The following is a 72,089-nucleotide window of genomic DNA, read 5'->3' as shown; positions in this document are numbered from 1 at the left end:
AGGTTTACCAAAACATATCTAGTTGAGACTGACAGTGTTCCCTGATGGGTTCACCATTTGGTATGATGCAGTGGGTATGTATGGCTTATTAAACGCCATGGATTTGAAGACAGTTGGTCAACAACAACTGTGTATAATGGTCCCAGAAAGCTTGAGAACAACTGCATTAGGTGGTATGAGCACTAAGTCCCTCTCCACAAAGATGTTGGTATGTTAAACACACCCATACTGTTGCTGTTGCCTGACAATGGCGGCTTATGTGGTGATGACAATGTATTTGTGTGGTGAGAATGTTGAGGCCTAAACAGCTAATGGTGCTTTGGCATCCTCATCCAAGCAAGTGCTGAAATCTCCCAGTAAAGAAGGGCTGTTGATGATAGCAGTATTGGCCAACACTTGAGGTGGACTCTGACTTTTGTTGTAGTGTTGGTCCAGTATCCACCATTGTAGGCCTTGCATCCTAAATAAAAGAGAGGGGGGAATATTTGCATGACATGGTGCTCCTGCAGCCACACTGGATATTTCTCAATGTATCTTTTAAGCTGTAGGATGACACTGACAATCCACATGATTGGTAGCCATGTCTGTGGACAAGCACAGTGTTCTGCATCAAGAATGCGTGCTACATTAGAGATAGTGGCTGTTAGTCCCATTTGGTGGGGAGGTTGCCGTTCTCATGTGGCACCCTCAGAGTATTTAGTTTGAATGGAACCCTATAGAAGTAATCAATGATTGTATGGGTTCCAAAATTTTTGGCTAATGCATCTTTATCTATTTGCAAATTCTTTGCTTCAGCTCATGAAGTGTTATCGAAGCAGTGTCCTCCTCTGTTTGGTGTGTGATGTGACAGCAGTTTTACAAGGCTGTATGCAATGCGTCCATTACAAAAATGAATGGACAGCTTGATGATAGTGCATGAGACATGATGCTCCCAATAGGCAATGGCTTCAAAGTTTGAAGTCTTGTTCATATTGTAAAGCCAAAGTGAATAGAGCATTCACTGTGTAGTTCATTTGAGGTGCTGCAAATACTATTGTTTCTGGGACAGATCATAGCTAATAAATGGCATGAGTTTAGTCGAGTGTTGCTCCCATTATCTTCTGGCAAAGACAGAAACTTGCCACTTTGATAAACTCACCCAACAGAAAACCCAAGAACTTGACATCAGTTCAACTCACTGAGAAAGTGAAGATCACATAGAAAATGTTATAGAAAATTGTGGAAAATGTAAAACTCTTTTGGGCATGACAAGAGTATCATTTACAGGCAAAGCATTGGCAGCTGCTTTCCGATCACAGCAGATTCGAGGAGATCCAACTGACTTGTAAATATCTATGATGTGAACCACCAATACTGGATGGAATATGCACCAAAGAACTTATCAGCTGATTGAACTGTTTATGAAACAAGTCTCAAAAGGACTCGTGTTTTGTGATGTAGCCTAGAAAAATGATAGAAAAAACAGCACAAACACCTATATGTATTCCAAATTTTTTGTGCAACTGAGATCCTGTTGGAATAGGGAAGTAAGTTCTTCACATAAGTTGCTTAATTTGTTAACTTGTGTGATTTCAGATGGCTTCCATACTGAATTGATAACTAAAAATCCAAACACCCTGAAATAATCCAGCTCAGAGATGTTTGTAGCATCATTTTCAGCAAACAACAAGAGCTCAATCACGTGTGTGGCTAACCTGTATGTGACAGCTGTTTATTAGACGTCTACAGTGTGAAATGGTATCTGCACATGGTCATTATTGTGGTGGATTTCAAGAATGGCATGAATCCCAACTATCAGTCCATCTCTATATATCTACATACATATTTCACAAGTCACTGTATGGTGCATGGCAGAGGGTATCTTGTACTACTACTAGTCATTTCCTTTTCTGTTCCATTTTCAAATAGAGCGAGGGAAAACTATCTCTATGTCTCCGTACAAGTGCTAATTTCTCTTCTTATCCTAATGGTCCTTATGCGAAATGTATATTGGTGGCAGTAGACTCATTCTGCAGTCTCTAAATTGTTGTCAGAAGTGTTTCATGAAAAGAGCATTGGTTTGCCTCCAGGTTTTCCCTTTTGAGTCCATAAAACACTCTATAATACTCGTGTGTTGATGGAACCTCCCGACAACAAGTCTAGTGGCTCGCATCTGAATTGCTTCGGTATCTTCCTTTAATCTGACCTGGTGGGGTTCCAAAACACTAGATCAGTACTCAAGAATTGATCACACTAGGGTTCTATATGTGCCTGCTTTTATAGATGAGCTGCACTTTCCCAAAATCCTCCCTATTAGCCGAATTCAACCACTGACTTCCCTACTATTGCCCTTATATGCTTGTTCCACTTCAAATCAATTTACAGCATCATGCCTAGATGTATAATCATTGTGACTGTGTCAAGCAGCATACTAGCAATGGTGTATTCAAACGTTATGGGATTGTTTTTCCTACTTGTTTGCATTGACTTACATTTTTCTACATCGAGAGAAAGCTGCCATTCATCACACCAGCTAGAAATTCTGTCTAAGTCATCTTGTAGCCTTCTACAATCACTCAGTGATGACACCGTCCAGTAAACCATAGTGGCATCAGCAAACAGCTGCAGACTGCTGCTCATCCTGCCCGTCAGAGCGTTTATTTCTATAGAGAATAAGAGTGGTCCATCACACGTCCATGATGACACCCTTGCCACTGATGAACACTTGTCATTGAGGATGATATACTGGATTCTGTTACATAAGATGTCTTTGAGCCTCTCAGCTATCTGGGAACCTAGTCCTTAAGCTTGGACCTTCTTTAACTGTCTGCAGTGCCGTAATCTAGGAATTTTCAATAATTCTGCAGAAAACTAACTAGAATGGAAGATGTAATTAAGTTAGACAAAATTTCGTTGATGCACCAAGGAATATTGCATTTTGTTAGTAATGCTGCACTTGTAAATGTAAATTAAGGCAATGAATTTATGGAGTTAAGTTATTTGTGTTACAATATCTGAAGGCAGAATATTTTAGTAATGTCTAGGTGACATGAATTTCCCTACTATGCTAGCAGACAGATAGCAGTTTTCATTCATGTAACTGTGGTGGAATTAGTTATTTCTTTTTCCAGGTTATTTCATTGCATTTGGCCTGCTTATGGCATAACAGCCTGTCATGGTCGTGTAATGGTTACTTCACAAATGAACCCAAAAACTATGACCTGCAAGAAATATCTGGACCAATAACACATCACGCTGATCAGTGTGAAAGAATTTAATAAAAATCAGATACTTTTTTTTTTATCAAAGATGAGAGCCAAGTGTTCTTTTACTTTGTCATGATATGTGATAAGAAAACATTTTGCACATTGTCCTGTCCCCTTTTAAGTCCATTACACAGGAGGAGAATCTCTCATGCAGTAATGAAGTTGCTCTCTGGACAATAAAGGACTGGGAGCATTTTCCCTGTTCAAGTGAGTGATGACACTGGCTGTCTCAAGCTTTCAATAGCAATATAACTGCCAGTGGATTTGTGCTCCTGTTTATGGGGGGTCATCATCCAAATACAGCTCTGTTAGCATTCAGATCCCCATTTAGTCATCAAAATTTAGGTTTTCTTTCTCAAGTAGTGCACTGGAATGCTCACTTAAAAATTCGGATTCACAAGTGTGAGAAGCAAAGCTGCAAATACTGTGAGCATAAACACTAGCCTCTTAGGTAGATTGTGTCAGCCATCATAATGGAAAACCAGTAAGAGAGCCAAAGTCATTGTATGCGAAACACAGACTTCTAATAGCGAACAACAATGGGAACCAAGAAAATAGCTGTATTGGTGTAACAGGTCTGAACTGGTGCTTCATGATTACAGAGTATACTGACTGTTAGTGCCTGTGCACCTGGTGTTGTACTGTGGTCTTTGGCAGCGAGTGTCACAAATGTAACTGTTTCTTGTCTCTCCTTCTGATACGAGCATCAACCATGGATCACTGTAGCTCTTAGATGTTATCAGTATCAGTGGCATCATTTGGGGGCAATATGCGAGTTTTCCTAAATTTAATTTTTTCTTTGGGAAAGGCATTGTTGGTTTCCTTGTGCATCTTTCCACAAACAAACCTTATGATCTAATGACCTCATTGTCAACGGAACATTAAAAGTCCTAATCTTATTTGCAACTAATACTTGTATATAAAATCATGCACAATTGATTTAGGCTGTTGTGTGGAGAGCTCTATTTGTGGCCTATGTCCTTTATCTGTAAGTACTAGGCATCTACTAAGACATCCTCTTGATGAGTCAGTGTTTCATTGAGTAGTTGTACTTTTTTGACCTATGTGGTGGATTTTAGAGATCAACAACTGACAGTGTATGTTTCCTACAGGAGAAGTGCATGCATGTTTCACATAATAACACAGTAACATGAATGATTTATATTGGCTGACACACATAGAAACGTAGATGATATGTGTTTTAACATTTTAAACTGGTGTTTTTCTTTGCTACAGAATTCAACCATTTAAACTTATTTTAATGCATGAACAGCATCTTTTCTTCAATACAATGCTGAATTATGTGTAGAATGCTCCCAGTACTTTTGTGTAAACTGTAGGAAAAACATCTGCAGTATATACTTTGAGTGAGTGCCTCTGCTTTTTATGATTTCTTCCTCATACACTTCACCTTTAATTCCACTAGAAGAAGGTAGTTGCTGTGAGGCTAGGTGATTGTGGTGGTATTTCGAAAATGGTGCATCAGCCTACCTCTCTTTGTTGAAAATATAGCTGAGGTGCAGTTGGAAACTTCTTTTGTAATGGATGGGAGCTCCATCACAGTGAAGGTGAAGTTGTTCAAATAGACAGTGTGCTCCACAATTCATCATGTCAATTCCTTAACTAAATTGGACATATTCTAGTGAAATTATTATTAATAAAATACGTCCCAGTTAGACCATTACCACACAATGCTTATTGATAGCTCTTATTGTTGCTTCATATAGTTTATTTAAAAAAAATAAAGTGACTGCACTCAGCTGTCACTGTGATTACATTTACCTTTTGATTCATTGTTGTGAGAAATAGTGACAACTTTGTACTGGGCCAATTTCACTATAATCACACGATTAACTGAATATTACTGTTTCTGTGGTCTAGAATTTTCAGCTTTGACCAGTAATCAAAATGTCTTATATCATGGGTTCTACGACAGAACATATTTCAGTTTTGGAAAAAAAGAAAACAAATCATCAGCAACAGCAGCCAAAGACTTCTGGAACAAGGAGTTACCCTCATTCCGCCAGTGACCTTGTCAAAGAGGGTGAAGGAGCAGACAGAGGTTTGTGGCATACTTTTGTCCTAGAGGTGGGAAACTGCCCCTAGAAGGCAGAACAGTCAGCAATGATCAGTGGCATTAGGGTGCAGAAGGCAATGGAAACTGCTGAAAAAAAACATATAATGTGTATCCACAGGATATGCGACATATAATAGAAAAAGTGTCATGATTATCTCTCCACTGGCAAAAATTCTGTGTTAGACTGCCATTCAAATCTCTGGGAGGAGGCTGCTAAGTGTAGGTAACCATGAGGGGAAGAGTGAGTAACCAATGAAAGGGCAATATTCTATGAGCAGGTTGTCAGGAGTCTGAATATGGTAAGGAAGCTAGCAAGTCTGAAAAGGGAAATATAAATGCTATTGCAGAGATAGTGGGTGTTAGGGAAGTGAAGTGGAAAGAAAATAAGAATATCTAGTCAGATGAATATAGAGCAACATTAATAGCAGCAGAAACTGGTTTACTGTTGGTGCAATTAATCATATATAGAAAGGTAGGGCAGAGAGTGAGTTACTGTGAACAGTTTAGTGATGAGATTGTTTTCATCAGAGTTGGCAGCAAACTAGCTCCTGTAATAACAGTTCGTGTAGGCATGCCTGTCACAAATAGAAGATGAAGAGCTAGAGTATATGAGGATATGCAAAGGGAGACTGACATCTAATAATCATAGGTGATTGGAATACTTTTCTGAGGAAAGGTACTGCAGACAATGTCACAGGAGAATATGGGCTCAGTAGTAGCAACATGGGAGGAGAAAGAGTAACTAAACTCTGCAATAAATTTTGGCTCATAAAATCTGCAGTCACACAATCTGCAATAACACTTTTCAAAAATTACAAGAGGAGGAGGTATACTTGGAAAAGGCCTGGAGACAAATGGAGATTCCAGCTGAATCATTTCATGGACAAACAGGGATTCCTAAATCAGATATTGGACTGTTAGGCGTACCCAGGAACCGATATAGATTCAGATCACAATTTAGTAACGATGAAGGGTAGACTTAAGTTTAAGAGAATTGTCTAGAAGAATTGGTGTGAAAGAAGTGGGATACTGAAGTACTGAGAGATGGCAAGGAGCATTTGAAGTTATCTACAGCTGTAGATACTAAAGCAATGAATACCCACAAAGGAGTTCAGTTGAAAAGGACTGTATATTTCTAAAAAGGGCGGTCACAGATGATGGACAGATACATATAGATACAAGAAAGCTAACTGCCAATAAATCTTGGACAACATGAGAAATTCTTAAACTGATCGATGAAAGAAGAAAGTACAAAAGAAAAAAAAAAGAAGCCCAGCAAAGGAAAGGAACACAACACCACAGCTCTTAGAAAAGAAATACATAGGACATGCAGGGAAGCCAAAGCAAAATGGCTGCATGAAAAATGTGAAGAGTCCAAAAAAGAAATGGTCGCTGAAGGATCGATTCAGTATATAGAAAAGGCTAAACAACCTTTGGTGGAATTAAAAACAAAGGGAACAGCATTAAGAATTCAAAGAGGAATTCCACTGTCAGTTGTAGAGGTCAATAGTGGGTAGGTAGAAAAAAATAGATTGAGTGCCTGTGTGAGGGGATGGAACTGTCTGTTGATGTGATAGACAAGAATGAGGGGATGCATTATTAGAGTCAAAATTAATCGAGCTTTGGAGGAATAAGGTGGAAGACTTAGGTAACATCCTTTTGAGATTTCTTATCCCCTTGAAGCCTGAATAAATTTCTTCACTGAATAAAAAAATAAAAAAAATATGAATCTCCAGGAATACTCGAAACACATAGGATGTGGCAGCACATGTCAGAAGTGATTGTAGCTTTGTGTAGAATCTGCACCTACTGGCACAGCCACTCAAAAACAATTAACCTTGCACTTATTAGAGACACACTGGTATGTTGTGAATTTGCGATGCCTGGTATCAAGGGATTAAATTGTTGGGGGACGTTGCAAACTAAACGACTAGTCTGGAGACTAAGACCCTCAGACTCAGGAAAAATATTATCCACACAATTCTGAAGATAGCAAGGGCAGATACATGTGGGTTGAGGATCTGTTAGACAGTGTTCAGTTCTCCTTTAGGCAAAGTAAAAGCATCAGAGGGGCAGTTTTAACATTTTGCTAGATAATGGAAGCATGACTTAAGAAAAATAAAGGTATGTTCATAGAATTTCTTGACCTAGAAAAAGCACTTGACAATTTAAAAAGGTGAAAGATGTTCAAAATTCTCAGGAAAATACTTAGAAGCTGCAGAGAAAAATGGGTACTGTACTATGGGCACAAGGGCCAAGAATGTAAAACAGGAATGGAAGGAACCGGTCAGATTAGAAAGAGTATAAGATATGAATATAGTCCTTTTCCCCTACTGTCCAGTATGTACCTGAAGAAGCAATAACAAAATTAAAAGAAAAGTTCAGGAATGGGGTTGAAATTCAGTGTGAAAAGATATCAGTGATAATATTCACTGATAATATTGTCATCCTCAATGAATATGAGGAAGAATTGCAGGAACTGATGAACAATATGTACAATCTAATGAGCATACAGTGCAGACTGAGAGTAAACCAAAGAAAGACAAAAGTGAGAATTATAGAAATTAGTTTATGGATGAACTTAACATCGAAATTGGGGAGAACCTTAGAACCAAAATAAAATTGACTGACGAAGTAAAGAAGACATGAAAAGCAGAATAGCTGAGACAAAGGGGGTATTCCTGACCAAAAGGAGCCTTAATTTGAGGAAGAAATTTCTGGGAATGTATGTTTGGAGCACTGCATTTTACGCAAATAAATCATGGACTGTGGGGAAAAGAGAGAGAGAGAGAGAGAGAGAGAGAGAGAGAGAGAGAGAGAGAGAGATTCAAAGGCTTCGAGGTGGGAAGGATGTTGAAAATTAAGAAGTAAGTGGACTTATAAGAAATGAGGATGTTCATCACTGAATCAGCAATGAGAGGAGCTTGTGAAAAACATTGACAAGAAGGAACAGGATGAGAGGACATGTATTAAGACATCAATAAATAACTTCCAGGGTACTTGAGGGAGCTGTAGAGGGTACAACTGTAGGGGAAGATGGGTACTGGAATACATCCAACAAACAGTTGAGGAAATTTGGTGTAGGTACTACTCTGAGAATAACAGGTTGGCACAGAAGGAGGGTTGTAGTGGACTGCATCAGACCAGTCAGAAGACTGATGACATAAAAAAAAATATGAAGTTACTTTTGCTCTTCCTTGTACACATGAGGTTCTTAAAAAGATTATGAATGGCAAATATTCAGTATGTGATTCACTGTGTGTTGTTTTTATCTATACTACTTAATAGCATTTAGCATACTTTTTATTAAAGTGGGAGGATTAGATTAGATTAGATTCAGTTTTCGTTCCATAGACCCAAAAGTGAGATGATTCTCATGGATGTGGAACAAGTCAGAAAGTATAACATAAAGAAACATAAAACAATTGAATATAATACTCACTACCCTGATCATTTGTCAGGAGATTGCAAAATATGTGGATACATTACAGTAAACTGAAACTGCTAACATTTACAGAATTAATACACTGTCAGAATGAAACACAGTTTCACTTTTAATAAATTTATCATACACAAAATACATAATATTGAGTGTTGTGACCAAGTGCTGTCAAACTTGATATCTAACAGAAATTTTTACTTAAGTTGGTCTAACAGTCCCTGTTAAAGATATTCATCTATAGAGTAGAAGGAGTCACCTATTAAAAAGTCTTTCAAACTCTGCTTAAGCTGTGCTTTATCTGAAACCAATCTCTTGAAAATGCGTATTCCTGAATATAGGACTCCTTTTCAGACCAAGGTAAGTGATTTTAAGTCTTTATATAGATTACTATTATTCCTAGTATTAATATTATGTATTGAGCTGCTGATTGGAAATAGAGATATATTTCTCGCAACAAATTTCATTAAGGAATAAACATACCAAGAAGCAGAGGTTAGAGTACAAAGTTCATTGAACAGGTTTGTACACAATGTTCTTTAATTTATGCCACAGATGAGTCTTATTACACGCTTCTGAATGCTAAAAACTTTTATTTGGTTTGATAAGTTACTCCAGAATATGATCAGATATGACATAATAGAATAAAAGTAAGCAAAGTATGCAAGTATTTTTATTTATGTCTCCTACATCTGACATCATTCTCATTGCAAATAGAGATTTGTATAGGCACTTCAGCAATTCTGTAGTGTGCCCTTCCCAACTGAATTTATTATTGAGTTGTAATCCCTGAAATTTAACACTGTCAACCTTTTTGATCTGCATGTCTTCTTCTGTTATATATATGCTGGGAGAAAATCTCTTATGTGTTCTGAACTGCATATCGGGTCTTTTCAGCTTCTTATACTTGTATTTCCTCTTGTGTATCATGATTGCTTGTGGATATCTGTAGAATGATGCATTTTAATTAGTATTATATAAAGGGGTGAGCAGTAATTATATTTGATAATCTTGGTATCTGTAAAATTGTATTTTATGTCTATGTATGTATGATGACTCCATTGTTGTGTGAACAGATAAAATGTGATCATCAGTCCAAAGACTGGTAGATGGGGCTCTCAATGCTAGTCTTTCTTGTTCAAATTTCTTTACCTGGCGTAGGAAATACTTCAGTAAAATTCACGGCTAGTGTGTTAATTAATATTTAGTTCCATAGTTATGTGTTTTACCATTTTTATGTACTTGTAACACTGCTACACATTTAAATCTGAAGGAGTATTCCCAATGTAGCAACTCAGTGGAAATCTAGGAAAAGCTACAAGTTTTTCATTATTTCATTTGATTAAACTTGTTAATTAGAAACACTATAGTTCTTCTTGTTTCTTTTTTCTCTAAAATAATCATTCACTAATATCTCCAGACTACCATACGTCGTTAGAGGAATTCTTCTCTGCCTGTGATGGATTTACTACTTTGACTCTTCGTGTCCAACAGTAGTGATAAATAGTTCATCCAGTCTTCTTTGTAGATTAATACTATGTGTAACAATGAGATTCTTACATTTTCCAGATTATGTTTCTTTGCATGGAAAAATTTAACTCTAAGAAATCCATAAGCTGTGACTGAACTGTTCTGTGTTTTGTCCTGTCTGTCAAGTAAGGTGGACTGTATAAATATTGGGAAAGCTTGTATGGAGGAGGGAAAAGATCACAATAGATACTGGTAATTACAAGCATATAGTTGGTTTTGAGTTGGTTTTGAGTAGTGCCCTTATTTTAGTAAATACTGAAAAACTAAGAAGAATTCAACTCATTTTCCTTACAGAGCCATGTATCAGTACCAAAAAGATCTAAAATAATAAATTATGGAGTAAGAGAGATTATATTCATCACACCGAAAAACAAATTCAAGACAAATCAGGTAGTCTGTTGTATGTATTTATATATACACACACACACACACACACACACACACACACACACACACACACACACACACACACACACACACACAAAAATTGAAGAATCCACTGGTAGTAATTTTGGCTTACAGAATATCTGACACAGCAGCAGTATCACACTATCATTTAAAAGAAAAGATGTCAATTTTCTAAGTAAACGGATGCAGAATTTTCATAGCAATAAAAAATAGTGTTCTGTCAATGGAGGAAGAAAGCATTGTGGAGCACATGATGAGAAGTAGGGGAAAAATACTAATAAAATTAATCAGCTGCAAACTCTTAAAAAGAGAAATTATATAGGAAAATGTTGTTATTCAAGGCCGGCAATTAAAACGTTTTTGATTTTTGAGGCATTTTAAAGAAATGCAAAGTGGACAACTGAATCTCATCAAGAGTTTTTCATGTATGATCTACAACTTGTACATTCTGATCTTGTATTCTTATTTTTTATGCAGCTATTTCACTGCATGTGTGTAGTCCTTTACGCAGAGGTAAAGCCTGATATTAATATTGCAAATGCTTCAGCTATTATGACCAAGACATTAAAGACACCGTACCATTCTTGGTTAGCTCAGAAATAGGTTTGCTATATTTCTAAAGAGGTACTGGGAAAAGATACTGTACATGCAGAAATGATAGTGTGTGTAATAATATGTTCTAGTATTAGATGTTGTTTGGACTCAAATCATTGTTAACTGTAAATGTTTAACTGTCATATTCAATAATGGCTATTAAATTGCAACACTCGAAAGAAGAACAAATAATAAAATTTGACTTACTGTGCATGTACAGTATGACAGAAACAATACAAGTTAAATTTGTAGGAGATCTGCAACTTGCAATTTTCCACGCTCCTTCAACTCTGTGCCGGAGTATGGCAATTGTAATAGTTGGTGAGTGGCTTGCCAGTCCCTCAGTAATCCATGACCAGATGTTATCAGTGGGTGAGCGAGGGCTGAGCAGCATGCTGGCCGGGGCATCAGTTGGAGACCCTTTGTATCGAGGTATATCAGAACGCCAAGGGTAACATTCATTCTTGTGTTATGTTGTTGAAAGTTAATGTCATGGACATCTGGAGATAGGGCACAGCTATCAGTCTGAGTACATCAGAAAAGGAATGCATGTTGTCATAATTATTAACTATGTGGATTATAGGTGATCTAGTTGTGCACCTAGTTGCAGCCCATACAGTCATGCCATGTGCTGGGCCCATATGGCAATATTTGTCCTGCTCAGAGCTCCACACATAGATATGTCCATCATTATGCTGTGCACAAAACCAGGTCTCGTCTGAAAAGTGAATTTATTGCTATTCCTGTGTCCAGTGCTGTTGTTGAGCACACCATTGTGCTCTCCATCATGGAAAGCCGCAGCAATGTCTGCAGTGCTCACATTCAGTGGTACTGCAAATGTCCCAGTAGGACATAATGCAGAGAATTGGTAGGCAGTACGCTACTTGATATTTTCTTTTCTTATACAAGCTTATTTCGGCTTTATTGCCTTCATCAGTATGTGTTCTGATGTTGTAGATGGACAAATGTCAACTTTGAGTAAACCATTGCTGCTGCCTGTAGTTGTTGCATACTGTCTACCAATTCTGTGCATAATGTCCTACTGTGACATAATATATGCTGCAGGTCCCACAACAAAGAAACTGCTAATGTCATCGTGCTATCTGTATGGATATTTGTCTTGCTCCAAACACGCCCATTTTGTGACTCAAAGTATATGACATGACTGTATGCTCCTGCATAGTTAATAAATGGTAAGTCGTCCTCTAGGGTACTAGTCGCTTGAGGCTACAAAGATCCTGTACGGCACTGAGTATGGGCTCCCTCAACCCATTAATTCTATATTTGCATGTGGATTGTGGGAGCCAGCCTAGGATGTACAACAATATTGAGGAACAATTAACCACAGTATTGAGGAACAATTAACCACAGTCTTCATAAGGCAGAGCCTGCGACTGGTAAAATCCCAACACATGTTGGTAGATATTTCTTCTTACAGGAAGCATAACATGAGCTTCTCACAAACAAACAACATTCAGATGAGATTTCTGTATGAGAAACATGCTACTTAATCTCTCCTTATATGCAGAGTGTAGCACACTTCATGTCAATTTGGAATTTGTAGAACACTGTCCTCATGGCGTTTCAGTTTTAATGGCCAGCAGCACCAGTCTTCATTCTGGAATTATAAAATGACTACTCATTGCGAATTTCTTGTGCTTTGTCCACTAAAGTTGCACACCTATTTCTTGTGCTTTGTCCACTAAAGTTGCACACCTGGGAGGTGTCATTTAGCTGCAGTACCACACTGCTGTAATCACCATCTACAGAGAAACGCTCTTTACTTATCAGATTAAAAATGTGCTCTGGCACTGATTTTGATAAGCTTTGACATACTAGACATGGACCACTAGTAACTCCTATGATCGAGTTTAGGTCAATTCGCTCCAGTTTATGACAAAGTCGAGGTAATAAGTTATGACGCAGGACCCGTTTCGGGATAGAATCGTTAGAAAACTCGAAAGTAAGGAAATTTTTTTATACGTATCAAGTTCGTAACTTAATAGATAGATGCATATTCTCGGCGACTTTCCAGTACCAGTAGCTCCCAAATAGCACTTTGAAGCTCATCGAAATCGGTGGGTCGCAGTGTCTCGTCTCCTTGTTAAACTGTTTCATTTCATCATACACCGATAATTGATGTTACTTTCCATCAATACTCTCCTTATATTGCTTGTTGAGGTGCAGATGTACACTGATGTGACAAACGTCATGGTTCAAATGGCTCTGAGCACTATGGGACTCAACTGCTAAGGTCATTAGTCCCCTAGAACTTAGAACTAGTTAAACCTAACTAACCTAAGGACATCACAAACATCCATGCCCGAGGCAGGATTCGAACCTGCGACCGTAGCGGTCTTGCGGTTCCAGACTGCAGCGCCTTTAACCGCACGGCCACTTCGGCCGGCAAACGTCATGTGATAGCGATGTGCACATATGCAGATAGCGGTAATATCGCAGATACAAGATGTAAAATCGCGTACACGATGTAAAAAAGGGCAGTGCATTGGCGGACGTGTCATTTGCACTCAGGTAATGCCTGTGAAAAGGTTTCCGACGTATTAAGGCCGCACGACTGGAATTAACAGACTTCGAATGCGGAATGGTAGTTGGAAGTAGACGCATGGGACATTCCATTTCGGAAATCATTAGGGAATTCAGTGTTCTGAGATCCACAGTGTCAAGAGTCTGCCGAGAATATCAGATTTCCAACTTTACCTATCACCACGGACTACGCAGTGGCCGACGGCCTTCAGTTAACGATCGAGAGCAACGGCGTTTACGTAGAGTTGTCAATGCTAACAGAAAAGCAACACTGTGTGAAATAACCGCAGAAATCAATGTGGGAGGTACGATGAACATCAGGACAGTGCGGCAGAATTTAGCGTTTAATGGGCTATGGCAGGAGACAGCGACGCGGCGGCCTTCGCTAACAGCACAACATTGCCTGCAGCACTTCTCCTGCACTCGTGACCGTGTGGGTTGGACCCTAGACGACTGGAAAACCGTGCCCTGGTCAAGTGAGTCTCTATTTCAGTTTGGTAAGAGCTGATGGTAGGTCTCGAGTCTGGCACAGACACCATGAAGCCATGGAGTTAAGTTGTCAGCGAACCACTGCGGAAGCTGGTGGTGGCTCCACAATGATGTGGGTTTTACATGGAATGGTCTGGGTCCTCTGTTCCGACTGAACCGATCATTGACTGGAAATGGTTATGTTTGGCTACTTGGAGACCATTTGCAGCCATTCATGGACTTCATGTTCCAAAACAGCGATGGAATTGTCACTGGGCTACAATTTTTCGCAATTGGTTTGAAGAACATCCTGGACAATTTCAGCAAATGATTTGACCACCAAAATCGCCCAAGATGAATCCCATCGAACATTTATGGGACATAATCGTGAGATCAGTTCGTGCACAAAATTCTGCACTGGCAACAGTTTCTTAGTTATGGACGGCTTTAGAGGTAGGGTTGCTCAATATTTCTGCATGGGACTTGTTGAGTTCATGCCACGTCGTATTGTTGCCCTATGCCAAGCAAAAGAAGGTCCGACACTATATTAGCAGGTATCCCATGACTTCTGTCACCTCAGTGTATTAAATGCAGCTGTGGTGAAAGTGAATATAAGAACAATTTGTAGCCCCATAATAGCCGGCCGGAGTAGCCGTGCGGTTCTAGGCGCTACAGTCTGGAACCGAGTGACCGCTACAGTCGCAGGTTCGAATCCAGCCTCGGGAATGGATGTGTGTGATGTCCTTAGGTTAGTTAGGTTTAATTAGCTCTAAGTTCTAGGCGACTGATGACCTCAGAAGTTAAATCGAATAGTTCTCAGAGCCATTTGAACCATTTGTAGCCCCATAATAATTAGAAAATCTCTGTCTACTGGCCATACAGTTAACTACGAGTCATAAATTCGCGAGTACATCCTCACCCCGTCAAAGAAACACACATACGTAGAACACGTATTTGAAGTGTGCATGAGAAAGTCCGTATCTCTACAATTGCCTTTGGTTGGCGTTTACAGCATCTGAACCTAAGCAAGTTGTATTAGGAAGCCGAGTTGGGAGAGCTTAACAACTAATGTGCCACTCTTCGCGAATAAATTGTGTGTAGTGGGGGGGGGGGGGGGATGGAGAGTGCCAGGTTCCTGTTTGGGAGCAGCACAAGCACGTTATTTCGGTGGCTGCGCTCCCCGGGCTGCCTCGTGCTAAACGCGGCCCTGACGTCATACCTTTACTAGGTCTCTGAGTGATCTCTAGCGCATTAGACGAGGCTACAGGGGGGAAAGTTATGTAACTGCACTCTATGAATGGACTTCCAAGGTCGAACCAAAGGCGCACGCCACACTTGGCTAGCTTCGTAACGCCGATGAACTGATACTTCCGAACGACATTTACTCTTAGCTTTGGCGTGCTAAGCCTGGGAATGTTCGTCAAATTACGCAAGCGAGCCTCCGAGTGACCTCTTTGGCATTGTTCGGTAGCAAAGCATTGTGAAGTAATATGCCACTAGACTACTCAGCATGCTAACAGCAAAGCAACGGCTGTTTGTTGGTACCAAACGTGGATGGAATACCTGTCTTTTCTTTTTCTGACCCTGCATGTATTGCAATACCACTAAAAACTACTTTTTTACGCTACTCAAGGCGCTAATGACAGCCCGCTACTTTTGAAATGACTAGTAGTACATTTGTTTTCAGGATGACGTTTTCTGCTTCTCGGTTCTCTCCAACTGCTGTTTTCAAGAACTAATAAAATGCTCGAGACCAAGTTCTAATTGATTAATAGTTAAATCTGTCGTTCATTTTTTCGGTTTTAACTAGCAGACAAAACTGACTTGTGAACGTAGCGCTATCAAACTTCGCTCATACAGCTGCTGTTGCAGCTTCTAGTGATTGTTACTGTCGGAGACGCATACCTGTTGCTTACCAATTCATGAAAACTAAGAAAAATGAAATAAGAGCAAGCTGTTGAAGTGTTCAAGGAAAGCACTTTAAGGCCACCTGCTCCAGCTTTATAGCCAGTTAAAATGAGCCTTGGCCTCTTGATTCACTATTTCTTCTTCCTCTTCATCTGTCTGTCGTCAAGTTGGAACTGGAGTCGCGGAAAACGTCCAAAACAATAATTTGTTAAACAAATTCTCGAGTGCTTCTTCTTGGTGCTCGATTCAAGAATATGTAGATTATAATAAAAATTGTGTATGAAACCGCCTATACAAATTAGGAGAGGAATATATCAAAAAATATAATGATTTTGTTTTTGTGAGTCATTAGATCTGTGTTGTGTTTACAATAAGCTTATGTTTCAGTGTACATGTTTGAAAAAGCGATGACTCTTTTCTCTTTAAATGTGTCCCCTTGTGAAAAGCTATGGACACTTGGTTCTTTACAGGCAAGTCGCTTGGTTTCAGGATTCTGGGAGACAACTTTCAGGGCCTCGTGTGGCGGACTCTTGCAGAGTGAACACGATTTAATTTGTTTATTAAGAATAAGGATGGAGGATTTAAATCAGGATTGCTATCGTAAGTGCGAATAATTTGTTCCGTACTTTATAACGTAGGAAACTGTGACGGTATAACAAAAAAGAGACCCTGTTTTCAAATGTATTCATAAAGAAAACTTCTTAAGCTATTATGCGGCGAGTGTAAACTAAAGGGGTTTATGTTTATAATTGTCTATTTTTACTGGATCGTTAACTCCGACAGAGAAAGCATGAAAATCTTGTGTCGTGACGCCACTGGGAAGATTCATTGTCATGTATCCTTTTTCTTTCTGGTATTTAGTATCCTCAGAAAATTGTAAATTGACATTCATTATTCACAATGGAATACAGCATAGTTTGGTCTTTAGTAAGACAACTTGCTTGGTATAAGCCTTACCGTTAAAATTAGAGAAAGCTCGATGGGTCAGTTAATTATAACATATTAGAAACATAACATATATGGCTTCGAATGATTCACTGGTAATTTTTTTAAAGTGCAGGTTGGAACATCTGTTCAGAACGACTATGATGAACTCGTTTACGTCGATCGGCGTATCCTCTGAAACATGTAAACATATGTCGGTATTATGCACATGGGTTTTCCGTAACCGTGTGCCACATTCAAATCAACGGAAAATCTGTCTATAATTGAGCTCTGCAAAACAAAGAAGTATTGAAATGAAATAATCGTCTGGGGTCGTTAGACCACCTGGGGCAAGTCTTTCTATTGACGCCATTTCGGCGATCTGCGCTTCGAAGAAGATGATTTGAAGGTATTAAGAGCTATTGTATGTGAGAACTTTACCACTGTGTGAGTTTTGAGAGGTAGCATATGTGCCAAGTGTCGACACACGTTTGGAACTGTGTAACCTGAAACAACTGGATTTTCAGTAGAGGAGAAACAGTCCATCTCCTTAATTATTTCCCGTAAAAGTTCTATATTTGTAATTTGCGCATTATGTTGCCTGCCGTGATCAAGCGTCCAGTTCGAAAGGGGTTTCCATTGGCACTGTCGTTGCTTTTTCTTTATCTCATTTGTACATAATAGTTGTGAAATTTTCCCAAAGTTACTCTTGAAACAAACCTGTTATAGTGATTTCACCTCAGTAAGGTAACAAATACTTAACCAGCCGCTAAAATGAGAGTGGCGCCAGCTTTTGTCTCCATACTGCAGACTCTTCTCGCCGGTGCTGAAAAATAGTTGATGATTGTTGTCAGTCACAAGACAAACATCGTGTTTATAGTTATTTTATTTTTACGTATGTTGGTGGCTGATGACAGTATGTGTATAAATATGTTGCGAAACGCTGCGATCTTGTCTTTCAACTATTTGCTGAAGGGATGATCCTCTCCTATAAAAAGAAAATGCTAACCTAGGATCTAATCGGAACATGTTTTTTTGTAACGGAAACTGGCTGCTTTAGACACCTTTGAATAACTCGTGGACCAGCGATAACAGATACGTACCTCCCCGACCAGTCAAACAGTTTATTTGATGAGCGCGAGTCGGGAGTGTCTGTATGTGTGTGTACTACCCTTCAGTTGGAATTTTACGTTGAAGACCCCCTCCCCCTAGATCCCTGCAAGTGGACGCGGCGCCGCAGACTTCGCCCCTCGCTTCGACTGGGAGTGCGACGCCCCGTCCGGCCCGGCTTTCGGCTGTCGGCAGTGGTCCCGCCCGCTGCCTTGCAACTACGAGGAAAGCGGCTACGCTGACGCTGCTTAGAACAGGAAGTTCTTGATCTCGTCGTAGAGGACGAGCACGAGCGCGCCACCCGTGCCTCGCAGGACGTTGGAGAAGGCGCCCTTGAAGAAGGCCTTGCCGCCCTCAGTCTTGTAGATGACCGCCCAGCAGTGCATCGTGTTCTTGTAGACGACGTCCGCCTTGGCACGTCCGGACTGCATCATCATCCGCCGTCGCACGGTGTCGAATGGGTACGAAATGATACCCGCACCTGTCGTCACCGTCTGAAAAACGAGTAAAAGGGATTCTGTGTAAATGCTCGCTCGGATGGAGAGCAGAAAAAGAGCATGCCAGTTACTGGCGGAGATTATCTGCATAGAGATATGTCAGCATTTGTTATACGTATCTCCTGTTAATGCTCTATAGGGTAAAACCGAACACCATCTACAAAATTTCAGGGCTTGTGAAGGGATATTTTCTGAGTGCAATGGTGTTATGGATCCTTGGTTTACTGTGGCTCGCTGCAGAGTAATAGTGTAATTATGATATATTCGGTTTTTTGCCTCAGTTGTCTTTGTTTCTGTCAAAATACCTTCGCAACACTGCGAAAGTCTTTAATATGCAATAACCAAAAACACAACCACTCATGTAAAACAAGTACAGTTTTATCACAGTGTGTTTAATTTGTTCTCTCAGTGTACTCGTACAACGTAGTACGTAACACATGCCGAACTGTTCCCTTAAGCCTCGTACACACCTAGCCGACAAATCGACACGTGTCGTGGGACACATTTCATGCCTGTTCAGCGACATTTTTCTCGTGTTCTGCGGCTGTCGCAATACAAAAGTTGCAAGTCTCAGGTTCCCCAACGAGATGGGGAACATGGCGACAATACTACGCTACTTGTGACTTGGCAAGACAGCCAAGTCACTATGCGAGGATGCCGAAAGGCACGCGTTAAGCTCACACAGACTGGCGTGAGGTCTGGAACAGTTAAGGGAATTCTTAGTAGCAAATAAAGTACGTAGTTGATGTAATACTTAACTTTAATCCATAATTGGTTAACATCGGTCTGACGGTACAGGCATTTCCATATTAATATAAACTGGTAATGGCGCCTTGCTAGGTCGTAGCAAATGACGTAGCTGAAGGCTATGCTAACTATCGTCTCGGCAAATGAGAGCGTAATTTGTCAGTGATCCCCTTCTGGCAAAGTCGTCTGTACAACTGGGGCGAGTGCCAGGACGTCTCTCTAGACCTGCCGTGTGGTGGCGCTCGGTCTGCAACCACTGACAGTGGCGACACGCGGGTCCGACGTATAGTACCGGACCGCGGCCGATTTAAAGGCTACCACCTAGCAAGTGTGGTGTCTGGCGGCGACACCACACTACTCACACTGATCAGCCAAAACATTATGACCACTGCCCACCGCGACGTTGGATGCCGCCTGATAGCGTTGCAGGCACTGACGCGGTAATTAAAGTGTGCAGCAAAGCAGACACGGACGGGGGATCACCCTAGCGAAGACACGGGCTGCAAATGGGGAAATCCATTGAGATACGCGATTTTGACAAAGGGTAGATTATTATTACGCAGAGCTTATGAACGAGTATCTTGAAAACGGCGAATCTGGTCGAAAATTCATGTGCTTCTGTCGTGAGCATCTAGGGAAAGAGGTAGGAGGACAGAGAAACTGCTACTAGTCGCTAAATGGTTGGATGTCCACTTGGGGTTCAGAGGCTTGTCTGTTCTGTAAAGTAGGATAGATGGTGATCTGTGGCATCTCTGCCGAAAGAACTCAGTGGTGGTGCACGCACAGGTGTTTCGGAGCACACCGTTCATCGTACACTGTTGAACATAGATCTCTGAAGACCACCCCTACGTGTTCACATGTTGACCCAATGACATCGTCAATTACGACTGCAGTGGATACAGGACCATCGGGATTCGACCGTTGATCAATGGAAACGTTTCGGTTGTTCTGATGAATCACATGTTTGCCACACTAGGTTGATGGTCGCCTCCACAAACGCCGTCATCGAGGTGAACAGCGGTTCGGAAAGTTCAGCTTGCCACAGACGTAGGCTGATGGGAGCAGTATTATGCTATGAAAAAATGGAAATGAGCGTTTGGCGTCATTTGCCGCCTTGGTGCAGGTCTTGTTACATTCGACGCTACATTGGGCGAGCTGCACGCCGAATGGGGATGAAGACTACACAACACCTAGTCCCTGCCGGCACGGTAGCTCAGCGTGTTCGGTCAGAGAGCTGGTTGGCCTCTGTAATAAAAAAACTGAGCGAAACGATCAACAACGAACTGGAACGGATGTCATGCGACGTCCGCAACGACCAAACACAACGAACAAAATGAAAAAAAAAGTCTCTGAGCGGAGAAAATCTCCGACGCTATGGCAGATATTCTCTTGCGCTTGCATGGCAGTAATCGAAGACACGCTGGCAGCTGCTAATCACTTGCATCCGTTCATGCTTGATGTCATCCTCGATGGCGATGTAATCTTCAACAGAATAGTTGTCCGTGTCTCGAAGCCAGAACCGTCCTTCAGTGGTTTAAGGAGCATTTCAGTCAACTCACGTTGATGTCTCGGTGACCAAATTCACCTGATGTAAATCCTGTAGAACCCACGTGGATCGCTATCTGGCGCCATCACCGCGTACGCAAATCAGCGGCCTGTTATTAACGCGTATTAGGCTCTGCATATCCTGTGCGTAGACATCCAATGCCACATACCTCCACAAACCTACCAACAGACTCGGATTTCTTATACGCAGAATTAGTGATGCATTTTGTTCCAAAGACGCTATTAAGCAGGTGGTCATAATGTTTAGGCTCATCAGTGTATTGTAGTCTGTACGTTTTCCGAGTCAGTTTCTTCTTGCCTGCCGCGAAGAAAACACTGAAAATAACTGAAGATTTTCAGGCTCTCCCATGTCTTTAGAATGTGACTTACTTCTCAAGACTATAAAAACAGAAGCAAAAGAGGAGGTGCTCTGGAGCACTGGCCAAAAAAATACGAAATGTCGAAGCTCGACATGGAAAAAAATACACAATTTTAAATCAGGAGAGAAGACAAGACACTATGCGATTAAAAAAAAGTGGCTCTTCTTCGAAAAATCAAACTGGTTGGGTTATCACCCATTACAATTTTTATTACAAGGCTAGGACCCGGGGAAATCCTGCGTGCAGACTCCGATGAAGGAGATGAAGATACACTCTCAATGAAGTAAGTGCGTTTTATTTTATTTCACAATTTACCCCAGTACGCTACACTGACTTTTACCTGTACTGTAATAATATATTGTTATACATATGTATCATTTCTGATTCTGAGTGAAAGTTATATGTATACATATTCAGTAAATTAGCCTTCCCTCACCCGCATATTAATAGTTAGATATACGTGTAGATGATTTTGTACCGGCATTGTTGTTGTCTGATCTTTGCCGTGTGGTCCCACTTGTAACCTGTTCTTTTAACATTTGCTGATTTCTGCAGTGCAACTGAGTCCGATGTTGTGAACGCGCGATTTTGTATAGGGATTGTCGCGTTACAATGTATCGGGACACACAGTGAAGAATTCCCATCAGTCTGGCCTGCTGCTTCCGCAGCTGCAGCATTCCTAACAACCAGGTCCATGTGGGTATCGACCGGAGCCTCGTAAACTGGGTTCTTCGTATGCCCCAAAAAGATTGGCGTATTGGTATCGTCTTTCTTGGCCAAAATGGTCAATGAAGATGACCACCACGACCAATCCATTGTCGCCCAAACTGTCTTCAGTGCGGTTCCTAACAAGGGAACCTCCCCATCGCACCCCCCTCAGATTTAGTTATAAGTTGGCACAGCGGATAGGCCTTGAAAAACTGAACACAGATCGATCGAGAAAACAGGGAGAAGTCGTGTGGAACTATGAAAAAATAAGCAAAATATACAAACTGAGCAGTTGATGCGCAAGATAATTAACATCAAGGACACTGAGCTCAGGAGCGCCGTGGTCCCGTGGTTAGCATGAGCAACTGCGGAACGAGAGCTCCCTGGTTCAAATCTTCCCTCGAGTGAAAAGTTTTAATTTTTTATTTTCAGTTGATGTGGCAAACTCTTATGTTTTCATCACTTTTTTGGGAGTGATTATCACATCCGCAAGAAAACCTAAATGCCGGCCGGAGTGGCCGAGCGGTTAAAGGCGCTAAAGTCTGGAACCGCACGACCGCTACGGTCGCAGGTTCGAATCCTGCCTCGGGCATGGATGTGTGTGATGTCCTTAGGTTAGTTAGGTTTAAGTAGTTCTAAGTTCTAGGGGACTTACGACCACAGCAGTTGAGTCCCATAGTGCTCAGAGCCATTTGAACCATTTTTTGAAAACCTAAATCGGGCAAGGTAGAAGAATCTTTTTACCCATTCGCCAAGTGTACAAGTTAGATGGGTCGACAACATACTCCTGTCATGTGACGCACATGCCGTCACCAGTGTCATATAGAATATATCAGACGTGTTTTCCTGTGGAGGTATCGGTTGACCTATGACCTTGCGATCAAATGTTTTCGGTTCCCATTGGAGAGGCACGTCCTTTCGTCTACTAATCGCACGGTTTTGCGGTGCGGTCGCAAAACACAGACACTAAACTTATTACAGTGAACAGAGACGTCAATGAACGAACGGACAGATCATAACTTTGCGAAAATAAAGAAAGTAAAATTTTCACTCGAAGAAAGACTTGAACCAATGACTTCTCGTTCTGCAGCTGCTCACGCTAACCGCGGGACCACAGCGCTCATGAGCTCACACTATCCTTGATGTTGCATATCTTGCGAATGGACTACTCAGTTTGTATATTTTGCTTGTTATTTCATAGTTCCACACAACTTCTTCCTGTTTTCTCGATCGATCTGTGTTCAGTTTTTCAAGGCCTATCCACTGTGCCAACTTATAACTAAATCTAAGGGGGGTGCGATGGGGAGGTTCCCTTGTAAGTACCTTGACTTGAATGGAACCATTTTGTTTCGGAACGGGATAACAGCGCATATCGTTGACTTTTACGTTGTTGTTTATATATTTTCAGTGCAGTAGAGGAACGAACATAACAATGTAGTAAGAAATCAAGCCACATGTAATTATCCTGTAACGATCAATCAGAGACTAAAAGGTCCCTTATACCAGAATACTCAGGAAATATCTGTGAAAAACCTCCTAAATTTTGTCGGTATAGTTCATTTTTGATTGGAACTAAAGTAACTAACAGCATCTCTACATGATGTTTGGTTCAGTCCCCAAAAGGGTTAACTGCTAGGAATGTGTGGTGAGACCTTTATAAAATTTAGGCACATAGGAGCGCCCAAATGCGGGGATATGGTGAGAAGAATACTTGACTGATAACTGTTTCGTCTGCTATCTTAAACGCTGCATAGTTTTTTTTATTTTTTTTTTATAGTGAACAATATTCACAGCTGTACATAAGTTTTGCGGTAACCAGTGTAAATTATTTCGTGATTTGAGGTAGTTTCCTTGTAAGAGGTGCTCGTAGACGCAGTTTCGATCAGTAGCATTTTATATGATGTGACGATCTATTTCCTCCTCTAAATAATCTATCAGATAGCAGACAAGTTGCATTCGCTAAGGCCATATTTTCAGCATATTTTCAGTATTTATAACGAAATAGTCGGCGCTGCGTATGATAGCTCACCGCGATTAGCCTCTTTCCTCTCTCACTTAAAACTAAACTCAGCCCGAACAAGACACGAAGGCCCAACGGTACCGACCGGCCGCCGTGTCATCCTCAACCTCACTGAATGCGGATATGAAGGGGTCAGCACACCGCTTTCCCGGCCGTATCTCAGTTTACGAGACCGGAGCCGCTACTTTTCAATCAAGTAGCTCCTCAGTTTGCCTCACAAGCACCCCGCTTGCCAACAGCGCTCGGCATACCGGGTGGTCGCCCATCCAAGAGCTAGCCCAGTCCTACAGGCCTTAACTTTGGTGATCTGACGGGAACCGGTGTTGCCACTGCGGCAAGGCCGTTGAACTGTCCCTCTCACATAGGTATCACTATAGTTTTTGCTTCTGTAGTCACACGACACAATAGAGACGAAACTGTAAAATGTTCGCATTATACTGAAGAGCTAGTTATCTTAGCGTATTAGTGCACGACTGTTTCTCGACTTTGAACTGAGTATACTCTGTTCCATCAAAATCTATCAACTCGTGGCAATGAACCAGTAGCGTACCTCTCTTTTACTAGTTCTTGTACACGGTTTGCGGCGAGCAAGGTCGTGCCTGTAACAAACTGCTCGTCCTCTGCAACCGAACACCAAGATGACTGATTTTATTCAAAGTCATCATAACGCAAGGACACAGTTCAAAATCGGTAAACAGTCACGCAATAACACGCCACAACGAATAGCTTCTGGTGCGTGTTCTCTCCTGTCTTTTGAGTCAATTGTATTACTTTGAATACTTACTTTCCTCTTTGGACTTTCCGCTACTTTGTAGATTGCACCAGATTTTCCATTCTTTATATTACAGATGTATTAGTTTTAGAAGTACTAGACTAAAACACAACATTATTGTAAAGAGGTCGTATTTACCACAGTCATTTACGAAGAAAATATGTGCCCCAGGATAAATACTTCGAACTCAGCTCATAGCGCAGGCGGATTATTATTTTGTTTAATTCCAGACTGCGACTTCTAGTCTGACACAACCTATTTATCTGAGAAAGGCTAAAGATCGACCGCGGCGTAGTGAAAACTGTTTTTTCCTGACCCTTGTGCAAAAGTCCAGTGATAGAACATACGGCAAAGGACTTGGTATTATCGTGTGTTACTTGAAACTGGTTTACCGAATGCCATAAATTCTTACAAAATGAATTGCTGAAGCTTACCCCTAAATTCATAACAATCTGAGAAAATAAATGAAATTTGGTATTCCCTATAACTTTAAGTACTTTGTAAGCAAGACAAATGCTGTTCCGTGCCGTTATTCGCTTTTGCGCACGATCCTGTATTATAACATTGAATTTTCCACAGTCGAAGAGAGGCAATAACATAATCCCTCCATGCCTTACTAAGTGCACTAGACATGACTCGAACAGTGCGAAAAACATTCTTGACACTGGAATTTATGTCGATGATAATCATGTTAGACACTTTTAATGGTTCTATCTCAATTTTTTCTGATACATTGAGTTTGTAATCGTATTATTACGTTTTAGCATCTTCTCGTAAATTTAGTACTTCGTAGAATACTCAAGAGGCGCACGGCAAGTTTGTGGTTCATTATCAGTATAACGCAGTACATATCGAACTACTACAAAGAGACTTGGTAGTGGTCTTCATTAACAACTTCCGCCTCTAACAAATACAGAGACTAAGTAAATGTTTTCGCGCAAGTTACCCAACGCAGTGTGGCTGCCACAGTTGGCAGCATCGCTGCACTTTGTCACGCTCTCAGTCGACCTCCATTTGTCCCCAGTACGAACGTCACAGGAGTACCCTCATTACAAATGCTGTTGGCTCTCCAGTGAGTTCAGCAGAACAGTACAAGCTCTGTACATTAGCTGTGCATTTTAATAAATGTTGTGCTGATTTTCATAAATCCTTCCGCCGTTCACGACACAGTACTACATACATGTACATCAGTGAAATAAGAACTGCTCTGACTGCTCTCTCGGTCTAACTCTTAATGGAGATGATTGCTGTATATATTCGTGGAAAAATAATGGCGTTGTTTTGTGCAATAATAGCTGTGTATCGGTGAAAACAGATAGCATTTGTCATGATAGTGCAGGGACCATTTTCTAGTCTTTCTTGGAATAATATCCTTGGCATATCACACGATTTAGAAACTGCCAGATTCTCTAGAGATCAGTGGTGCAATATACTGAGCAGTGGAATTCTGCTGTAACGCGGAGCTCTGGCGACACACCAATAAACGGTTTAGGAGCGGTGTAAGTACCTGTAAGGAAACCTCCTAGAAAGATTTTACTGCTACGTTTGAAACGCGTAGAATGTGTTAGCTAATGTTGCAAGGCTTATGAGCCACGATAGTTAGAACCAATAATACTTGTAACTATACGCTTAACAAAAAACAGAACGAGATAGTGGTATGCAACTGTAGTTTCCTAACTACATTAATAACGAACTTTAGCAATAGATCACCAAGCCCGACAAATCAATTAACTACAATTAAAATACGGTTAAGTATTAACACCTGGACCTTGCCTCTACGCGGAAAGAGTTCTATTTCAATTGAGTCATTAAAATCCAGGAGGACGGAACAACTCGGGTCAGAAGTGTGTACAGTATGACCATTGTGACTTTTGGTATTGGACTAGGGCAGCGCCGATATGCCAGAAATGGCGCACCAGTCCACACGTAGTCTTTTTCGAGTGTGCATGCTGTTTCATCCCGCTGTCTTCTAATCACTTCCATTGCTCTCTGATGACGAGTGAGGAAATAAAGTATGAAAACACTGCAACTTCTAATATGAGAAGACGACTCTGTACGTACTGTATTTGTTAAACTAATAGATATGGTCACAAGCAAAATGCTTACCTGTTGCGGATCTGCTGCTCATAATTGTCTGTTAAGCGGTAATGTTTCTTCGGGGAATTGTGTTTCTGTAGCAATAGATTCGTTAACTTCGAAACATCAATAGTACACAAATGCAGATTTTTACGAGTAAATGTCCTTGATGGGTGGTAGAATAGACGTAATTCCGTATTTTAAAGTTATTTTTCTTCGGTTTTCCCTGTTCAAGCAAGGGAAGACAGTGAGAACTGACTTCGGCTCCCCATATTCTGGTGTTTCCCACTTAGAAATTCTCTGGCCGGTCTACTGAGTGCGCTGTATGTTACGTCATACTATGTTACTTCTCATTAAGTCAACGGAGAGAATTGAGAGAGTCGAACGGACAGTGATTGCTGTTCACAGGAACAAACACGTAAGGTCGCACTTTCTGTCGCTAGTGTTCATAAAAATTTTACACGTACGACACTGTGATTACAGTTTCAGATGTGGACGTATTCTGTATCAGATCGTAATCCAAGGAAAATTATTTTCGTTGTTTAAAGCAGATCAACAGGATTTACTGAATCAGGCCGCTCAAAGCTCCCAACCTTCATGCTGTCAAACACTCATGAGTCAATATATTATGACAACCCGTGCAGATACTTCATAACAATGTTTCATAACAATGCTTACGTTGCACATAGCTGTCATGTTGTCTTAGATTACTACTACGGGCCCCATGGAAACCCAGATGAATGTCCACCGTAGCATAACACTGCAACTACCAGCCCACGTCGGAGGCGCTGTGCATGTTTCGAGCAGCCGTCCTCCTGAAGTAACAAGAAGCGTGGTTCATCTGACCAGGTGCCTAGTCTCCACTGATCCACAGTATAATCTCGACGATCGCGTGCCTACTGGTATAGTAACTGACGATGTCGGTAGAGGAGCATGTGAACACGTAGGGTTTGTCTGCTGGGGAGCCCAATGTACGCTGAGTGGTTTGCTTCGAAACTCTTGTGCCTGCGCCAGCATTGCACTCTGTCATGAGATCGCTGGTTATCCTAGTTTACAGAACGAGAAAACCTCCTCAACATTGTGGTGCGAGAAGAGGATTTCGTAGAAGTTGACAGTCACACAGAGGAGAGAAGCATCATGCGTATCTATGTGGCGCGAGAAAAGGATTTTGTAGAATCTAACGATCGAGCAGACGGGTGACTTTACAGCCAACTGTGAGGCACGAGAAAAAGGTTGCGATAGAGGTTGACACTCACGCAGACAGGAATAACGTCACACGCAGTATCGTGGTGCGAGAGGTGGACTGTATGGAACTGGGCCGTTATGGTAAGCCACGTATAAATCTGTCGGTTGATGGTTCACTAAATACCTACATTTTAGAAAACAGTAAATATGAAGAGAAGAAAGAACAAAAGAAACAAGGAGCTGACGGGGAAGGACAACAGATGCGGTAGTGTGGAAGGAAATTAGAAGAGTTCAGTATTCCAGGTGATGGTTAGACAGGCTGAGTATGTAATGAAGAGAGAAAAGAAGAAAAAGAGTGTATCTACAATAAACAAAGAAATAAAAGCTTCGAATACTTTTTACTGCAGAAGAAGACATAGAGTTTGAGGATGATGGGTCTAAAAGAGAAGACACAACAACAAAAGACAAGAAACAGGAAGAAGAAGAAAATAGCATTGAAGTGGGACATACAAACATGAGCATGAATACTAAGAATGACTGGAGGAGTATGAAGAGTTCAGAAAGGAGGAATGAAGGTGGAAAGAAGAGGAGAAGGTGTGAGGGCACAATGAAGGAGGAGGAAACGCAGAAGAGGAAGAAAAGGCGATAAATATCGAAGATCGACATGAGTAGAAGGTTTGTGGGGAAAGGAGGAAGAATTTTGGGAGGAGGAAAAGAAGAAAACAGATAGTAGTAGACAAGAGGAACCGACGAATGAAAAGGAGGAGACTGTCTCCATAAAAGGTGGAAGGAGGAAAGATAGTATTGTTGGTGTTACTGGTGGGTAAGAAAGTGGGAATGTCAATATGAAGAGCGAAAACGCCCCAATGTGTGTTAGAGAAGAAGAGAACGACAGAAACGTATGTAGACTGGAGAGTGAAGAGAGCGGATGGAAGAATGTTCTAGTAAGCAAAAAGAAGCAAAGAGAGAAGGCAAAGAAGAGGAGAAGCAGTTGGGGGCTTTTGTTAGAGATTTTGTAAATCCGAAAAGGTATAGTTTAGATGGTACACAGCACACTAAATTAGCTAGAGTGTGTACTCTGATACTCTTATTTATAACGATATAAGTGCTCGCAAAAATAACGAAAATTTATCTGCCAGCCAAGCTAGAAGAAGGGGAAGGTAGAAGCATTTTAGAAATTGCACAATGTCAAGAGAAGGGACTTAAATCTAAGCTAAGTGTCAGCCACTGGATAAAAAGGTAGGATGTGTCAGCTGCGTTCCTCAATCGGAAGACTGTTTACTAGGAGAAGATCCTATGGAGGAAGAAGTTCATGGTGAATATGTTTTTTATATTTTTATATGAGAGAATTCACTGAACTAACATTTGAGAGCGGAATAAATGTGACCAGTGAGATTGAAGAGGACGTTACAGTTAGTAGACGCAGCGTGACCCTATGTTGATTTTGGAGAGGATGGGATAGCGTTGTCGATGGCAAGATGAGTGGTGTATCTGTCGGACTGAAGCGCCAGATTATAGCACGGCGTTTCAAATGAATGGAGGGGCGTAGCATGTCATCGGTGATCAACGTGTTTGTGGGCCGCGAGTTTTAACGGCTGAAGACTGACAACACTGTTTACAAACATGGAGGCGGGCTCTGAACTGTCAGAAGCAGGCGTGTTACAGCGCTAACATAGCTGTATGGCTGGCTGTGGAATTAGAGCATTTATGAATGAGTGTCAGTAGCAATTGTTTGTAATATTTAGTTAAAGAACACGTAACCTGTGTTAAAAATGGAAGAAGGAGACAGTTGAAAGGATAGAGCGGAGAATAGTTTGAGAGGAAACGGTAATGGAACTCTGGTAGCGTTCATGGTATTCAGAGAGTTGATAAACTGAAAACGCGAACAGTAATTTGGACAGTGACCATGAACGGAGCATTACACCACACGGGTGATGATGTCGCGGAACGTGAAATTTGCAATGAGAGAAACATTCTTGTGTTTTAAATTGTTGTGGTGTCGGCGGTAGTGTAGAACTGTTTGATGTACGCGGCATGGAGTTTGTGGTTCTTTATTGAACACGAGGAGAGTGGGTGTGTTAAAAGGTAGCTAGATTAGAGGAACAAGAGCTGAAGAGTTGAAGTGTTTTCCTGGGTAAGATTCGAGGACAAACCTTAAGATTAGAAGAGATTCGGAAGAACTTTTATGGCATATAGCATGTACGTGAAATTCAAGAAGCTTCACTGTTTATGAACATTGTAGCAAGGTGAATGAGTGGGATAACTGTGAAGAAATTGTTAACCTCAAGAGTTCATGGTACTGTCAGGGAAGGACCACGTGTGAACGAACTGTAGTTATTGACTGAACTGTATATACGGACAATTAAAAATTTTACGTGTCATTCGAACTGGCAACATAATTAGACCTATCAATCAATTTGTGAGGCCATAGTACGAACTTTCCATGAAATGACTTTACCAATAAATGTGCACGTCACCAACAAATTCATCCGATCAGGCGTGTGTTATTTGCTACAGTAATATTTTATCTTCTCTGAAACCAGACAGCAAATTCCATTCAGCAGTTCGCTGGAGTCATTTGATTGATTTTGCATAAATTTGATGAATGGCATGTTCAGGAGCAAGATTTTGAGTACTTTGAATATTCGATATATTTTATTCTAAAATGGGCGAGGAGGAACTTTATTTGCGGTGATATGACCTTCAACTACTACAACGAAAGAGCAGCAAATTTCACGCATTCTTTCTGCTGCAGACATTGGTGACACCAGTAAAGCGAGATTACATTGCCAAACAATAACAGATTCATCACGTGTGAAGAACCACCCACTGTAGTACATATAAAATCATCGCCATTAATTTTTGAAGTGAAAATTGCTGTTAATGCATTAGACATTACGAAATGATTGTTTTCTACGAGATATGTATAATGCAATCAATAAACTGTTAAACGAGAGAATAGATAATGAAAGGTATCGAAGACAAAATTAGCCTAAGTGCTTGATCTGATAGTTAGGACTGATGGTTTACTCGTAGGCCAAAATTGCGCTAATCAGTATATAAGTTTAGTTAAAGCCATACCTAATGGAGAGGTAAATTTGGATTTGTAAACAATACATGGACGTTACTCATCATAATTTTGAAATTATAGTAGCGTTGTTTAACTATAAACATGAGAGGCTTTACTGCTAAATTTCTGGAACAAAGTACTCGCTAGCAGATCAGGACTATAAAACAAATTCAATAATTAACAGAATCATTTAAGTAACAGTAACTCCCGACGTAGTGGATTATTTGCTTCTTCGTTCATGCATAGTCTTAATGCCGATATTCTCATATGATTAAAATTAACTACAAATGCCGGCCATGTGGCCGAGCGGTTCTAGGCGCTTCAGTCCGGAACCGCGCTGCTGCTACGGTCGCAGGTTCGAATCCTGCCTCGGGCATGGTTGTGTGTGATGTCCTTAGGTTAGTTACGTTTAAGTAGTTCTAAGTCTAGGGGACTGATGACCCATAGTGCTTAGTCATTTTAACCATTTAACTACAAATTTTCCAACATTCTTGTAGAGTGTTTGTGGATATGACAGGGTATGAATTATAAAGATTTCGCAAAATCTTTTGAAGATGCAGCTTACTCAAATATGTCAGATTGTTAAAAGAGAAAGTAACAGTGGCTTTGGCGAAGGGTACAGATTAGACATTGGTGATAGTAGTAAAGATGTCGCACAAGGTTAAGCTGTTAGAGCGGAAAGGATTAAATTCATTACTATGCTGTTTCATGTGGCAACTTTAATAACCAATAAGATAACCTTAAATAATCGAGAAGATAACATTTTAGAACGTACCCCTCATAAATAATTTGTTGACATTGGTAGGAAATTTGTAGTAAGGTCTTATGGGATCAAAATGCGGAGGTCATCGGTCCCTAAACTTACGCACTACTTAACCTAACTTAAAGTAACTTACCATATGGACAGCACACACACCCATGCCCGAGGGAGGACTCGAACCTCCGACGGGGGGAACCGCGCGGGCTGTGACAAGGCGCCTTAGGCCGCGCTGCTTGTCGTTGATCAGATCATTCGCTTCCACAAACTTATCATTTTTAGTGAATACTCTTCCTCTTCCAGGGATCGTGCCTCTTTGAATTTAAGGTGTGTATTGCTCTCAAACGATACTACAAATAAGCCATCATGACGTAAATATGAAAGTGTTCGATGCAAGTTGAACTATTTGGAATGACTTGTACGTCCCCGTGTACGTATACACTACGAATCACTACAAAGAAGAGGATACTATATATTGTGTCTTACATTAAGGCCTCTACCCGTTCATTTTGCGAATAGAGCGTCGGGAAAGTGAGTGGTCACACGGCTCAGTGAAGTTGTTATTAGTCTGCTTTTATCTGCGGCCGGTCCCCCTGAGTAGCTATGGGATCAGCGCGGCAGATTGCGAACTTGAAGGGGCTCGGCGTCGATTCCCGGCCGGGTCGGAGATTTTTGCCCGCTCGGCGAATGGTTGTTGTTTTGTCCTTACATCTGTGTCGTCGTTATTGACACGAAAGCCGCCTCAAACACATTATCATACGTATGTCCACTATTGAAATGGCTGCATAGGGCCGAACCGAAAGTCAATAAACTGAAAAAAGTAAAAATAAAAAAGTATGCGGCCGGGAGGCTTCAATCTTTATGTCAGAGAATAGAGTATTAATGACGTTAGTCACCGTTAAGGATGAGACGTGGGTGTACAACGACAGAGTAGAATAAAAACAATACGGATATGGCACCAAAAAGCTCTAGAATCTTGACGGTAGCAAACCATTAATTTTCTTTCATTCGAAGTGTATTTAATACTATTTTTCTGTGGCATTGAGAGGGAACAGGAAATTATATTACAAACCAGAATCTAATGCTACTGACCGCCGTTGAAGAAAGGAACCTCTTCTATATAGAAAATACCGGGTTCACGTCATTACTTCACAGTAAAGATCTACACCCAGATAGTACACAAAATACAACAAGATCGCAGTTATTGAAGACTTTTATACGAAACTTCTAGTCACATTAGAACTGTTTCGTGATCAGAGATACACTCGTCTATCATCGCGTTTCGTAGCCAATGAACAGATCGTTTCTCGTATTATTAAAATGGTCATTACATTTCGAACAGAACTCTCTTATAGAAGTCAATGTTGCTGTCTTTGATGTCACTGATTTTATCTAGAAAAATGTGACCTGGTTGAAGAAGTCTCACTTGCCCAGGTCGCGTGACTTACAAATGTGAACGACTTTATTCGGCAAACTTTAATTACCATCTTCAAATCCTTAATATACATCATTTTAGTGGCACGATATGTGGTGCACTGTCATCTGATCCTAAAAACATTGGAACTTAACTCGCTGGAGTAGACGCATTAATGCCACGTCATACATCAAATGATTAAACTGTACATGTGGTACACATTCTTAAAAGATGGTGTTAAAACGCCGTCTGTATACAAAATGTATTTCAACACCAACTTTTATGAACGTTGACGTATGACGCAGCACTAATGTGTCTGCTCCAGCGAGTTAAGTTACTATATATGCAGGACTAGATGACAGTGGACTTCATATAGTGGCACTAAATTGATGTACGTTAAGGGTTTGAAGATGGCAGTTAAAATTTACCGAAATTACTCCTACACATTTGTAAGTCACGCGATCTGAGTTTATAAAACTTCTTCAACCAGAACGTTATTTTTTTCATAACAAGAAATCGCGCTCCTGCCGACGATGTCAGGTAACCATAACTTATTTTATCATTTATTCTTATATTGTCGTACAAAAATACTGTAATTCGCCCAATGCATGTCTCATTCCTCGCTCATACGGCAGTGCTAAACAAACCAGAACGCTCGAATGATGCGAAGATCGTCATGGTGTTTGGTGTGATTATAAACGACTGCTAGAGGCATATAAATTTTGTACCTTTAGCTATTTTCGAAGCTACTGATCATCGTAGAGAATCCACAGACTAACAAGAACAAGACAGTTTCGACAAGCCAAGTTACTGATCGAAGTCCATTGGAGTAAGTTGAAGTAATCTGAAGTGCTGAAGACGTTTACTACAACGAAAATTACGGACGAGACATCTATCCTCTTCTCGTTGTTCACTATACTTCTCAAACATCATTAGACTTATGATAATTATGAACGTGTTCCAGAACGTATGCAAGCTAATTGGTATCATGATATTAGTCTTCAATTGTTCATTACGGACATATGACTTTAAAGTGCGGGTTGGTTTTGCTGCTTTTTATCTTCACCTCACCGTGCTTCTATCACTGTCACCCGTAACCCCCCCCCCCCCCCCTACTCCCTTCAGGAAGGAATACAGTAGCCTATTATAAGTTCACTTATTACTTCTTCTATACTTATTACAAATTAAAGTCCGGTCGCAGCACTTTTCTAGCGGTGTGTGAAGGACAATCCCAGAAACTGCTGTATGGCTTTTGATGCGGTTTTCGGTGGTAGATAGACTGATTTACGAGGTGGGTTTTTGTACATAAGTAATTACTCGACGCCGGAAAAGTCGTCCGGCCGTGGAGACTTATTGCTACGCGTGCGAATCTGGGGCAGGTCGCTAGCTATACAGGACCTCAGAAACAGTCTGAAAAGCTTGTAAGGGTGTTGCAGCGTAGGTTGTGCTGAGTAGTAGTTTTTAAGAAAATAATCGATGCGTTGCGCTGTTTCAGAATTAATTACCATTGAAGTTAGCCAATCAGCCCGTTTCGAGCGTAAATTCAAGCGCCTGTCAGGGACGGTGTCGCCAAACGTGTTCTTCGTTTGGTTTCCTAAAACCGAACAAGAGAGCGACAGAAAAACTGGACATGGGACGGCAGTAAATATCGAACCCGAGCCAAAGGCTGAGCCGTCTCGTGTGCCATCATCTGCACTATGATAACAACTGACACCAATATTTCATTTGGCAGGCCGTTTGAATCTACGCGAGCAACGGCTTGTTTGCCTAACTTCGATGCTAATTAGCTGGTAAATGGCGCCACGTGTCACATTTGCTTCTGAACAATTATTTCTCAGCACAACCTACCCTTAAAACCCTTACAAGCTTTGCACACTGTTTCTGACCACCCTGCATATAATATACAAGACTTACAGTTGGAATTCAATAGTTCTTAAAATGCGTAGTATACTGCATTTGTTCCTAGTGCGTCGCAAGATACTACTAATCTATTGAAGATCTCCTGAAGCCTGTATCGAGAGCAAGACGTACTTGTACTCGAATGTATGACAAGAGTATCTCGAATGTTATCAAAACAAATCCCTAGCTGAAGAATAACGATAAGAGTAACGAACAAAAGAGCTGATGAAAAACAAAAGCCATGTTAGGCATAAAAGAAACAGTAGCGCTGAAGTACCTGCGCAATGGCCCACGAGATGAGGAAGGGTGTGTTCTTTGGGTTGGGCAGGTAGCCCTTGGCGGTGTCGAAGAAGCCGAAGTAGGAGGCGCGGTAGATGATGATACCCTGGACGGAGACTCCGAACCCTCTGTACAGGCCAGTCATACCGTCAGACTTGAAGATCTTGGCGATGCAGTTGCCCAGGCCGGTGAACTCGCGCTCATGGCCTCCTTTGCCGACGTCGGCCGCTAGCCTGCAATCACAACACAACGAAATATAGTTTCTTGCCAGAGACGGCTCAATAACACAATTCAGAGAGGTACTCGCTGGTTTTTATGATTGTACACCTATTGTGAGCTTGACAGTATCAGAGCATAGCAAAAATGAGAAAACGTTAGGATCATAGCCGGACTGAAATACGTTTAGACAGGGTTTGTGCTGGTACTGAGACTGTTTAGTTAGTTTTTTTAAAACGCAATGCAAGAAAATATAAATTGTTAGTCTGTTTGAAGTGCACTTTGAGAAAATACAAATTATTTGGTGGTTGGCTCTGAGCACTATGGGACTCAACTGCTGAGGTCATTAGTCCCCTAGAACTTAGAACTACTTAAACCTAACTAACCTAAGGACATCACAAACATCCATGCCCGAGGCAGGATTCGAACCTGCGACCGTAGCGGTCTTGCGGTTCCAGACTGCAGCGCCTTTAACCGCACGGCCCAAATTATTTGGTATATTGGTGTTGTGTAGTGTTACAACTCGGCATACCTCATAACAACTCGGCGTACCTCATATCGGTCTTCACTGTCTCGAATATAATCCTCAGTCTGTGTCTTTGGTTATAATTATTAACAAACTCAGGGGCTTGTTCTGACTTGGAAATACTGCTTAGAAATGAATGTAACCTTGGTTTGAAAATGGCTGTCTCTTGTCTGTTATCTTTTTAGTGCAGGAGTTCATTTGCAAAGAGAGCTTTAGAACCTTAGCGTGTGTTCATTTCAAATATTTTTTCTTTCATTTCTTGCAACTCTTCTTCTCCATTCTTTCTGGTCGAGGAAACATTTGGTTCATAGATTGTAATAATTAATACCTTCTTGACCTCGCCGTTGTTCTGTATCTGATTTGTTTCTCCTTTTATCCTACAATCTTACTGTACTACCTCGTCCAATCTAAGTTTCAGGTTCTAACATTTCTTTGTGATGTTAAGAATAGTTTGCATTACTTTTCATCGTCCCCCACAACTTAAACTGAGAATATTTTAATACTAATATCTTAATCGACAACAGAAATATACCAGCTGTCCTATGACAAAACCTGCGTGGAAATGGTACGGGCAAAGTAAAAATTACAGCTAATCCAGTTGTCCCATCCGAATAATTGAACCGGTACTTCACAGTACCTACAGCCATAATTGAACCATTAACGAAACAGAGACTCGTTGATTACTTCTTGGGGGTAAACGTTGCCACGAAGAATACTCTCCAAATCAAGTTACTTGCAATATCGTCAAAAAGCCCTCGTGCGTATCACGTCAGCGTCTACTGGATATACGATGGCATCACAGTCCCAATGATGAAGCTTATTATTGAATCACTACTGCCCGGTGTAACAGATAAATCTTCAACACTCCTTAGCCACAAGTGTTTTCCGTGAGGTCTGGAAACAAGAACTAGTTAAGTTACCCTCTGATTACCGACCTATCTGCATTATTCCTACACTGTCGAAGGCATTATCAGGCGTCTCCGGGGATTCGGTGTTAGATCCTATACTTTTTTCATTGTGTGTTCAGGATGTATCATCAATTTTATCCTACGGCGAATACCATGGCTTCGCTGATGGCCTCCAGTTGTATCTAAATACAAAACCAACAAATTTGCAAGAGCTATCGTGAATCTCAATACCGATCTTTGTGCAATATCCAGATGGGCGCTAGATACAGGAGTAAGGTTCAAGCCATCCAAAACCAAGCGGTACTGCTTGGTCATTATAGGTTCATTAGCCCGAAATATCGTCAATACCTAATATCTTTAACCATAAATGGGAGGAATATCAACACCTCTCCTTCAGCAAAGTGTGTAGGACTAATAATAGATGAAAATTTAAATTGGTCTGAGCACATAACTGCAGTATGCAAGAAAGTATCAGCATCTCTCCACCTCCTACAAAAATATAAAACGCTCTTCCCTCTTGACCAGAAAAAGAAATTTGTACAATCACTTATATTTCCAATTATTTATTACAGCGATGTTATCCTGGAAGGCATTTCCCAGGAAAGCTCACGGCACCTGAAACTGGTTATGAATGCCCGAGTTCATTATATCTCGTATGTTCGACTACTTGATCATGTTTCGCCATGATATGCACACTTATCCAGGCTGCATGCAGACAAGTGCAGACATTTCCGTACCCTTTGTCTTTCCTACTGTCTTATCACCGTACACTGTCACCTACATCTCTCCTCGACCTTAATGCTCTTGTCTCAATAACATGCCAGAAACACACGTTTCCATCAGAGCAAAATCCTTCAGCAACCCGGCTCTGGAATAACCTCCCGCATCATGTTAGACAACTGAATAACATGTCCAGTTTCAAAAGACAGTTAATGACATGTCTCCTAAAGCAACAATAATGATTACCATTGTTTCTGTGCGGACTCGTTATCCCTGCACATACATCTTTCCAACCAGATCTTCCTCATTTTCCAGTGTTCTTAGCTGGTGCAGTCTCCTTGAATTTCCTTTTATCAGAACTCCTTAGTACGACCAGTATTAACTTTATTAGTCCATAGTCAATATTATTTTCTCACATTATCACTACAGACAGTCATATCGTTTTAATACCATTTGTCATATTAGAATGATTATTTCTTAGTTAATTATGATGTAAAAAAAAGGTACTGTCTGTGTGAAACGCTGGTTGATGTGATAGATCAGATCAAGTGAAATAAATAATTTAATTTAATTAAATATAAAAGTATTTTGCTCTTTGTTTCAGATAGTTTAGATCGTGTTTTGGATTAATACAAATCGTTCGGCAGTAGCATTTTTCCCCTCTGTCCCCTACTTAGAATACTGTACACCTGTGTCGTGACTCCCTATCAAGCGTATTGGAGAATCAGTTTTCAGTATCATTGTCCTTCTGTCACTGAAAGCGTCTGGTAACCCGTAGTTCATGACTTCCAGTACAACTGTGTGGTTTGGATTCGTAACGACTGACAGTGGAGAGTAACGTCTGACTGTGTCGCTTGATTGTATAATACACGAAAGTCATTTATCTAGTTATTTTTGCAACAAAGCACAACATTATGAAGCTACTCATCCCCACCCCGTCCCTATCCCCTTTCCACTTGTCCATCAGTTCCTTCAGTTATTAGTTTTTTTGAACAATAAAAACGCGCCACAATTGAGAGGTATGATGTTCAGTGCTTTGGTATCAGAACGGACCTTGTCCTGGCGAAGTCTAGAGGATAGACGAAGCACAGTGAAGTGGCTCCGGCTGCACCACCAGACGCCAAGTTGCCCAAGAAGTAACGCCAGAATTGTGTGTTCTTGTCGACACCACCGAGGAAGATCTGCTTGTACTTGTCCTTGAAGGCGAAGTTCAGCGCTTGCGTGGGGAAGTATCGGATGACGTTGGCCATGTTACCGCGCCAGTATGCCAGCACGCCCTGCTCGCGCGGGATGCGCACGAAGCAATCGATGATACCTGAAAAGCAGACATATTAGACACTTACTGCATGCAAACGGAGTAAAGCGCAAGTTCCACAGTTGTGTCAATACAAATCGTAGTGAATTTTTAAGTGTTTCAGAGCACATGAAATGAGATTCACTGTGCAACTAATTCTTGTGTCTTACGAACATATACGTTTTACAAGCTTGTCTGCCTTCGAATGAAATTTGTGACGACTGATGTAGTTCGCACAACAGAGACCCAGTCACAGCTCGCTTTCGCGCAGCAGCTCGTACAATATCAGTCTATGATCACAATACTTTTCTTTGCCGTGAACTACGTGTACACGGCAAAAAAACGTGGTATGTGTCTTATACTAGTTTGTAGTAAGTGACATTGCCAAATAATAATATGTATTGCGTTAAGCACTATAAGGCTTATTTTTTCTGAAAATATTTTATGTGCTGTACAACACAATCACGTGAAGTGTTTTGAATTTGAAATATCAGTTTCTGCTGTGGAGTGTGATCGTTCCTGGCAGAGTACTACCGTTTGTAGAACGGTGACTTGAATTCCATATTCACGGTCAATGCTCTTCCGTCTGAACCGTACGACCACGCCTAGCGTTTCGAACTAAATCACCGAGTGAGGTGGCGCAGTGGTTAGCACACTGGACTCGCATCGGGAGGACGACGGTTCAAACCCGCGTCCGGCCATCCAGATTTAGGTTTTTCGTGATTTCCCTAAATCGCTCCAGGCAAATGCCGGGATGGTGCCTTTGGAAGTGCACGGCCGATTTCCTTCTCCATCCTTGACACATTCCGAGCTTGTGCTCCGTCTCTAATGACATCGATGTCGACGGGACGGTAACCCAATCTTCTTTCCTTCGAGCTAAAACAATAAGCCGCCAGTCGTAACTTCCAGATTCCTTCCCCTGGGGCGTCACTCCGGCAAGGTATGTAGAATTTCCCTTCTGAAGTTTTGGCCGCAAGGCGTGCTCAGATGGCTCAAATCTAAAAGCACTGCCGTCTAAGCGCAAAATTCATCCTTGCGTCCGAGCCCTACACAATTTTAATCAATTAAGAAAGAGTGTCAAATATTTACGAGGGCTATTCGGAAAGTAAGGTCCGATAGGTTGCGAAATGGAAACCACGGTAAAAATCAAAAATGTTTTATTTGCAACAGTTAGATACACCTTGCAGCTACTTATCTCCATAGTCGCCGATCCGACTTAGACGTGTATCGTAGCGTTGTACCACCTTTCCAATACCCTCGCTATAGAAGGCAGCCGCCAGTGCTTTCCGCCAATTCTCTACGCTGGCCTACGGCTCGTTGTCTTGTGCCAAAATCTTGTCTTCATAGCCAGCGGTTCGTGTGAGCAGAGATGAAACTCAGAGGGAGACAATTACGGGCTGTATTGTGGGTAACCAAACATTTCCAATTGAAACGATGCAGGAGCATCTTCATTGCCCCTGCAGAATGAGGCTGAGAATTGTCTTGAAGAATAAACAGCACGACAGTTATGTAATGTTAGCTGCATAGCTTCAGGCGAAATTTCTCACCAGGCCCTCGTACTTGGCGGCAGACACTATTTTCTAGACATCTTTACGCACTCACTGCGAGCTCAGAAATGAGAAGAGCGACGTGATGCTAACTGGGGTTATACTAGAGACACTACCCAACACATCTGTGCAAAGCTTTATCGGATTTTCATAGTCGTTTCCATTTCGCGACCGATCGGACCTTACTTTCCGAATAGCCCTCGTATTTATCAGAAAGGTAGCCAAATAAAACATGTACTGGCAGTATATGTAGATATGAATCACCTAAAGTGCTGGGTTAGACATACACAGTCTTATCAAACGAAGAGGTAAGTCAGAAGCCCTCCGAAACATCGATGTTTAAGGTAAAGACTAAACGGAAGCACCCTTGCTAGACCGTCTCGCATTTTTAGGTTTTACTCTAAATTCAGTCTGCCAAATGACGATTAGTTTGTATAAATGTTACAGTGGGCTCTTCTGCGTCCCTGTAATTGTTTGAATTTCGCCATCCATTTTATTTAGGATGGTGTTCCTTACACATGTAGCAATGCCTGCTGCCATTATGTCAGCTTTAAGGTTCTATATACGTTGCATTTTTTGTCTGTCCTTTACGTCCCCTGGGGAAGGAAGAAGTTGTTCTTTTGGACAACTATACTGATACATAGAGAGCTTTAAAAACTCCTGCTTATGAGAGTCATACCGAAGGCCTACTTTTGCAGTCGACACTGTCCACTACACGTACAGGACGTGGTTGGCGCTAGGCGTCCTGCGTACATAGAGATCTTCATCTGCGGTGTGTGACTGTTTGGGCCCTTTCATTTCACACAGCTTTGTGTCTACATAGGATGGAAGACGCCTGGCATCGGATTTTAAGAGGACCCCGATTGTGTCTTCGACGGTGGATTCGTTTCTTCTATGTATGACAATCACGTCTTTGTTGCTCTGTGGCTATTGCGCAAAGAAAAACTGTAACCTCGATTTACCATTGCTGTAACACTGAGGAATTGATCATAGTTATCAAATTATTCATCAATTCGTAACATTTCATTTTATCTGGATAAGAATGCGAGATGAAAGTCAAAGTTACAAAAACAGTGTTGCTTGTAAGTTCAGTGTTAGTGGTATTCTGTGGGATTGTCTCAAAGATTAAATATCTGTGAAATACGTCACGAATCAGTTGTCATTTGTATGGGTACATACAGTCAACTGTAGGAAGTACTGTTCAAGAGTTTGCGAATCTTAAGAGATCGGATTAAAAGAAGAAATCCAAAGAATTCAGACGCTTGATGCTTCATTTGTAGACGACCGTTTCCCCCGGTACAAACGTATTACAAAGACACCCAGCCATGTTACATAGACACCATATAAAGATACATTATGTTCTGTGCACAAAACGCTGTTAGGGAAGTCCAAAGAAACTACAAGTCTGGAGGATCGTAGAGGAAGGGCTGTATGAACACGGAAAAACCTGTACATTTTCCCCTCAATCCATTCGAGACTGGAGTAGATAAGGAGGGAGCAATAATGTTGCAAACCACCGTCGGTAGTGCACTTTACCATGACTTACGGATGTAACGTTAACGAAATTACAAGTAATGCCTTCCCTTTGTATCTTGCTCACAGTTGCCGAAACTCTACCATCAGTCGTCCTTGATGACCTGTAGGAACTTTTTTCGATTATTATTGCTTTGTATATTTTAATTATCTTCTTCTTCTTTCCTCAGTAAAATGTGAGAGTGGCCAAAGTGATGAAATTTACATCTTCAACGTTTTGTGGTCCTGTCCTCCTCAGTTGCGCGTAATACTACGGTATATTGATATGTTTCACTTATGGACCGTCTGACAGCAACTGAATAAAACACAATTTTAGTGCCATACGCGTTTCGCCTTTATTTTCTGCAAGGCAGAAAATAAAGGCGAAACGCGTATGGCACTAAAATTGTGTTTTATTCAGTTGCTGTCAGACGGACCATAAGTGAAACATATCAATATACCGTAGTGATGAAATTTGCTTGACTCCCGCGTAACGTGGTCACGTTTTCACTTTGGTTAGTTTGAAAGCATCCAGTCACTTGTGTGCAGGAAATAAATATTTTGTCGTATGCATGAATGTCTGCTGAGTTGTGGTGCATTCTGGGAGTTTTGTGACGTACATGTACACATCAAACATTTAGGAGAAGGAAACAGTAGTCGCATCACATGGCTCTTTAAGATGGCAGGCCAGGGGAGCAGTTGACCTCAATGAACGCTTGTTCTCCACGGCGCCTGCCGAAGGAGCCGTACAAAGCTTGGGAGTTATCTGCTACATAAAACTGCAGCTCCGAAACGTTCAAATAAAAAGGTAACTCGCCGAACAGCTCGCAACACATCAGTAGCAGAAAGAATGTTGCAAATGTTTTGCTATGCACTGCAATACCACTGTAATGTCTGTTAATTGCATTATTAATCAAGTTATGCGAAAAGGAGAATGAAGCCTCTTCCATACTTTCTGTGCTATTTTTGATTTGGATTGTTTTATGACACTGTGTTCACGTTGCACTACAGCTTTCCGTGAAAATAAACGCTGATATACAGAGATGGGAGTGATGGTGGTGGGGGTATGGGATAGGGGACAGCGGTTAACACTGCGCGACAAACGTGTTAGATGTGTCGCAAAGTATTAGGTAGTGGGATTGGGTATAGTGATTATATGCATTTCACGATCGGAATGTGTGGTGGAGAGAGAAACGCATAGGCGTGGGATGTGGGCCGAAGGGCCACTGACGTCATTATGGGACGCCTTGTGGCCGAAATAAAACAAGTCGCTCGGAAATAGACCGTCAGCAGGAACAAGAATCTCTGATAGAGTTCAGCTGAGGAGTCACTGAATTCCTACTCGGTTGAACCATGGAAGGTTTTTACATCATTCTACACTTGTCGAACGTTTGCAGCTGGGCAACGACGTAAGAGAGAAACATTCTCCAGCGTCATCAGTGATCCGACGGCTAGATCGTGAACGTTACTGACTCATCAGGAATAGAATCATACCATACTAATTTCTACACATTGATATACGGTGGAAAACAGTTCAGCTACAACAACGTAGCATTTAACTACACCAACAAATCTGTCAGGCCAGACATTCTTGTTTTACAACACACCCTTTTAAACTAGAGACACATGCCTAACTTAAGTACGAACACAGACGATAAATCTCGGTTATTTTTTCGTAAAGGCACTAGCCCCCACTTTAAATTAATTATTTCGTCCGCTAACGACATAAAGCTAGAACATCAGCGCCGAACTTGAACCACGCTCTATTCGATGTTTTATAGATGCACAAGTTAGTGTTTTTCTTGTGAAACTGATCTGATCATCTATAATTTATTATACACTATCGACAATAGATCTTCAGATTTAACCACTAGTGAATATAGTGTTACCAATCTTACACAAGGTCGCGACAACACTTCATGCAGACTCACAGTCATTAATCGCCATACTTTCATATCTGGCAACACATGATTGCTTTGAAAGAATTCAAATCTGCTGCCTAACAAGCTGTATGTTTGGTGGTCGTTAGCCTGTTGTATACCAAATTGTTGGCTGCTGGCTATCAGGATGATTAAACGACTAATTACAGAAGAATATACACACGCATTCATTGATCTCAAATGCCGGTTGCTGAATAAGAAACAATGTGAACGTTTAAGTTCTGAGCATGCCAGTTGATAGGCGGAAAACTAGAGAGCAACAGCTTTGTCACGAGATTTTGTGTAGAATAGCCAGTTAGATTTTTTTTTATGAAGGAACCACTCGTTTTTCAGAAAACTTGTTGTTACGTGTATACTGATTTCCACACACTGACAAAATATTTACTTGTGTTCTTAGTTTGTATTTTCAAGCGCTCTCCCGAAAAAGCCATGTTAATTCAGAGATACTGTTTATTGAAATAAGTACTAGCCACATATCATTCATCAGCGCGCCATGTAGGTCGAAACGATATTATATCTTCGTTATGTATCAGTCATATACATTGGTAAAAAAAACTACCTACTTCTGAGCTTGTTGCCTAAACTGTTTCTTACTGACACATTATGAATGTTGATCTGTGCTAGAAATGATATACGTAACTTTGTGAAGGGATGATCTAGTGTGTCGCATTTCATTAGTATATTCTTCTGAAAAAGCCCAAACTGATTCTTGTCCTTGGAGCTGAGCAGTACACTCGAGATGACCGCAGAGCACACTACAGTTCAACAAAAATGTAGTAGCTACAGTATAATCATGTAGTAATGTAAAGTAAGTGAACGCGACGGACATTACCGTGTGTATTTTTACTGTTTTAGAGATGAAACGCGATCCGGAACGGTACTCTGAAAAAAGTCATTGCGTCCCGATATGAAATGTATTGACTAGGGAATTATGCAGGTGTTTTGCTTGGAGGCGAGAGGTGACGTAGAAGCAAGCGAATGTTGGCAGCACTGTGCCTTGCAATTCAGGACGAGCGGGCGGAGGCCACAGTTGCAGAGCGGAAGCACGCCAAGTGGGGAACGTAGTTAACTGCGCATCAGTCCGCCGTGCTGCTGGCAGCTGTGCCAAGTCAACTCCATCCGCGGGTTAACAGCTCGTTGCACAGATCACATTCTGCATCCAATACAGAGTTCGCCTTTCTATTAGGGATCAGGGCAGCGCGCACTTATGGCTCGCTATCAGAATGGAACTCACTGAACGTTCCACCAGAAATTATTCTGGGAAAGAGTTAAAGCATTGGCGTTCATGCGCGATGTACATTATGTGATCAAAAGTATCCGGACACGTGGCTAAAAATGACCTACAAGTTCGTGGCGCCCTCCATCGGTAATGCTGAAATTCAATATGATATTGGCCCACCCTTAGCCTTGATGACAGCTTTCACTCTCGCAGGCATACATTCAATCAGGTGCTACAAGGTTTCTTGGGGAATGGCAACCCATTCTTCACGGAGTGCTGCACTGAGGAGAGGTATCGATGTCGATCGGTGAGGTCTGGCACGAAGTCGTCATTCGAAAACATCCCAAAGGTGTACTATAGGATTCAAGTCAGCGCTCTGTGCACGCCAGTCCATTACAGGGATGTTATTGTCGTGTAACCACTCCACCAGAGGCCTTTCATTATGAACAGGTGCTCGATCGTGTTGAAAGATGCAATCGCCATCCCCGAATTGCTCTTCAACAGTGGGAAACACGAAGGTCCTTAAAACATCTGTGTAGGCCTGTGCTGTGATAGTGCCACGCAAAACAACAAGGGGTGCAAGCCCCCTCCATGAAAAACAACAGCACACCATAACACCACCGCCTCCGAATTTTACTGTTGGTACTGTACACGCTGGTGGATGACGTTCACCGGGAATTCGCCATACCCACACCCTGCCATCGGATCGCCACATTGTGTATCGTAATTCGTCACTTCACACAACGTTTTTCCACTGTTCAGTCGTCCAATGTTTACGCTCCTTACATCAAGCGTGGCGTCGTTGGTATTTACCGGCGTGATGTGTGGCTTATGAGCCCCCATGAAATCGAAGTTTTCTCACCTCCCGCCTAATTGTCATAGTACTTGCAGTGGATCCTGATGCAGTTTGGAATTCCTGTGTGGTGGTCTGGGTAGATGTTTGCCACCATATTACCACCCTCTTCAACTATCGGCGGTCCCTGTCAGTCAACAGACGAGGTCGGCCTTTACGCTTTTGTGCTGTACGTGTCCCTTCACGTTTCCACTTCACTATCACATCGGAAACAGTGGACCTAGGGATGTTTAGGAGTGTGGAAATCTCGCATACAGACGTATGACACATGTGACACCCAATCACCTGACCACGTTCGAAGTTCGTGAGTTCCGCGGAGCGCCCCATTCTGCTCTCTTACGATGTCTAATGACTACTGAGGTTGCTGATGTGGAGTATCTGGCAGTAGGTGGCAGCACAATGCACCTAATACGAAAAACCAACAACCGAGTTGTTGGTCATAGGAGGGGAGGAAGGATGAAGGAACAATGAACACTGGCAGGACATAGCTTATCTACGCCCCGTGAAGCCATTGGGGGAAAAGAGTTCCATACGGAGCCATCTAATACAAAATGTAAATGTTGTAGGGCATTGTTGGCTGGGATATACCACGCGGAGGGTTCAGCCGCCGTTCGGAAAGGGTCCACGCACACTGACCCATTTCCTTGCGAATATTTGAGATTTGTGTCGCTTGTGTATTTTAAGAGTGTAGGCGAGTTTTATGGGTACATGTATAATGTAATGTTATGTTTGCATTGTATAATGATGGTGAGAGATGGGAGACGGTGAAATTCGTAGCCAGCACGTAGCCTACTCCGATCTAATTGAACCAAGCGGTGAGGTGTGGGGGTTGGGGGGGGGGGGCGGTTAACGTTCCCATCCGACGACTGATCAGGATCCACAAGTTCACCTGCCCCAGCTTCTTGAGACATTGCGGAGACGCCTGAAATTTAATCGAGGACATACTAGCAGACTTGCCCACCTCTATCCCCTTCCTAGACAAATAATTGTAGTAATAATTTTATCCACCCCCAGGATTCTGAATCCAGCGCTACCCCACTGACATGCGCCAGCGACCCCAGCTACGGAAGCGAGTTGCCTTGCAGTGTTAAGCAGTTTACATGCTGCACGCGCCACTCAGCTGCATTGTTGAAGAATAAGGTAGATATTGTTCATTATATCACCAGTCGTAGGTTTGGAATGATATTTAAACATGAGAGAAGTGGATTCCTCTCGGCCTTCGTGTCGAAAAAATCTGTGCTTAAGCAGTAAAAAAAAAACTCTTCGTAGTTTTCTCATACAGTAGTACGTCTTCATTAATGTGTTGCAGCATATACGCCACAAGCTACAGAATTGTTAACAAAACGCAACCTCGAAGCTGAGCTGGTTCTAGTGTATGGCGAGAAAGGGCTGTGTGCTAAATTGTATGGCCACCTATGGTTTTGCTGTCTCACATTGGCGCCAAAACTAAATATTAGTGGTATAAATACATATTGTAGAGCGCATCAACTATCTTAAACAGATCGTTCTCCTCTCTCCAGACTTCTCTCTCTCTCTCCTGAGAAATCGCGACCATCAAGAAAACGATCAGTTCCATCATTCTAATGAACTCTTATTCCTGTCACAAGAATCTGGACTCACATTCGGGACTACGACGGTTGAAACCTGCATCCAGCCATCCTGATTTAGGTTTCCGTGATTTCCGTAAATCGCTTCAGGTAAATGCAGGGAAGATTCCTTTGACAAAGGGTGTGTCCTATTTCCTTCCCCATCCTACCCTAATCTGAGCTTGTGCTACGTGTCTAATGACGTCGTCGTCGACCGGACGTTAAACACTACTCTCCTCCACCACCTCCTCTTATATCGGGATGTGAATGCAGAGGCGCCATCTTATTACAATACGTTAGTCATTTACTTCAGGTCGTGCCGTCTGCCATGAGGGGACGCCTGATCCGCAGCGAAACAAACGCTCCATGCATGTGTGAAAACCGCCAGAGAAGACTGTCATTATCTGCTCTGTGTGATAAATGAGTAACGCCCACAGTCGTAAGACAGAAGAGGCCTTTTATATGAAGCTTCACTGACATACACAGAAAAGCCAAGACATTATGACGAACTGTTTAATAGCATGCCGTTCCACTTTTCAAACACAGTACAACAGAGATTCTGCTTGGCATGGATTCCACAAGTCCTTTACAGGTTTCCCGAAGTATGTGGCAGCAGATGCCTACTTACACGTCAAGCGATTCCCGCAAATTACGGGATGGTGGTTTACGGGCACGCATCTGGCACCAGATGTGTGTTGCAGTGGGTACAGATCAGGCGCATTTGCTGGCCAAGACATCCGTGCGAGTTCACTATAATGCCCCATAAACTAGTAGCACGATTCTGACCTTGCAACACGAACAATCATCCTGATGGAAGATGTCATCAGCGTAGACGGAGACTTCAAACAAGAAGCAATGCAGGTGGTCCGCAATAATGTTCACGTAGTTCACAGCTGTGATGATGTCTTCGATTACTGCCACAGATTCCATGCAAGCCCAATCAATGCACCCCATAGCATAATTCCGTCTTCACTGGCCTGCATCTGTGGCGCAAAGCGTTTCGTGCAGCCATTCGTCTGGATCACGTCGTGTAAGAAACCGATCATCGACCTGACGTAACACGAAATGCGATTCATTCGATAGGCGACACGTTTCTGTTAATCCACTGTGAAAACTCTGTGATGCTGTGCTCCTGCAGTCATAATTGGCGATGTCGCTGGGTCAACGTAGGAACATGTAGGGGTCGTGTGATGTGGAGCTCCATGTTCAACAACGGCCTGTGAATGGTGTGCTCCGAAACAGTTGTGCTGGCACCAGCACTGCACTCTATCGTCAGATCTGCCACAAACAGCTGCCTATCCTGGTTTACACAGTGGGGGATTCTCCGAGTTCTACGATGAGATGTGGTCGCGTATTACCATACGCCCTACCCGTTCTTTCTCCTGCCTTAAACCACTTTCCATAGGTGCTCATGACAGTAGTACGCCTACAGGTGTTCAGCATCGCCGTTTCAGAGATTCTCGTTTCCAGCCGCAGCGGCACAACAATATACCCTTTGACAAAACAGCTTATAGCAGTGGATTTCCGCATTTTCGGCCCGTATCTTCGCAAAAACGCGTGGCCATTCGTCTCTCTTGTGCTTACATTCTTTTCTTACTGTGTCACGTGCCTTCAACACCCAGAGGAGGCATTCAATCTCGCAGTGAGCAGTGGTCATAATGTTTTGGCTCATCTGTGTACTTAGGTGATTGGCAGCCACCGGCATGTTGGTGTGAATGTCGATTGCAAACTTATCCAGGTCAGTTCGTTATCGGTCACTGAAGTGGAAACGAGACAAGAAGTTCAAATCCCAAAAATGATTAGACAGCTACACTTTTTATTGAAAATGTAGTTCCACTCTCACCTGTACTAAATAACTTCGCAGTGTGTAAATATGTTACCAACATTTTCACTTTGAGTGGGAGGAACACGCGACCAAGCAGCTTCTCAAACGTCAGGTTATGGTGGATGATAGGCCATGCCTCGGGTGATGTTTCGAGCGACGCCGCAGGACTGTTGGGAGAGCAAAGACTCTTTATTTACTGATAAACGTGTATATAATTCACTTTTGCGATGGAAGCAGATTTGGAGAATGTCTCTTGTAGAGAATCTGCTGGCTTGTGTAAGTGCACATTCGAATTTGTGCATGAGCCAACCGCAGTGCTGTCTTGGGGAGATAGCTTTAGTGTCACACCGATTCGCTTCAACGACTGTCTTAATCGAAGCTCTCCGCGCAAAATGGGCTCCCGTTCCCTGGATATTGTTATCCGTTTGACTGCTGTTATACCTGCGAGAATGTAATAAGAACAGCGAGGCTCTGAATATCATTAGAGACAATAGGGTTAGATAATTTCAGTAGCGGTATGGAGCTGTGTATAGTAAAGAGACGAGAGGCGCTCCGCATTGTTATCTGCAACATTTGATACAAGGTAAAGTCTGTGACTTCTGTCAGCTGTTTACGGTCTTTTATGTACTGTTGTTCTCATCTGAATTAATTTTTATTTGATATACGGTATAACTTACCTTCTCTTTTCGTGTACATTCCTTTAAGATTTTTTCATGTCTCGTGATGATGGCATTACCTCACTCTTGAATCGTTCAACACGTGCCCCGTGACGACTGTTAATATTAATCTTTCCTAGAGGCTACTAAACTCGCCCACGGCAGTTGTCTGTACACAGCAGAAACTGCATTCATCGCAAAGACTTCAGTATGTTATAGTCCATTGTGTTATTTAACGGTATCACTCCAGTCGGAAGTCCCATGATGAGCTACCCAAGCTTAGTGTTGCCACGACATGCACTACTGGTCTAAATGGCCTTCATACACGACACACAATTATTCCTAGAACCTAGGCCCTGTTAAGATCAGTAGTATAACGCCCCTCTGGTCACAAGTTTGATTCTCATTTTGCGCCTTCCAGTTGACATTTTTCAGTGGAACTGTGTGCCGTCGCAGGGAGAGTATCTTCTCAACGTTTACTCTTTCGTTAGCCTGCCAAGGCGACAAAGCACTCACCAGTAGGTTATGCGTGGGACGAGCAGGGATGACCTTCGTCAAGACTGCATCCAGAAATCCAGTCGCCGCGGGTAACATGCAGTGAAGCGTTTACATAGTGTGAAACTAAAATCGTGTTCATGAATCTTCGCAGTTGTGCTCGCTATAGTGTTGAACCGATTCCGACGACTCTACTAACTGTTATTTATCCTATGTTTCTAAGGTCAGAACCCAGCAAAATGGGCAGTGCTATAGTAAAGGTAAATAGGGATATCTCTGCTCCCGGTCTCCACGAACGACCAATCAACGAGGGGCATACTCAGTTGGAGATTTATAAGAATAATATCACAAAAAAAAACAAAAAACAAAAAAAAACAAAAAAAGCGATAGTTTAGTTTAATTTCAAGGTAACGCTTTTAAGCAAGAGAAAAACGTGATAATGTACTAACTTCCGTACTTAGTTAAATTGATTTTATACCTGCTGCTAACAGACTGAGGCGCAATTAATTGACAGGGAGACGTTAGCGTACATTAATACTCTCGAACGGTGTCGGTCCGTAAAATCAAAGTGATCGGAAAACATAGGTCACAATAATAATGACTGTGAAGGGAAAAGAAAGAGCTTGACATAAATTGTCTGACAATTTCTTCATTGCTCTTGTATGTGATCCTTAACTCCATCATGTATAGAAACTAGAAGAGCGTCAAAACCAGTGGAAAATAACCATTTCTCTTGAGATCTATATTCAAGGAGGACTGACTGATTTTCAGATCATTGCGTTGTTATCCTACATGATTTTGGGAGCAAAGATATGCTGCATAGCTTTTAAATTTTCCAACCCAATTGACAAAATCGCTAACGAATATTTCAAAATGTAAAACCATTTAATGTTGTTGCGAGTCCCCCCTGTCAAATATTCACTGAAAATATCATGCACAAAGTGAACACTCAGTAGTCACGAAGTGAACACCCAGTAGTAGAAATCGCCCCTTCGAAACGTTCTTATTCAAATCGGATAACGAATTAAGGACGAACAAAACATTTCTCATTTAAGAGTGTGGTCTGATAGGTCTGGTAAATTTCCATGTAATATGGAACATTTTTGTTGTGCCTTCGTGGTTGGTAAGCCTGATTATCCCAAGAAGCGAATGAAGAATTTCAACAATATACAGTGTACACTTCATTGTTGACAGCTGTCTGAATTGGTCAGTCTGCCGACTATGATCTAAAATGGAGAAAACCGAGTTTCGTGCTGTTATTAAACATTTTCATTTGAGGGCGGGACTCCCGCACAAATCAAAACAGTATTAGATGAAATCCATGAGGACTCTACGTCATGATTGGAGACCTTTTGCTTTTGAATTAATGAATTTCAGCGTGGTCGGACAAGCACCGAATACGAAGTGCGCTCTGACTGTGCAACTGAGATCACAACAAAGGAGACCATTGACAAAATCCATGATATGGTAATGTAGGACTGCCGAATAACAGTTCGTGAGAGTGCTGGGACTGTAGGCATCTCAGCTGAGCGAGTGCATAACATCCTGCATGGAGAATTAGCTATGAAAAACTGTGTGGGATGTGGGTGCCACGATTGCTCACAGTGGACCAAAAGCGGATCCAGCACATTTCAAGACAATGCCTGGCGATTTGTGACTGTTGATGAAACCTGGATCCATCATTACCCACCAGAGTCAAAACGGCACTCAAAACAATGGATAAAGCGTGGTGAAAGTGCACCATTTTGTCAGCTAGCTATATGGTGACCCTGTTTTCTGGGGTTCCCCAGGAATAATGCTCATAGATTGCTTGGAAAAAGGCAGACCCATAACTGGACACTATTGTTCTTCATTGTTGGATCGTTTGAAACTTGCATTGGTTGAAAAAGGACAAAAATTAGCACGAAAAAAGTGTTCTTTCACCAGGATAATGCACCATCTCACACATCGGCGATAACAGTAGCGAAAGTGCATGACTTGTGCTTTTAATTAGTTCCTCATCCTACCTATTCAGCAGACGTAGCCTCAAGTAACATCTTCCTGCTCCCTAACTTGAAACTTTGTCTTGCTGAGAAGAAATTTTCGTTAAATGAGGAAGTGATAGTTGCGGTTAGCGAGTATTTTGCAGAGCTTAACAAAACATATTTTTCAGTTGGGATTAAAAAGGGGGAGGATAGCTGGACCAAGTGTACATTGGAGTGACAAAAGTCATGGGATACCTCTTAATATAGTGTAGGACCTCCTTTTGTCCAGCGTAATGCATAAACTCGACGTGGCATGGACTCAAGTCGCTGGAAGTCCCCTGCAGAAATATTGAGCCATGCTGCCTCCATAGCTGCCATAATTGAGGGAAGTATTGCCGGTGCAGGAGGTTGCGCACGAAGTAACCTCTCGATTATGTCTCATAAATGTTCGATGGGATTCATTTCGGGTGATCTGCCTAGCCAAATCAATCGCTCGAATTGTTTAAAATATTCTTCAAACCAATCACGAACAATTGTGGCCTGGTGACATGATATCGTTGCTTGGGAACCTGAAATCCACGAATGGCTGTCAGTGGTCTCCAAGTAGCCAAACATAGCCATTTCCGGCCAATGATCGGTTCAGTTGGACCAGAGGACCCAGTCCATTCATGTAAACACAGCCCACATTATTACGGAGCCACCACCAGCTTGTGCAGTGCCTCGTTGACAACTTGGCTCCATGGCTCCGTGGGGTCTACGCCACACTCGAGTCCTACCGTCAGCTCTTACCAACTTAAATCGGGACTCACCTGACCAGGCGATAGTTTTCGAGTCGTGTAGAGTCCAGCCGATAGACGAGCCCAGAAGAGGCGATGTCGTGCCGTTAGCAAAGGCACTCGCGACGCTCGTCTTCTGCCATAGTCCATTAACGCCAAATTTCGCCGCACTGTCCCAACCGGTTCGTTCGTCGTGCCCTCCACATTGATTTCTGCTGTTGTTTCACGCAGTGTTACTTGTCTGTTAGCACTGACAATTTTACGCAAACGCCGCTACCGTCGATCATTAAGCGAAACCCGTCGGCCACTGCGTTGCTCTTGGTGAGAGGTAATACCTCAAATTTAGTATACTCGGAACACTCATGACACTGTGGATCTCGGAATATTGAATTCCTTAACGATTTCCGAAATGGAATGTCTCATGGGTCTAGCTCCAAGCACCATTCCGTGTTCAAAGTCTGTTAATACCCTACGTGCGGCTGTACTCACGTCGCTAACCTTTTCCCATGAATCGCCTGAGTAAAAGTGACAGATCAGCCAATGTACTGCCCTTTTATACCTTGCGTACGCGATACTACCGCCATCTGTGTATTTGCATATCGCTATCCCATGACCTGTCACCTCAGGTTATAGGTCAGGAGAACCAATCACATTCACATTATGCGATCTATATGCGTTATACATATCCATTTTTCATATTTTCATGAAAGCCGAGATGGTGACCTAGTTTCAGCTCGCACTTTCGTTGACTTCTAAGGTTTTGGCTATGCTGAAAACTCTCTGTAGTACCGTATCCTCTCTGATAGGGACGAACAGGTTTACAACTGATCGATTAGTTTACTGGCCACTATTTTTGTTCTGCTGGAAAGGCAGATGTTCATACGAAGAGGGCCGGAAAGGTCAGGGGTGACGAAGCAGGTGGCCTGCCGCCGCTCGCCGGCCGTTCAATATCGGGGAGGCGAGTCCAAGCGAGGGACCGGCCGGGGGAGCCGCCGCGGTAGCTCTGCAGTGCTCTGCAACAGGAGAAGCCGCACCACGAAACATAACATGTACACGACCTAGGCTGCACTAACAGCATTGGACGGTGAACTTGTGGAATTACAACCGCCAAAATGGCAGTCAAGTGTGGACGTCGTGATTATTTTTTCTTTCCCAAAAATTATTTGCTTCGATCCGTGTGTGTTGGTTTTGTTAAATAGATTTCTATATTGGGGAACACCATTAAAAACTACCAAACCGACTTTAGAAACAAAAAAGATATTCGATAAGGACAGAAGCTGAAGCAATGAATTAAAATTTGTGCCACAGCCAGGCCTTGAACCTGGATGTCCTGCTTGCTAGGCAGATGTGCTACCCACTAGTTGATTGCTTCAGTTTCTGTCCATATCGAGGGTAAAGTTGAGACTCTTATGTGTCCAGGAAAATGTAATTCCTTCAAACCAATAGATCACCTATGTCTAAGGTACAGGCAGGATTTCCCATTATATTCAGCGCTGAGGTGCTATTCCAACGTTGGAGAACCTAGGCCATACTGACGATATAAGCAGGAGAAAATGGGCTGAGCGTATAACTTGAAGGCAGTGGATTAGGTTAGTCCAGGTATAATGCTAAAAAAGGTGTAGTGGTTAGCACATCTGCCTAGTAAGTAGGAGACCTGGGTTCAATTCCTAGCCGTGCCACAAATTTAAATTCATTGCTTCACCTTCTATCCTTATCGAAGATAAAGTTAGGATTCATATGTCTCCAGGAAAATATAATTCCATTTTGTCAAATAAAGATGTTAGCTGAGAAAATGGGAAACTTAGCACCATGTTAATTGCCCTATGTTCACAGAACACTACCTAAACTTAGTGATAAAGGCAGTGACTAAGAGCTGACATAATGTCTCGTAGGGAAAACCACAATGAAATTATTATAGGCCCTGCAAATGGAATTAAAAATTCCTATGGGAAAGGACGCTTCATATAGATAAGCCTGAAGCGCTGAAAGATGTTGAGTAGAATCACTTGTTTGGCAATTGATAATGTATTGTTAAAAGGCTGTGAAAGGAAATTATTTGGGAAACTGCATCGCCTGCTACAAAGATGTGTCGTTAAGAACAGAGATCGTCCTAGGTGGAGATATACTTTCTCAAGTCTCACGCACAGAACAGATTCTCTCTAGGAGAGATGCAAATGCAGCTCATTGAAGTCAAGCGCGTTGAGAATGAAGCACGAGCCTAATGTTTCAGCTTAAGAGAAAAAAGCTGATCTGCGTTTAACGATCAGCCACAAGATGAAATATAATAACTGAAGAAATCTCTTAAGTTGGGTATTATCTGAACGTTACTCTACAAGCTTGTTATTAACTATCAGAGAAGATAAAGTGTATAACAGTTTTTAATTTGTCGCACGTATGAGAAACTACGTGAAAACATCCATAATTTGAGGATAGCAGTGCATGTAATGTAACATTTTTATAACTTTCAGACTGTACGGTCAGTTCACTCTTTCGTTATAATAGTATGGCAGTCAGTTTGTCTTTCACTGTGTTGTGGGACAGAAATCGTAAGAGGCGAATCATATCTAGGCTACACTGACAGCAAAAGAAACCAGTTGCTGACGTGTAATGCACTTTCCTAGAGCTCCGAGTATTTACAGGAAATAAACGAGACGGATAAAGCAGGTAAGACATGTACTGGGAGAGCAGTTATAGAAACAATACGGAGGACTCAGACCTTACTAATAAGAACTCGGAATTTACCGCACTGGGCGTTTCCTCTCAAGTTCCTAGGATTTGGCTTTCGTATTCTCAGCTTTTACCATAGTACCTATGGAAGTTGGTTCCTCCGACTGTAAGTCAAGCATGTTGAAGAAGACTTTTCAACATCTGAAGTCAGTGGAACGAACTGTGTCGTTACGTTGAGAAAAAAATCCATCTGTATTCCCAATCGATTGAAACTGAGAGTAGTGCACAAAATCTTTCTGCAGTTAGTCTGCTTTTACCGTCGCTGTTCTATTGTTGGCAAGGAGTGAGCGGCTCATATTGTCATAGACCACACTGAGAACAGGCTGTGGAATTGTTCAAAGATGTAGTATAGAAGAAACGGGAAGTGGAAGCAAAAGGTCATTAGAGACGGAGCACAAGTTCGCATTTTTATTACTTTTTTTTAAAGATTGGAAGTAAATTGGGTGCGCCGTTTCAAAAGAATCATCTTGGCCTTTGTCTGGAACGATTTAGGGAAATCACGGAAATTCGGATGGTAAGGTGCAGGTTTGAACTGAAGTCCTCCCGAATGCGAGTCAAGTGTGCTAACCACTGCGCTCAGTGATACTTGTGGAGATATTAATGTTATGCTCACAGAGGGATCGAAGTCAAAGAATCTGCAAAGACGTGTGAACAGTTATCGGTAGGATACTGCTGTTCGTCGGTCCACTGGAAAGGTGACAGTCACAAGATCATTCCCAAGAACGGATGCTGGCAATGTTCAGAAGATAAAATTAACTGAATCGATGATAAAGTAAATTTTCATCCTGGTTTTAGATTTAATTCCTTCAGGAGAAAACGCACGTGGTTGAAAAACTGGTCGGGTCGTGTGTGGCCTCTGAATCGATCGTTCATATTGGGTCCTGTAGATTCTTACCAGATCTGGCGCTAGTAGTTTCTCAAAGTCACCGGGAAAGGCATACATGTTGAAAAACTGGTCGGGTCGTGTGTGGTCTCTGAATCGATCGTTCATATTGGGTCCTGTAGATTCTTACCAGATCTGGCGCTAGTAGTTTCTCAAAGTCACCGGGAAAGGCATACATGATGTATTTACTTAACTGTACACATAATCCGCATGTGCACTCTTGTCGTATTTGAGATATTTGTATCGGTGCACTACTCTGTACTGGCTGAGAACTGGGGTACAGTCTGTTAATCAGATGTGTTATCTTTGTTCCGAAAGATGTTTATCGAAACGACAGTGGTACTTAGTTCGCTTTCTGTAACTCACCCTTGTAGCGCTTCTCCTCCGAGATCTGCTTGGAGATGTGCTGCACCTGCAGCAGCAGCTTGACGCGCTCGATGGGCGCGACCGCCGTCTTGGAGATGGCGGCAGCCACGCCACCGGCGATGAAGTCCTTAGCGAAGGCTACGGGATCTGCGAGCGACATGTTTGCTGCTGGCTACTGCGCTGTTGTGTCGGAGTGCTGTGCTGCTGTGGCTGCGGCCGGGCTTGGACTGGGACCGCGCTGCGGGGGCGCCTGCCCGGGACGTCTCCTCCCCCCCCCCCCTCCCTCCTCCCGTCGCTGGCAGCCAGCGTCGGCGTCGGCGCAACCGCGCCAGATGCCGCCCTTGTGACCGTTTCCCTTCTTCGATCCAAAGCCGCGGACGCAGTTGCCGTCCACCCATTACTCTGTTCGCGATTACATTCAAAAACTACCACATCCGATTATTGCGAAGGCAGTTCGGAAAGGAATTCACATTTACTTCTTACGAAAACACCTATCTACCGACTGTTACTTTATACATGTTATAAATAATTGAAGGTACTTATTGTAGTGGTGGTTGACCTTCTGTGAACCCTGGTCGCTGGCGTCAGTGACGTTAACCGTGACTCGACGGAGTCTTGAAGTTTTTCCTCATTTGCGAAACGCTGTGACTCATACTAATTTTTCATATTAGGGGAAAGTTGTTGGCCGTTAATAATCACGTAAGGGATGTACGGAGGATGGCCATACAACTTCCACGTGAAACTTAACCAGATTCGTACTGACCTAACATACACATTGATGCACATTATATGTCGCTATGCTACGTCTTTCCCGAATAGTACACAAATTGAAGTTAGTTCCAGAACTGATCCGATACTATCGTTCATACCTGACTCAGTTCTAACCTCTCTTATTTATAGTGTTAAACTTTAATTATATTTTTGTGACGGTATGTGGACGAGCCACAAAACCACGCCGGAAATGAACATGCCATGTCGTTTGTTTTCGGTTGATCTTCGTAGAGTTTTGACCGTTTTGGTGTACGCCGCTGCACTGTTCGTTGTGACTCGTTCCATAAACTGAACCAGTAGTCCGCCTTTTCTGTCACGTTGGACAGTGGCTGTTAACTTCTGTGAGGACAACGTACTTTATTTTAGAGGTTTTCTGTAATGGAACAAACTCATCTCACAGACTGCTTTTGTGTGTGTGTGTGTGTGTGTGTGTGTGTGTGTGTGTTGCTGTTCACATAATGAGCCAATGCGATCGAGAAAAACATTATTTCGGTTTGCTTACAATAGCACAAGCATCAGCAGCGAAACTATTCTGTGTGTCTTGCAATCGTCACAAGTAAGCTGGCCACTCAGCGACCACAAAACTTCCAGTAACCAGATCAGGCAGTTACTTCGTTGCGCAGACCTCTTCAAAAGGATGAGGAAAACGATCATATAATTTCGTAGAAACGAATTGTCGATTTTCGTTCATTTTTTGCAGATAGTTCATCGGTGACAAGATGCTAGGGAGTACTTGACTGGTTTTGCAAATCACTCCATCCTCCGAAAACAAACGATACCATTCTCTCACAACATTGTCGCTCGTAACTTTCATTCCATATTAAACGGAGGATAGCTGCGGGGTTTTTGTAGTTTGGCCACAGAAAATAAATAATTTTGCGCATTTCACAGACGGAGGAATTCCAGTAACTATTCAAGACGTTTGTCTCGCTCAGTGCAACGTCACAGTGATGCTCCCGCTCGGGCTACCAGATGCGTACTGACCTAACCTACACAATGGGGCACAGTAGACGTCGCTATGCATCGTCATTTCTGTGCAGTACGCAAGTGGAATTCACTTCCAGAATTGATCCCGTACTTTGGACCATATCTAACTCAATTCTGACGTCGCTTATTTAAGGTGCTGAACTTGGTTTATGATGTTAAAATTTAATTGTAATTTTTCAATAGACTTCTCGTTATCTCGTCTTTCTACTCATGCTCCTTGCCTTTTCTGTCTACTACACATTTTATAAACAATCTTGTTTCTTTAATCGGTGTAATCATAATTATGAGTTACTTGCGTTTCCTGACAGATGAGTCTCTTTTCTGTAGGAATCATCCACATAAGGTTTCAACAACCGCCGTTAGTGTGCAAATGAATTTACTCTAGTCGTTCAGAAAATACAGAAGGCTTCCGATACGGACAGATTGATGCCGTGTTTTTCTATCTTATGGTATCTCTTCGATGCGCTTCTACACTCGTCAAATACTGAACGAGATTCGTAACTTCGGAATATGGAAATATGTGTGCGATTTGGTTGAAGACCTCCCAGTGAACAGAATGTAGTACTTAAAAGCAGACAGAAACGAAAATAACATCCGGTGTTAGTCGAGCGATGTGCATAAACGATCTAGCAGAAGACGTTTGTAAATCTCGGTGGTTGTCCACAAACGATGTATTTCTGTCACGGTACCAAGTCTTTAGAAAATTGTTACGGTATGCAGAGAAACTTACCTGAAATAAATGAAACGTAATACACGTAAGTAGGTGAGAAAAAAACACGTAATTTGTCTATACAGTACGCTTTTAGTCACTTAATTTAATCACAACTGGCAATAATCAATCAGTATCTGACCAGAACTATCAGTTAAGGCAGATGACAGCATGCGATTTATAGAAAGACTCCTGAAGAAATGTAATTCACCGATATATGAAACTGCTTGCAAAACCACAATCAACCAATTTTTGGGTATTGTTAGACAGTTGAGGAGTAGAAATAGAAGAAATTCAAAGAAAACGTGCATAATTCATAGGAAGTTTCTTTAGTCAATGTAAGAACGTTGCAAAACTACCCACCAGACTCCGATGGGAAAGGCGAAAAGAAATATCTTATTCATCGTAAGAGGTTTACGTATCGCGTAATTACCACGATAGTTTGAGAAACTCGGACTTACAGTATGGGTTTACGAACCGAGTATCCCGCACATCGTTCGTGAATAGTCCTGGTGAGTTGAAAAGGGGGGGGGGGGGGGGTAGAAGGGAAGTGGACGGTATATCCTCCGTAACGAAACGATGTCTCAGAGTTTCATATCCACGTTATTCAACATCTTTTCCCCTAATCTAAGTTTAATTTCAATTATCATACATTGACGGTTCCAATCTATAAGGTAACGCTGTTATAAACCATCGTTAATAAAACTATGCATAACTCTTATTATATTTTTCAATTTTTTTGAGTAATACTCTTGCATGATTTCTGGTGACAAGTTTTTCCTTTTTTTAAGTAATAGAATTTTATGACTTTTTGGCGTCATTGTTACACAGCGCTGAAGTAAGAGAAATCCCTTTCTTGTTTTGATATCGTACATCCATGCCTTTCAGTTGACTAGCTTTGACGTACACTCAGAATTAGAAAAGAAATAAACTCTTTTTATATTCTAGACTTGAAATTATGTAACTGAAATAGGTGCGTCCGTTTGGCAAATTGGTGTTGCTCATTTATAATTTCCGCCGTTTCTCTGGATATGGGGTGGCTATTAAAATTCTGTATTTGTGCATTTCAACATAAAATAAGATCAGTGAAAAAAGGTGCAATAAAAAGCTTTTCGTACACTTATTTATACTATCGAATCACACGTTTTTCGTTTATCATCGAGTCTACTATGTGTAGAGTTCACTGTTGCTCCTCCTATTTAGTAGCTAATTTTTTATCGCAGCAGTTTAAAGGTCTCTGCAAACATCTTTCGTCCCTTGACTCATTCACTTGTGAGTAGAATGTCTCGATTTCGCAGAACACCAAGAGATAAGCTGTAATGCCACAAAAAATTTTAAAAAAACGCAGGAAAGAAAAGACTAGTAACTGCGCCCCTTGCCCGCTGTTACCCTGTCGGAATAGCAGGAGCATGTGAAATCCGAACAGTGTACATACAAATGGTGTCATTAGCTGAGCATTAATTTAAGCTCACTTAAAATCTTGTACAAAAGGAATTAATCAGTTCGCACAATCTGCCTGGGCGCCAACTCAGGTTAGTAAGATAGATGTTCGAATAACTATACAAATGGCCGCTGGTCCGTGCTGAACCAAAAACTTTTTGCCCATGTTCCTTGCTCAAATAGGAACTGAGCATCAAATAGGAACCTCCCCCTCAAACTGCGATTCTGCGCGTGCCTTTTCAGACATTTGTTACAGCGCTTCCGCGCTATAACGATTACGAACTTGTAGGGGTTTTAAAGGGAACTTGCTGGATTAAGTTTTGATAAGGAACCCACCTCCGGAAAGTATCGTTCGGAAGTAAATAAGTTTGAAGATCGGATCACTTCAAATCTCCCGCTTCATGGTACGCACACAGAGGTGAAGATGAGCTGTCACTTGTGTGTTCCATTCAGGAGTCCATTGCATGGGCAATGTTTCGAATACTCGTTGCAGTCGGACGAAAATGTTATGTGATATCATAACTACCCCAGGGACTGACGAAGACGCCTTCTTCTCAGTTTGTGTGCGTATCGTGAAGCGGGATATTCGAAAATGATCCCATCTTCAAACTGATTTCATTTCCAAACGGTCAGTAGTCGAACATGGGCTTCTTATCAAAACTGTCTCTGCCAAATCCTCTCTACAACACATAGAAGGCTGTAATAGAAATTGTGGACGACGCTGTACAAGAAGAATTGATAGTTTGTAATTCTTAATATTTTGCATTCGTGTTACTGATGGTGATTGGATCTTCAATACCCTCTAATTGCATAAGTTTTTTGTGAAGCCATTAGTTTGAGAATGGAAGAAGGAAAGGTTGGATGCAAATTAATTTGCACGTAGATAACACTTCCTTAAGCATTGTACGCGGAGGTGTGCTGTGTTAGCAGCTATCATTTTCAATAAGTTTCCAGCAGACCGAAAATGTGATTGACAAACCCCAACTATTCAAATCCAAATTGGAAAGTTTCCTGTTCCTCACAGTGATTGAGAACCTTTTTGTGCAGTATGTTTTCACTCGTATACTCTCACACATTTTTCATGCATTACTAATTCTTTAGTTTTTCTTTGTTCGTAAAGTTTCTAGTCTGCATTCTGTTAACTATGTACTGACTCGTTCCTTGACAAAGTAGCTTTGGCTCGCATGGTCACTCAGAACCTGATAAATAAATAAACAAATAAGAATAAAATAAAATAAACATCTCGTGTTCGTTGAAGTAATAACAGACTGGGTACAACGTCAAATTTAAAAGCCCAGGACAGAAATCCGTCTATTCTCTTCAAAGGAATTGTTACGACATTCATCTGAAGTCGTTTAAAGCACTTTATCCACGAGAAAATACGCAGTTCGCATTTTCGCACGTTAAGAGGTAATAGTGCAGACCACAGACCGCTCTGAAGGGGCAACACGTACAAATGCATGCCCTGTCGCGAGCGGCTTCTGAATGACAGCTATTGAAACTCGTCGCGTTTGTTGTGTTGGCCACTTGAATGCGCACGTCACTTACGCAGAAATACACACGCACGCGAGCGCGCGCGCGCGCACACACACACACACACACACACACACACACACACGCACACACACACACACACACACACACACACACACACCTCTTGCTCAAAGTGATGTAGCGTGGGTCTTAACCGTTCTTGCGTACATGAGTAGGGAAAGTTGGAGCGGACTACTAGAGTAATTTTGTATTCTGTGTTGCGATGGTACTTGTTTGTGGACGGTCATAGCCATGGAAATACAAAGGCTTCTCTTTGAGAATATTGTCTACGGTTTCCTGGGCGAAGAATACATCTGCTAGAGCACCGTTTCGAAATTCTTCGGCACACTTGAGTGAATATGGTTATCCTATCAGACTCCATGTCGTATCAGGGCAACAAGTGTAAATGAAGTACAGAACACTGATGAATCAACGTTTACCTGCTCTGAAACAAGAAGAATCGCAAGTGTCACTCATGAATGGTTGAAAATCCTAATGCTATCGTCGACGATTATTTCAGATTCTCAGTTAATTTGTGGTGTTTTATCAGTGATAACGATAACCAAGTCATTGGGCTAGTTATTGTAAGTAACCGCATCAGTGGAACACTGTGACAATAGTACATTCATGATTTGCATAGCCTGCATAGTATATGTCTGCATGAGTTGCTAAGTTAATTTTTACCCATGACCTGCAGGAGCAAACCACAACAGAATACCAGAAGTACCTTTATCTTGATTTAGTCTAACTTGAACCGTTCCCGTGTCGGACTGAAAAAAGGGAATTGACGTCCGCGGCGACAACGATGTCATTAGGGATGAATTACGAACTGGAATAGGACAATTATGGTAAAATAACTGGCCTTTTAATTTGCAGAGAAACCATTCAGGCATTCTGCATGCCGCGGAAACACTAAATCTTGAAGGTCGGACGGGGAATTGAATCCCGCTTAACCTCACTCGAGTGTATTTGGCAACTTCAACAATCCGTATAACTCGGAAACTGTTGAAAACCGAGTATAAGTTCGTATTATGTTTCTTCGTCGGAATAACCTACACCATTATCTCTTAACTGCTGTTATTTTCCTCCTCCTGGACTACCATTAATAAAGAAAGGAGCCTGCAAAAATAATTTGCATTATGGAGATTCATTTGCTGGTGCGAAAGACTTTACTCGTCATAAAAAAAAAAACAAAAAAAAACAAAAAAAACCAGCGATGTCGTTCTGACCATGCGTAATTTCTATTGCTCTATCATCTTTTTCATATTATACGATGTTCAACAAGTAATGCAACACTTTTTTTCTGAGAGCATGCAGGTTTTATTCAGGATTCCAATACGCCGTATTATTTCGCACTCTTTGGACTACAAAACCCTATTTTTCAACATAATCTCCAGTCAATACGACGGCCTTACGGCACCTTACTGGGAGGGCCTGTGTGCCCACATGGTACCACTTTACTGGTCGACGTCGGAGCCAATAAGCCAATGTCTTGTTGCATAAATAACCCCCCCCCCCCCCCAAAAAAAAAAAATCACCCACGTATTGCAGAGTGCATCCTTGATTGAGCTAAACTGATGAAAGACGGAAGGCGCGATATTCGAACTGTAGGGTGGATGAGGAAGAACAGTCCAACGAAGTTTCGTGAGATCCTCTCGGGTGCACAGACTTACGACATTATGTGTCAACGAACACGCTGAAGTCGTTTCTTCAATTTCGTGAGGGTAGCGCAACACACTTTAGAGTTGATGTTGCACCGTGAGGGAAGGCATCAAAGAGAATATTTGTTCAGAGTTCCAGAAGACGGAGGCTATAACTTCCCCGGCTGAGGGTGCGACTTTGAACTTTGTCTTCAGAGGAGAGGTGGTGTAGAGCCACTCCACGGGTTGCAGTTTTCTTTCCGGTTCGAGGCGATGAGCCCAAGTTTCATCTCCAGTGACGATGTTCGACAAAAAAATTGTCACAATCACCCTCGTAACGCGCAAGCTATTCCGCACAAATGGTCCTTCGTTGCTCTTTATGGTCTTCTGTTAGTCGGCGAGGAACCTAGCGATCACACACCCTTGAGTACCCAGCTGGTGGACAAGTGTGTCAGCACTGCCGACAGAGACGCCAGTTGATCAGCGAGGTGTCTGTTTGTGATCCCGATCATTCTGAAAGAGAGTAACCACACGTTCCAACACTGCAGGACTCACACCTGTTTGCGGCCGGCCGGCACACCTGAGATCGAAGAGGTTTGCGCGACCTTGTTGGGATGATGACAGACGCCGCGCCCAACGACTCACCCTGCTTTTGTTCACTGCCAGGTCTCCATAAGCGCTTATGAATAACTGCGATGGTTTGGTTTCCCGCCAAAAAAGGAACTCAGTGATAGCCCTGTGCTTGGAACGCACCACTATTACAGACGCCTCGCCGGCCGGTGTGGCCGAGCGGTTCTAGGCGCTTCAGTCTGGAACCGCGCGACCGCTAAGGTTGCAGGTTCGAATCCTGCCTCGGGGATGGATGTGGGTGATGTCCTTAGGTTAGTTAGGTTTAAGTAGTTCTAAGTTCTAGGGGACTGATGACCTCAGATGTTAAGTCCCATGGTGTTCAGATCCATTTGAACCATTACAGACGCTATTTTGAAGGCTATGTAAAGTGCCGCCACCCATCTGAATTTCGTGAAACTGTAAGGGCTGAAGCGGGAATAATCCACGGTGTCCCACAACAAATTCCGCATTTTTTCAACCGAAATTGCCCGTGAAAAAAAAAGTGTGTTGCATTACTATTGAACGCCCCTCGCATTTTAATCTTAATGATTGTCAGTGATGCTTGCAATAACTTGTCAGCCAGTGAAATAACAGAATGTAGGTCGACATAGAAGGGAATTGCACGCTTAGGAAAATGCGCCGTTAAAAATAAAACGGTGTCTGCGCGCAACGAGCGGTCAGTGGCCGAAGTTATATTTTGAACGCACTCATAGTTTCCTTGTTCAAGGGCTTTCTGTTTCTAGTCCCATACGATATGCGGCTGTCATACGTACTAATATACTATTTTTTCATTATTATCAGTCTACACGGATAGCTATATAAGCTATGTAGTGCCTTTTTCGTAGGAAGACACATTCAGTACCAGCTTTTCTTAATACTCTAATATTAATTCTTAACAGTATATCAGGACTAATACACCTGTGTGTCAAAAACCAATGGAAAATCGAAGATGGAACGTAACAGTATTGTGAAAAGGAAAGTTGCTACTCACCAAATCGCGGAGATGCTGAGTCGCAGGTAGGCGCAACAAAAAGACTGTCACAAATAATAGCTTTCGGCCAGTGAGGCCTTCGTCACATATTTAACGGATAACCAATTCTTTTGCATTGGCATTCGAAAGTCAGTATTCGAAATTATGTTCGAATCTGCTAGGAATTATAACTTCTGCATTCTGTCGGTTCGCCCTGCCCAGAGAGCGGCGTACGCACAGCTTTATCAATTGTCGAAGCTTTGTCAGTTGTTGAGGCTTACGCGGCCACTTTGTGAAAAATGTCAGGATGCAGACTTTGCTAACGTTCAAGTTTTAGCAAAAGTATCGCAACAGTGTAAACGGGATATTAGGCAGTCGAGATTGGCAAATGTCCCAAAAATGTTACGAACGGCTTTAAAGTACCATCGGTATGTTTACTGGTCCTCAGTGTTGCAAGGGCAATACCGGCGTATGCAAACAGAAAATATATAAACATGCGCCACGCATTTCCCGGCTTCAGCCATTAATAAATCGGTGAGCGTTTCCACCAACCAAGGCGATGTCATTGAGTAGCCAGTTTTCAGCATCTAAGGTGACCTAAGCTGAAAATACTGATTTAAATTCGCGCAAATTTAAGTGTGCAGCCAGTTCTTGGTAGGAGGTCTCTGAAAGAATGCCGGAACGTCGAATTACTTTTCACAAGAATGACACGGAATCGCTACCTAAGAACTTATAATATCAGCAAATTTTAAGTTTACACCAGTTTGATCCAGCAGCCACTATGAACTAAGACACAAAGCAATTACAGGCAGTGGCTGCAAGCGGACATTGATTAGAATGAGTGGGAAAAGTTGAAAATTTGTGCCGGACTAGGATTCAAAAACGGCAGTAGAGCTCACCACCAGACCCAAATTCTTAACTTATCCACACACTCGCGTTTCGCCAATGCCTGTAAGAGTTCGAGCCTGGTTTGCATCTGCACTGAAGAGATCGTTGGTCGTCTTCGCCCCAATTATATATATGTGGTGTCTGTTCTTTCGGAGATGTATCTTATTATTATATTATATAACTCCTAAAGACAGATCCGTCATTATATCCAGGCCAAAAGTCCAATAAAAGCAATGAATCATTCTCTGCAAATGGTAACAAAACGTTTCGGATGTAACGTTGAAAATCAAAAATGGTCCAAATGGCTCTGAGCACCATGGGACTTAACATCTGAGGTCTTCAGTCCCCTAGACTTAGAACTACTTAAACCTGACCAACCTAAGGACATCACACACATCCATGCCCGAGGCAGGATTCGAACCTGCGACCGCAGCAGCAGCGCGGTTCCGGATTGAAGCGTCTAGAACCGCTCGGCCACAGCGGCTGGCTCGTTGAAAATCATTCCTTCCCATTGTTCCAGATTTTGCTACATCGGTTACAAGATTTTTGCAAGTAAAGAGTCGTTTTCTTTTTTAAAATTTTTGGTCTTAATTTGGCTGATGTTACTGAAGACCTGCAGAAACAGTAACTCACAGATACTTATCATTGGTATTGTTGTATATGAATGTATCACAGCATTCATCGACTGAACAAGCGACTCTGCCTTTTTTTTGGTAATGATAAAGTACGGTTTTGCACGAAACTTGACTAATTGGCTTCATTGCAGCATTTTAGGGTATAACAAGAAGCTTTGTCTTCTCGTTAACTGTGAATTTCTTTATAGTATTACTTATGTCATCTCCTCCACACATTTACTTGAGATAAACGTAATAATTTGCAACTTCCTTTTTCGGATAATTTACTGAATCTGATTAACTAGGTCAAAGAAGCCTGGAAATCAGTAATGTTTATTTCATTTGCCGTTCAGACAGCCCAGTCTCGTAGACCACCTTCGGTAATGAAGCATTAATCCTCACCAGTAGTCCTAAATCTATCGAATAGTTTTTCTTCCACATTTAGAGAGTTTTGTTTTGTCACATATTTCGTACTTCGCGTAAATGTTTCTTTCACTTACACAATTCATGTTGATATTTTATGAAACAAAGCTAGCTTTGGACACTGCTTATGTTTTCTCCCTCCTTCGTTTAACCAACCCAACGGCCTTACCGCGGTGATAACACCGGTTCCCATCAGATTACCGAAGTTAGGCGCTGTTAGGCTGGGCTAGCACTTGGATGGGTGTTGATGTTGGCAAGCGGGGTGCTGACCACATACCCATCCCTATCCAGTGACCCCTGTGGTCTGAGGATGACCTGGCGGCCGGTCGGAACCATTGGGCATTCCAAGGCCTGTTCGGTCGGAGTTTAGTTTAGTTTAACTAAAAAATTTATAGCCTTTTCTTTCTCTCTGAAAGCTATTAGTGTAGTTGTTTTTTTGGAAGATACTCTGTTGTTCTGGACTTAACTTAGCCCAAAAATCATCGCTCGAACCACAGTTCACGGAATCGTTCCAATTATTTTTTCCTCTTGCGAGGTGCCGGGGCCAGCAGTGTATTTAACACTAAATTCTTCTAGAATCCTCGTATGGAAGAAACACCCAGCCAACCCAACATTAATTGCTGCTACAGTAGGGAGAACTCAGACAATGAACACCCAAGACACAACAAAGTTAGAAAAGACGAACAGCACCGCTCTGCTGAGCTCTGATTATCACCTAGCAAAATTCCCTAATCTGCCGGTGCTGCGGACATACATTACCAAGCTGTCATCTTAACTGCAAGGGCACGATCTGGCATACCGGAGGCGAGGCTGGCTGCTTCGATGTCCCGTCGTGGTGATGATAACGTCGCGAGTATAGCCCGAAACAAATTATCCTGGTCTGGTTTTTCCAGACTAAAGACTTCCTAGCAACACAAATGCGCCTCTGAGGGAAATGAAGAAGGCTCGCTACACAATCACTGACGGTACAGTGAGTGATTTTAACAAGCGTAGTCACACAGTAACTCCGATACTGTCAACTTTAGCCAAAACTGCTCAAGACGGACAACATAGGCCGCTTGTACGCAGAACGCTCAATTGCCAACTGTATTCGGAAAGTTACGTTGAAGTCGAAACTTCAGCAACTTCGTCAAACAGTTACAATTAAATGAAAGTATATTACGCAGCCAACGGAAGGCAGGCTGTCTGGAGCAGCGAGACCTCAGTCTTGTTGTAAGGTTGTTACTTTAATTTGTTATGTAAGCGGTGCTGCTAGACAATAAAAGTGGGTTAAAAGCTGTGAGCTGTCTGGGGAAGTTAACCTTGCATTACTGAGCAACTGCTTCACCAGGTATCCAGTCTAGCTTATCAAATTCCCAACCAGACTAACATTAATTATAATCTTTTAATAGTCATACGACAACCGGTGATATATATATATATATATATATATATATATATATATATATATATATATATATAAGAGAATTTAAATAAAAAGAAAGAAATCAGTTTATATTTGGAAATTTATTTTAAGATTGATCATTGAAATTTCAGCATATTAAACTCGATTCATAACTAAGCTGGTGCCTTATTTAGGATTGTGAAAATGTGAGATTGTAATCTTACGGAACACATCAAATATGGAGCCAAGATTGGGAGACTGCATACAACACTGCATTCATAAAATAACACACGAAGAACGTTGAAACATATGCAAGAGGAAATTAACCACAACCAACCGATTCAATTTTCACCCAAAGAAATTACGTTCGTAGCACAATCCTGTCCGTCATGTAATTACCACACTCTGTGAAATCTTCCCAAAAAGAATAGCTGAGGGCTACTTTGATGATTACACCACATGCTTCACGTGGTCAACTAGGTTTATACAAAGCGTATAACTCCACAATAATTTTGATAATTAAAATAAATTAGATCGAAAAGCAATTTACAAAAGAGAAACCTCGAACTGGTTACTAACGTCTTACTATTAACCTGATGGGTCAAACAGTTATATAAGCACGTGGTACTGGTCTCGCAAAGTACACCCCACGTGGGTTGAATATAAAGAAAAGTTGCTATATTGAAAAATATTGTCAAGACGAGACGTTATAATCACACAAGCATTTGCATTTAAGATTGATCTTAGTTAGAGTTACTGATCAACACGTGGTTCCACTTTACTCACAACGTAGTGACAAAGCAACTACCGGATAATAATCTGAACTTCACACGAGAATTACACTGCGCTGCAATTTAAGACAACATTAGATATTTTAGAGCTAAACCTGAAATAAAGGTGATTAAATTTTCAGTTAGGCTGAACTTAAGAAATCCATTGTCCTACGGACTTAGCAGACACGCGCTTAGCCAGAGATCTTACCACTTCAGACGGTCGCCACGGACAGACTGACTGGTCCCTTCCTGAGGGGTGGCTCACAAATACAAACGGAAGTGGCCAGAGGGGCAGCTTCCTATACCAACATGACAACGGACAGGACCATACTAAGGATAGAAACCTCTTTGCTTTTAGAAAGCGTAGCTACCTGTTCCGACGTTGGTCCTACTGTTCTCTAGCAGACAGCCTTGTCTGCTACCCTCAAGCATGCAACTAGAAATACATTTGCTCATTCATCCTCTCACACAGAATGGAAGGGGGATGACAGTATCTTATCATATACAGTATATAAAAGAAAGCGGATGTAGGTTCCGTATGAGACTGTGTGACATGAATTACATATAAACTGTGTTTTAAAGTGTAGTAGTGTGACAGATCATTCTTGTTTATGTGTAAAAGTAACACGTTCCACTACTCAGTCTCCTCCCAGATAGTCAGAAACGCCACAGTAAATTTAGAAGAGGAATTTATGCCGTAAATGACAACATATTTAAGAAATTAAACATGAAAGGAATCCAACAGAGACCTTTCATTGTAACCTACTCCGACCGAAAGGCGAGAGCCCACACACGCAAGAGCACCTGTACAAGCCGAACACAGAACATTCCCGCCCCCACGACAGTGGCCGTGGTTAAACGTTCCAATCAGCAACTCGAAAACCGGCGGAAAATTCCACTCTATTGCCAAAGCACTAGTATTCCACCAATGGATATACTTGGTGCCATTTCCTGCGCCGATTTTGCTACGTCACGGAGCTATCCCCTGAGCAAGCCAATCACAATTATGATTTTGCAGAAAACGCGGGAATTTGCCGGTCAAGACTGCCTGGGAACATAAGTCAATCCCACACCTTGCTGGTAGACCGTCAGAAAGTGTTTTCACTAAGCTTCTGCGAAGTAACGGTATCTCTAGCCCCAGCCACTCCTTCAGGCCCCTGTGGGCGTGTCGCCCCTGCTCTTATGACAATGTCGGCGTCTGGACAGCATCCACTCGACTCCCTCACACCCGTCGGCATAACCCTTTCAAGATCAGCTTAACCCGCCTGTCACCGGACCACCCGGGTGACGAGAGACGCTGCGTGGGAAGTCCGCGTGTGAAGGAATAGCAACTTTTCACAGCACGCAATTAGAGAGGAAAATATTAATATTTTTTGAGTTCTCAATACTAGTCTTGTAATGGCCATACTCGGCTATACTTCCCCAAATCGAATTACTCAGAGTAAGATAGAAATATGAGAGTGGGCTCATGCCACCTCTCACTCTAATGCTTACACAATTTCTAACGAAATGTCGACATGATTTGAATGAATGTTCAAGAAATCAACTAATAAATAACACATATGTTGGAGTTCACAAGAAGTAGGTGTTTTCAGTTACATACCACGTTCTTCATTTCATCTTTGAAAGGTTGAAAACATTCACTCGATTCCACAAAGCTGTGAAACTCTGAAGGCTGAAGCCTGAAGCCTTGCTGTTAGCAAACTTATACCAAAAACTCACAAAGTAAATTAATTAAG

The 72,089-nt window shown here is 42.0% G+C and overlaps 1 protein-coding gene across 1 annotated transcript; it reads right to left on the bottom strand.

The window, feature by feature from the left end:
• Window positions 1-18,005: 18,005 nt before the first annotated feature.
• LOC126259281 (ADP,ATP carrier protein 2-like) lies at window positions 18,006-57,851 on the bottom strand. Its single transcript, XM_049955928.1, has 4 exons — window positions 57,610-57,851; window positions 39,020-39,281; window positions 35,595-35,829; window positions 18,006-18,741 (listed from the first exon to the last, which is right to left on the bottom strand). The coding sequence occupies exons 1-4, from the start codon at window positions 57,767-57,769 to the stop codon at window positions 18,496-18,498; spliced, it is 903 nt and encodes a 300-aa protein (XP_049811885.1). The 5' UTR covers window positions 57,770-57,851; the 3' UTR covers window positions 18,006-18,495.
• Between the last annotated feature and the right edge of the window lie 14,238 nt (window positions 57,852-72,089).

Source organism: Schistocerca nitens, chromosome 5 (assembly GCF_023898315.1).
Source record: "Schistocerca nitens isolate TAMUIC-IGC-003100 chromosome 5, iqSchNite1.1, whole genome shotgun sequence".
NCBI classification, from domain to species: Eukaryota; Metazoa; Arthropoda; class Insecta; order Orthoptera; family Acrididae; genus Schistocerca; species Schistocerca nitens.
Note: the sequence above shows the minus strand (reverse complement) of the source record. Positions and strands in the feature narration are given on the sequence as shown.

Excerpts from the sequence above, each read along its gene's own strand:
- LOC126259281 (XM_049955928.1), bottom strand. The coding sequence starts at position 57,769 with ATGTCGCTCGCAGATCCCGTAGCCTTCGCTAAGGACTTCATCGCCGGT. Across the intron at positions 39,282-57,609 it reads GGAGGAGAAGCGCTACAAGG|GTATCATCGATTGCTTCGTG; the intron begins GTGAGTTACAGA and ends TCTGCTTTTCAG. Across the intron at positions 18,742-35,594 it reads TCTCGTGGGCCATTGCGCAG|ACGGTGACGACAGGTGCGGG; the intron begins GTACTTCAGCGC and ends CTCGTTTTTCAG.